Genomic DNA, 71,476 nt, shown 5'->3' with positions numbered 1-71,476 from the left:
ATTTCATCAATGAACAACCAATTGTCAGAAACGCTTATTGTCAGAAACGCATTGTTGCGCTGCCATTTAATCCAGATTGTAATATCCTTGTGTGCTGTACCAGCAACTACGCGCTAACAAATTCACTAACAATTTACAATTAAAAGAAAAAAAGCTCCTGCACACTGAACATGTGAGATATCACTTTTTTTTTTGCATAAGTCTCTGCCTCACGGTCTTCATCAGAGCTAGCTTGCATACGCAGTGTGTGTGCGCTCCATTGGACCTTATTTCTCTGATATCACCGTCTTCATCTGCCATGTTTTCTGCCAGATGCCTCCTCTTCCCGCACACACACTCATCCCCTGACATTCCTGGTGTTTCCGCTCAATTCCGAAAGGTTGCGAAAATGGCTTAGCTCTTCATGTCCAGCAGCGGTAAAGGTAGAGCTATATTTCACTCATGGGGCTTGTAATCGAATAACTCAATCCCTATAAAAGCAATTGTAAGGTTATTATCTTCTTAGGGCCCCATTTGTGCCGAGTGGCACTTAGGAGAGGGGAGTCGGGAGAGTAATCTCATATTTTGAGTTTTTAGTCATCAGATTGGCCCTTATGCCGCTCATGGCCAATGTCATTGTACTACTCTGCCATTGCTGGTTTTATCCAGTGTGATGATGATGATGGGGGTCAAACTGACCTCTCCCACACTGATGTTTGTGTGCGTGTGTGAGAGAGGACGTGTAGCTCATCAATGAGGTCACTATTGAGTTTGCGGCAGTGCTGCTGGTGTGTGAGGTAATTTAGCACTTTGTCACCGTTTTTGGATTAATGTACTGTATGCAGCAGAGGGAGAAGGGAATATGAACATTTACTACAACTTAATCTAAGGAGAACCTCAAGTGAACATTACCCAATGTTCCTCAAACATGCTTACTTGATGGGAACGCCTGAGTTCCATTGAGTTCCAATATATATCTCGGTGAGTCTTTAGTTTCTACTTCCTGCTGTAAACAGGGCAGTGTTGGGTTGGTTTGGTGGCAGTAGTTCCAGGAGCGTCTGCTCTGCTCTTCCCAAGGTCAGGCTGTCAGAAGGCTGCTCAGACGATGGATGTCAATAGTGTCAGACTAAATAAACTTGGGGCAGCCAGGCTTATTTGTGTGGTGTTAACAGGCCAGCGAAATCCCAAAGATCCCTCGCAGGGGCTAGGGCCGCCACCCAACATGCAGGTAAAACCCAGGGATGGCCAATTCCCACACTGAAGAATTAGCTGGCAAAATATACACTCTGGACAAACACACATATATACACAACCTCGAGCTTGCGTGCACACACGCACGCACACACACACACACACACACACACACACACACACACACACACACACACACACACACACACACACACACACACACACACACACACACACACACACACACACACACACACACACACAGAGCCACTAGAAAAAGCTCATGAGTGGTCCAGCCAGTATTGATCTTTGAACATAGGATCATACAGTCTGGCTCTATAGGCTTACCCGCTTTTAATTCCCTCACAGAATAGATAGACTGACTTTGGCTCTATACATATCTGGATCAATGCAAATCTACTTATGCTCAAGCGGTTCAATTTTAAACGAATTCCATTAGCCATAAGTAAAAGTTTTCTTGGGTAATATGATTAGGGGCTCCTCACCAGTGGAGTTTCTCTGCAAGCGGTGACACGTCCCCTCTCCCGCTCTTTCTCTCTTACAGCATCTCTTTTGCCATCTCCTCTTGCCAGTGATCGGCAATGGACAAGGAAGTGACGATAACGCTGAGAGAGAGTAACAGCCACACACACCCGCACACCCCCGCACACACACACTTTTATGTACTCCCCTTCTCAAACCACACGCTGCATTTTATCACGTCAACTCTGTCGTTGCTCTGGCATCATAGAAGCTCATCACAGACACCAATGGTTTATGTATGAAACCCTCGTCAATAAATAACCTGTTTCTATTTTGTTTTGCATATTTGTTAAATGTTAGTACATCATGCAATGGGAGTATCCTGTTGTATAAACTGTTCCGGTGCAGCGCAGAGGTCAGATAATGTCAGTTCTCCCAGTGCTCTCTGTTTCAGATGGTTCTATAGGTTCAGATTTCCAGTTAACATTTCATCTCACTTTGTGCTTCAGTGTGTCCAGCCAAGGTAATGAGATTGTCTTTGTGCTTTGCTTTACAGTAATTTGGTTGACTGAATCAGTGTGTTATTGTCATGCACTGAGGCTGGGTGATGTTTTGGGGTGTTAGCGATCTCATCTTTAGCACCAGATGGCTAACTGGACTCCTCTCTATGCTCGGCCCTTTGTTGTATTGACAGTCAGACAAGGCGGGTCACTTATTCCGGCAGTGCTACTTTTTTGTAGAGCCCTTTCAGTATGTCAATTATAAGGGTGAATTTGATCAGCTGTGTGTACATGTTATTGTTATTTTTCAGTCTCATCACAAAACAGGCTGTCAGCCCATGAGACACCATACTTTGCCATATGAACATATGGGACTATTGATTTATTGCTCTGAGAATTTACAACTGCACATCAGTATATCTATCTATAGTTACAATGAACAAAAATATGAATGTAACATGTAAAGTGTTGGTCTCATGTTTCATGAGCTGAAAAAACCCCCCAGACATTTTCCATAAGCACAAAAAGCTTACAGTGCATTTGGAAAGTATTCAGACCCCTTCACTTTTTTCCACATTTTGTTACGTTACAGCCTTATTCTAAAATGGATGAAATAGTTTTTTCCCCCTCATAAATCTACACACAATACCCCATCATGACAAAATGAAAACAGGTTTTTAGAAATTGTTGCAAATGTATAAACAATTAAAAAATGAAATAACTTATGTAAATACGTTTTCAGACCCTTTGCTATGAGACTCGAAATTGAGCTCAGGTGCTTCCTGTTTCCATTGATCATCCTTGAGGTGTTTATACAACTTGATTGGAGTCCACCTGTGGTAAATTAAATTGATTGGACATGATTTGGAAAGGCACACACCTGTCTATATAAGGTCCCACAGTTGACAGTGCATTTCAGAGCAAAAACTAACCCCTAGTTATCCCTAACTATAAAACTAACTCCATCCCTAATTCTAACCCTAGACTTAACCCCTAAGCCTAAAATTGCCTTTTGGGGTCTTTTGGAACCGAAAATGTTAGAGAGAGAGAGGTCTAACTTTACTATCTATCTATCTATCTATCTATCTATCTATCTATCTATCTATCTATCTATCTATCTATCTATCTATCTATCTATCTATCTATCTATCTATCTATCTATCTATCTATCTATCTATCTATCTATCTATCTATCTATCTATCTATCTATCTATCTATCTATCTATCTATCTATCTATCTATCTATCTATCTATCTATCTATCATAGGCGAGAGGGAGAAAGAGGGGGAGAGAGAGAGGGAAAGAGAGGTTGTTGTGGTGGTCATGACAGCTGATGTCAATCTACTATATAACTATTTTTACACACGGCATCATTTACAATAGAGAGCTGGTTGGCTATGGTTATAAACCTATGTATTCTAAATAGTGATTTGTGTAATGACAATTTAAAGTGTCCTAAACTGACACTATCTGTCACCTTCAGCGCCTTGGGTGTGAGAAAATTACTTTACAAATTAAATGTATTATTATTATGAATACATATTATGCCATTACAATGATAGTGTATATCAGGCCTTAAGACAAAGGGTTCATGCTCAGTATAACTGTTTTACAGTAAAACTGTTGGTTGTCAGTTCTCCACAGGGCCTCTCTCTCACTGTGTACTGGGCTGACGGGAGCTCATAGCAGAGCTCTGAAATACCGCAGTAAAACTTTAACAAGCTGCTGACAGGCCGCTGAATCTGAGGCAGAATCAAGAAAAACGTGGAGATGGATTTAAGTATGCCTCTTGTCATTAGCCTCAACATAATCAAATCATTTTACTCTTTCAGAACTTCTCAGGCTGCTGTGATGATGATGACGAACGCTGTGGAGAATGGTTGACTTTGGCTCTCTCCGTGCCAGGAGAGCTGGCTATTGTATTTAAGAATAATGTGGGCCTAGTTGCCAAATAAGTTCACTTAAATAGCTCTTAATTTAAGTTATCTGTTGTTAAACACTCACTAATGTTGGCAGAAACTTGGAAAATCTTAAGGTTTAATGTCTCTAAATTCAATTTCAATACGTCACTCAAATAATTGAAACAGTGTAAAGGAAGCAGATACGTTAGTAGCCATTAAAGAAGCACTAACAGCAAAATGTGAGTGTTTCTTATATATCTGGTAATTGTCACGTATAGCCCTAAGCCATACGGCGGTGACCGTGTGCTAAAGTGATAGTTAATTCCAATAGCAATGACTCTTAGACATTTTCAGACCTCTAAAGTGTTCTACTGTCAAGACAAATCCATGTCCATTGCCGTCGATAGTGTGGGACATCCACTCATCTTGACGTAAGACCTCTTTTAGAAATATGTTCAGACCTTTTGAGGTCTACGTGACAAGAGATTTTTCTTGCTCTGACAGCCTTTTGAGTTTTCCCTGCCATTCTACTCTGCGTATCCTATGGTCGCCCCCTAGAGTTCAAAGTCCAATGTTGCAACTGCTGTTCAGAGGTAGACAGTAAGATGTGCTGCTGTGTTGCACATACGTTGTGAAACAGTATAAAGGTCTGTGCAACGATCCCTATAGGTTTGGATAACCAGAGGGGAATGAGTGTGGGGATGTAGACGTAGCGAAAGGAGAGACAGAGGTGTGTGTGGGAGGGAGAGAGAGTAGGACTATGTACATGTGCTAGACAGAAGTGTATGTGTGGACAGTATGTGTGCTATACAGTGTGTAGTGTCCATGTTTTGAGTATGAGTGTGTGTGTACGTGAGAGAGTGAGTAGATGAAGTCTCTGGTCCAGCTGCGTGTGTTTGTTTGTCTTTGGTCTGAGGGCGCAGGGACCGGCCCAGCCCAGTGACAGACGTGTGCAGACCTAGCTCTCTCCCGCCTTGGGCTCTGAGAGAAATATGGTTCCGTGTAACTACCAGTTCCCATGAATCCAAGCAGTGTGTCCCAGGCTGGCAAGTGAAGTCCATCCCAGCCCAGCGCATTAATTCATCAACGCCACCGCCCTCCCAATCACATGTGGCTATCTCCTTCCAGTGTACCAGCGATGTGTGCATGTGTGTGTGTGAAAGCTGAAAACACAGCCCCTTTGTCTGTTTTCGCTTGCATATCTCCTCTTGACTCCCTGGCTCTCAGTGTCATTATTACAGTGGTGAAAGTGACGGCCGAGTGTTTAGGTGTTGTCTGTTTATTTATATTTTTCTACAGTGCTTTTACAGGGTTGCAGAGACAGTGACAGTTTCAGTGTGTTATTTTTTACTGCTAGTGGAATTGGTGGATGGAGTTGTGTGCTACATTGCTAGACACTCATAGTGTCAAAATAAATGTAACGACGGTTTTCTCATTGCATTTTATTGCAATGCCACTGTCAGTGATGGAGTTAAAGTGTCAATTGATGTGACACGACACCTTGTGGTTTATTTATTTGAGGCTGGAAGAGAAGGAAGGAGAAGGAAGGTGTGTTCAGTATGGCAGGTATGAAACAAACTGTATAGTGTTTTGTACTCCAGACTCCATGTTATGTTTATGCTGTTGTACAGACCCTTATGAGATGTATATGACTAAAATTAATTAAGATGAGGCGACAAAATAGCTGCTGTTAGAGGTAGCCTTTTGTGATTATAGTAGCGTAGGGGACAGGCGTAGAAATCGTATTAAATGACTATTATAATAATAATAATAATAATAATAATAATAATAATACATAATATAGTATTCTAATTCCTAATTCTATGGGGACAGGTGATGAAGTGAGGAACAGCTGCACTGAAAATGTTTTTTTTTTATATCAAGCTTCCTGTAAAGGACCCCTACTAAGTTCATTTCATGTAATTATATTTTGCACTTTAGATGTCCATTTTCTAACTACCCAATATCTTTTGTAAACAGTCAACTCTGCACAATTTCGATTTGAAACACACTTTCCAGATTAAACTCGGAACTTTAGGGAAAGAGTTGATTGGTTTTCCTTTTGATAAATGTAGGAAAGGCCTTGCTCCTTTAGGAATGTTTGTATTGACTGTTTTTCTCCTCAGTTTAAGTCCTCATAATTTGTACTAATTAACTCTGAATTAATTGTCAGTGTCACCGCTAACTACAGAAATTACATTTGTGTTAGATGGAAGCAGAAATCTATTTATTCTCCTTATGGTGTCAGGCACTTGTAGGCTTAGGCCTTGCATTTTTGGTAGGCTAACAAACCAAATGATTTACAAATGAATTAAGATTTTTTTTTAAATCTATGACATTTAAATAAATAATTATACTTTTTTCTTTATTTTAGAACAACAAACTAAGATTTTATGACACTAATGATTAATCTAGCTTTCATTTCAAGAACAGAAAAACTACCTACACAATTCTGAAAGCCTGTCTAAAATAAGTTTGTCAGTCTCGCTCTCTCTCTCTGCTTACACTCAAAACAATCATCAGTATGATAAATATGCGCAGTGAATAGCTATCGTAAAATTACATTGGTTCCGGGAATGGCAGCAAACATAATCCGTTCCGCTTCATCATCCGTCCAAAATGACAACGCTAACTGTCAGGCGAGGGTCGAACCGGGGAAAGTCTCATTTGGCGGCGTGACTGCTGCTCGTGCGCCCTGGCTGCTTGGGGCTCGTGCCTTGCCTTGGGACTGCTGGCCGGCTTCGGACGGCGAAACTAAATGAAGATGTGTACTGACAGCCTAATGAACGGATGGGCCCTCTTGATTTAACCTTGATGAATGGTTGGCCCAGGTGTTTTCAATAACGACAATAAGCACTGCAAGCCACAGGCCCACTGATACTGGTATAATGCATTATTAGACCATTAGAGGCAGGGGAAGGGAGACCACTTATGCACTAGCCTATCAATAATGCTATGTCCCAGTCTGCATTTAGGCCTGTGGAATTAGTCATACTGATATTCTATTTAATAAAAAATCACAAGAAGAGGCATAAAGAATCTCATTACATTTTAACAGGGTTACAGTAACCCAGGAGGACCGCAAGTTTAATTTTCATAAGAGCATCCATTCCTCAATTATGTCAAGCAGAGAAAATGTAAATGGCAAATGGAATGCTAACAATATCTCTACCAGCGCATTGGCAGATAGGCGAGCCGGGGTTCGGAGAGCCGCACAGGGAGGGGAGTAGAAGTGTGTGTGTGTGTGTGTGTGTGTGTGTGTGTGTGTGTGTGTGTGTGTGCGCGTATGTGTGTGTGTGTGCGCGTATGTGTGTGCGCGTATGTGTGTGTGCGAGAGAAAGCGAGATTTAGCCAATACTGTCTTCCCTCTCTCCCACTCTGACACAGACCGTCAGAGACAGTGATATCTCTGGTTATTTCTACTCTACTGTATGTAGCCCTCTAATCAGAGAACATCCCAAACACCTGCAGCCTGACAGTATCTCCATGTGCTAGTTATAGAACTAACAGATTGTAACACCAATACAAGTGTTGATGTAAGCAAGAGCACCGAAATGAATACCCTTGCTAGTTCACCATCCTTTCAACTTTAAAGATAGGATAGATGGGATAGATAGTTTTACACTTTAGAGTATCAATATGATACTACATGCTATGTGCCCCACTCCACTGTGTGACACACTGGCACCTCTGTCAGGAACACAGACTGACGTATTTACAGTGTAGGAACTGTGCTGCACAGAAACATGTTTACCTAAATACCTCCACTTCTGATATGAGTGAAAGGTGTCACTCTTCACTTTCGCCCAGCACACACACACACACACACACACACACACACACACACACACACACACTCCAAAGTGTCAGTAGCGGTATTGGCATGTGGCTATCAGCGCCTTGTGCTGGGCCTCTGTAATAATAAACTGCTAATTGAACGGCTGCTCTGAGCGGCCTGTTAGCAGGGAGCCTGGCTGCCGCTGAAAGATTACTGCAGCACACAGCCGGCCCGCCAACGTGCTGAAAGAGGCTATTAGACCTCGCCTCTGTACCTGGGAGTGTTAATAGAAACTCTCTCTCTTTCACACTCACACTCATGCACGCACACTGGTTCTCAGGGAATACACTGGTAAACAGGCCTACTGTGAGTCACAGCAAACATGCATAGAATAACCTGTAGGATAGACACTTGCTTGACAAAACACAAACTCCATAGTAGACCTATCTTGTAAACAAACTTGAATGTAATGCACGGAAAGTACATTTTGCATAAAACAATATAGCAGAAATGAACACAACTTTGACTGAAAAACTCTTCCAGATCCAAGTCTGCGTGAAAATGTCTGGCATGCATCACCTGTGGAAGAACAGTAAAAATCCCCCTCCTTGTCCCCTAGCCTGCGCCCTAGATCTTACATCTAAGATCTACATCACCCCTGGAGAACAGGCCCTTATGCGGCGGCATGAAGCCATGCAGAAAGCTCATCATCTTTTTATATGCGCACAGGCAGGAAAAATTAAAACATTAGGGTGTTGACAAGTGACAGAGAAACCTCCTCGAGTGTGTAAGCTGCTCTGAAGAAGTCACACTCCATGGGGTCTCAGCGATCGGCCAGGACTCTTCACCTTAATTAAACTAATTGGCTTTCCAGATTGCTTTCCCAATAGTCGATCAGGTACGTCTTTATGAGTAAGAGGCTTAGTGGAAATATTTCTGGTAATGAGAGAGAGAGGGCACAGCCCGGGGAGAAGAGGGTAGGGTTGAATCAGGTGTTTGAGAGAGATAGAGGGAGACAGAGAGAGACAGAGACAGTGTAGTGTGTGTGAGTGTGTGTGCGCAGGTTCAATCTTTGACTTATCCTGGAATCCATACTCTTTCGACACCACAATGTTGCAAAATAAAATTGATGAACATATTGATGTATGCTTTGATGTCCAGCACCTGCTAGAAGCTATTGAATGTACATATGTTCAACCCTCTCACATACTATAGCTACTACAAAGACATACTCTTTTTTGACACTGTGTCTATTTGACGGACAGATAGACTCAGAGTACTGGCTGATTGTGTCTCCATTAGCTAGCAGGGTCCAGCTGGGTCAGTGGGGAGAGAGGGGGATGCAGCGGGGGGCAGGGGCCCCTTGGTACTGTGTAGAGTCTAAAAGAGAGTCTAGTGTATTGGGCTAATTACATAACAGTCCCTACTCAATGCCAGTTAAGTCTCTGTGTGTGTGTGTGTGTGTGTGTGTGTGTGTGTGTGTGTGTGTGTGTGTGTGTGTGTGTGTGTGTGTGTGTGTGTGTGTGTGTGTGTGTGTGTGTGTGTGTGTGTGTCCACATAGTATAAATTACACATATATAAATGATACATGTGTAACTACTATCTCCTATCTCAATGAGCTGGATGGATTCTATAGGTCTACAATTGCGTCAAACAGCAGCGTCATCATCTTTTTATAACAGAGCTATGCTAGCATTGGGGGGCTCAGGGCCAGTGTTAATATGTAGAACATAAGTTCTGTGCTTTTTCTCCTGTGCGCTCAAAAGCTAATCCTGTAGGCTGCCCTGCTCTGCTCCGCTTCATTTCACTCCACGCCCGGCCCAGTGGCGTAAGCCCATCATATGACTGCATGCTCTGCACATCGGCCTAATCATATGGAAGAGATGATCACAGGGCAGGAAATTGCAGCGCAGGGCCAAAGGAAACAATCTTTCTGCACAGGCTTAAGCCAATCATGTCCTTTCTCTCAACTCGAAGCTGCTGGCCTTCTCTCACCCTGTCTCTTTCTTTCCATCTTTTTTCTCTCCTTCTCTCTCCAGGATTCAATCTATGTGATTCTTGGTCTTCCCTATACTTTTTGTTCTTCCCCATTTGAATTAGCTCTCTGTCTGTTTGTTGATCAGACCTGGGGCTTCAACCTTTTTCTTTCCCAGGGACCCCCTCCTCGGCAAACCGGCGACCCATCATACGTTAGAAAATACATTTTTTTTAACACATCTTGTGTTATCATCAGGTGAATGATAATGGCAAGGAGAAGAATCAACATTTTAAAATGATTTGGTATATAGTTTTTCATTAACTCCCCACATTATAATTGGAAGAGGAAGTGTAAACGCTAACACAGCCTATTAGCTTGAAAGGTAACTCCAAAAACAGAGAGCAACTGTTAAGCTGATTAAACAAATGTTAGCCATGTGTTGGCAAAAATGTATGTCTAAGTCAAGAAAGCCAGAGGCACTTGCTGCACTGGTAGCCTATTTGCTGGTGGTTTTTCAACCACGGACCCCTGGTTGAATACCCATGATCTAGACAAATATGGTTTATTATATGTATATATGCAACACTGTAAAATAATTACAAACCAAAAATGTACATGTCTCTCATGTCCTTTCCGTGAAACCAGGAAAGAGGCAAACAGGAAAGAAACCTCACATTTAATCCTCCCAGTTTAATTAACAACCTTGTTTTGTAGACCTTCACATTTGTATTTTTTTTATTTATTGTATTTCACCTTTATTTAATTAACCAGGTAGGCCAGTTGAGAACAAGTTCTCATTTACAACTGCGACCTGGCAAAAATAAAGCAAAGTGGTACGACAAAAACAACAACACAGAGTTACACCTAAAACAAACGTACAGTCAATAACACAATAGAAAAATCTATGTACAGTGTGTGCAAATGTAGAAGAGTAGGGAGGTAAGGCAATAAATAGGCCATAGAGGTGAAATAATTACAATTTAGCAAAACCTCTTACATCTAGATGGGCCGCTAGCGGAACGCCTCGCCAATATCCAATGATAGAGCGTGGCGCGAATTACAAACACCTCAGAAATCCAAAAACTTCAATTTTTCAAACATATGACTATTTTACACGATTTTAAAGACAAGACTCTCCTTTATCTAACCACATTGTCCGATTTCAAAAAGGCTTTACAACAAAAGCAAAACATTAGATTATGTCAGGAGAGTACCCAGCCAGAAATAATCACACACCCATTTTTCAAGCTAGCATATAATGTCACAAAAACCAAAACCACAGTTAAATGCAGCACTAACCTTTGATGATCTTAATCAGATGACACTCCTAGGACATTATGTTATACAATACATGCATGTTTTGTTCAATCAAGTTCATATTTATATAAAAAAACAGCTTTTTACATTAGCATGTGACGTTCAGAACTAGCATACCCACCGAAAACTTCCGGTGAATTTACTAAATTACTCATGATAAACGTTCACAAAAAACATAACAATTATTTTAAGAATTATAGATACAGAACTCCTTTATGCAATTGCGGTGTCCGATTTTAAAATAGCTTTTCGGTGAAAGCACATTTTGCAATATTCTGAGTAGATAGCCCAGCCATCATGGCTAGCTATTTTGACACCCACCAAGTTTGGCACTCACCAAACTCAGATTTACTATAAGAAAAATTGGATTACCTTTGCTGTTCTTTGTCAGAATGCACTCCCAGGACTTCTACTTCAACACCCAATGTTGTTTTGGTTCCAAATAATCCATAGTTATATCCAAATAGCTGCATTTTGTTCTTGCTTCAAGACACTATCCAAAGGGTGACGCGTCTGCGCGTATCGTGACAAAAAAATTCGAAATATTCCATTACCGTACTTCGAAGCATGTCAAACGCTGTTTAAAATCAATTTTTATGCGATTTTTCTCGTAAAATAGCGATAATATTCCGACCGGGAGACCTTGTTTTTGTTCAAACACTGAAAATAGAAAATGGAGTCTTCACATGCACGCGCGCACCCGTGTCATTGTTCTCAGAATGACCACTTTCCAAAAGCCCTACTGTTTTTCGCCCAGGGACTGCAGAGTTATCATTCCCCGTTCTGGCGCCTTCTGAGAGCCTATGGGAGCCTTAGAAAGTGTCACGTTACAGCAGAGATCCTCTATTTTCCATAAAGAGGCTATAGAAGGCCAAGAAATGGTCAGAGAGGGCACTTCCTGTATGGAATCTTCTCAGGTTTTGGCCTGCCATATGAGTTCTGTTATACTCACAGACACCATTCAAACAGTTTTAGAAACTTTAGGGTGTTTTTTATCCAAATCAAATAATTATATGCATATTTTAGTTTCTGGGCAGGAGTAATAACCAGATTAAATTGGGTACGTTTTTTATCCGGCCGTGAAAATACTGCCCCCTATCCTAAACAGGTTAACACTGGAGTGATAGATGTGCAGATGATGATGTGCAAATAGAGATACTGGGGTGCAAAAGAGCAAGAAGATAAATAACAATATGGGGGTGAGGTAGTTGGGTGTGCTATTTACAGATTGGCTGTGTACAGGTACAGTGATCGATAAGCTGCTCTGACAGCTGATGCTTAAAGTTAGAGAGGGAGATGAAAGACTCCAGCTTCAGTGATTTTTGCAATTAGTTCCAGTCATTGGCAGCAGAGAACTGGAAGGAAAGGCGGCCAAAGGAAGTCTTGGCTTTGAGGATGACCAGTGAAATATACCTGCAGGAGCATGTGCTACGGGTGGGTGTTGCCATGGTGACCAGTGAGCTGAGATAAGGCGGGGCTTTACCTAGCAAAGACTTATAGATGACCTGGAGCCAGTGGGTTTGGTGACGAATGTGTAGTGAAGGCCAGCCAACGAGAGCATACAGGTCGCAGTGGTGGGTAGTATATGGGCTTTGGTGACAAAACAGATGGCACTGTGATAGACTACATCCAGTTTGCTGAGTAGAGTGTTGGAGGCTATTTTGTAAATGACATCACTGAAGTCAAGGATCGGTAGGATAGTCAGTTTTACGAGGTTATGTTTGGCAAGATGAGTGAAGGAGGATTTGTTGCGAAATAGGAAGCCGATTCTAGATTTATTTTTGGATTGGAGATGCTTAATGTGAGTCTGGAAGGAGAGTTTACAGTCTAACCAGACACCTAGGTATTTGTAGTTGTCCACATATTCTAAGTCAGAACCGTCCAGAGTAGTGGTGCTAGTCGGGCGGGAGGGTGCGGGCAGAAATTGGTTGAAGAGCATGCACTTAGTTTTACTAGCATTTAGAAGCAGTTGGAGACCACGGAAGGAGTGTTGTATGGCATTGAAGCTCATTTGGAGGTTTGTTTGCACAGTGTCCAAAGATGGGCCAGATGTATACAGAATGGTGTTGTCTGCGTAGAGGTGGATCAGAGAATCACCAGCAGCAATAGCGACATCATTTATATATACAGAGAAAAGAGTTGGCCCGAGAATTGAACCCTGTAGCACCCCCATAGAGACTGCCAGAGGTCCGGACAACAGGCTCTCCAATTTGACACACTGAACTCATCTGAGAAGTAGTTGGTGAACCAGGTGAGGCAGTCATTTGAGAAGCCAAGGCTATTGAGTCTGCCGATAAGAATGCAGTGATTGACAGAGTCGAAAGCCTTGGCCATGTCGATGAAGACGGCTACACAGTACTGTCTTTTATTGATGGCGGTTATGATATCAATTAGGACCTTGAGCGTGGCTGAGGTGCACCCATGACCAGCTCAGAAACCAGATTGTGTAGTGGAGAAGGTACGGTGGGATTCGAAATGGTCAGTGATCTGTTTGTTAATTTGGCTTTTGAAGATTTTAGAAAGGCAGGGCAGGATGGATGTAGGTCTATAACAGTTTGGGTCTAGAGTGTCTGCCCTTTGAAGAGGGGGATGACCGTGGCAGCATTCCAATCTTTGGGGATCTCAGACGATATGAAAATGAGGTTGAACAGGCTAGTAATAGGGGTTGCAACAACTGAGGCAGATAATTTCAGAAAGAGAGGGTCCAGATTGTCTAGCCCAGCTTATTTGTAGGATCCAGATTTTGCAGCTCTTTCAGAACATCAGCTGTCTGGATTGGGTGAAGGAGAAGCGGGGGGCTTGGGCAAGTTGCTGCAGGGGATGCTGAGCTGTTGGCCGGAGTAGGGGAAGCCAGGTGGAAAGCATGGCCAGCCGTAGAAAAATGCTTACTGAAATGATCGATTATCCTAGATTTATCGGTGGTGACAGTGTTTCCTAGCAATGGGAAGCTGGGAGGAGGTGCACTTACTCTCCATGGACTTTACAGTGTCCCAAAACTTTTTGGAATTAGTGCTACAGGATGCAAATTTCTGTATGAAAAAGCTAGACTTAGCTTTCCTAACTGACTGAGTATATTGGTTCCTGACTTCCCTGAAAAGTTGCACATCGCGGGGGCTATTCGATGCTAATGCAGAATGCCACAGGATGTTTTTTTGCTGGTCAAGGGCAGTCAAGTCTGGGGTGAACCAAGGGCAATATCTGTTCTTAGTTCTACATTTTTTGAATGGGGCATGCTTATTTAAGATGGCGACGAAAGCACTTTTTAAGAGCAACCAGGCATCCTCTACTGATGGGATGAGGTCAATATCCTTCCAGGATACCCGGGCCAGGTTGATTAGAAAGGCCTGCTCGCTGAAGTGTTTTAGGGAGCGTTTGACAGTGATGAGGAGTGGTCATTTGACCGCTGACCCATTACGCACTCAGGCAATGAGGCAGTAATCTCTGAGATCCTGGTTGAAGACAGCAGAGGTGTTTTAGAGGGCAAGTTGGTCAGGATGATATCTAAGAGGGTGCCCATAGTTACGGATTTAGGGTTGTACCTGGTAGGTTCCTTGATAATGTGTGAGATTGAGGGCATCTAGCTTAAATTGTAGGACGGCCGGGGTGTTAAGCATGTCCCAGTTTAGGTCACCTAACAGTACGAACTTTGAAGATAGATGGGGGGCAATCAATTCACATATGGTGTCCAAGGCACAGCAGGGGGCTGAAGTGGGTCTATAACAAGCGGCAACGATGAGAGACTTGTTTCTGGAAAGGTGGATTTTTAAAAGTAGAAGCTCGAATTTGTTGGGCACAGACCTGGCTAGTATGACAGAACTCTGCAGGCTATCTCTGCAGTAGATTCCACCTCCGCCCCTTTTGGCAGTTCTATCTTGTCGGAAAATGTTTTAGTTGTAGATGGAATAACATAGAACTTCACAATGACATAGGTCTTCACAATGACTGTCTCATAGATCTCCCATGTGGCCTCACTTGCTTCATGAGAGCCCAGTGACCTTGATGTTCTTCAGGGCTAAAGGCTGATACCTCTTATTTTAGGCTGATATACAGTATGTCCTTTATTATCACTCTGTTATCTCTCCATCAGCAACCATGCAGGTGAGGCAGGCTAGTGCTTTGTCCTAGGAAAAGAGGAATACGAAACATGGAGGTTGAGGCTTGCCAGTGGTATTACCAGGATTAAGACGAGGGCAAGGGCCCCGAAGTCAGCCTGAACAGGTGTGCCAGTTACCATGCCACAAGCTGCCATGACAACCACAGGACCTGCTGAGCTCTTGTAACCGATTGGCATCAAACCTGGATTGTTTGCTTTCTGCAATCTAAAGTCAGGTTTTGTTCACTTGCAGTAAGAGACAGAGATCAGGACTGGAACGTTGTAAAGGCTGGAATGGACAGCAGTAGTTGAAGCTTTCAAAAGCGGTCAACAAAGGGGTCAATATCACAAAAGCCGAGCAATAAGAAATCACTTTTCTTCAGGGGATCATAGACAAACTCTGGACCTACGCACCGTCCCTCTGCCCTTCAGACCACCCATTCACCCTAAACCCCCTCCCTCTCTCTCTCCCCTTCGGTGAGTGACAGAGTTCTGTGACGACAAACCCCCATGACACCCCTACCTCTTTACACACACACACACACACACACACACACACACACACACACACACACACACACACACACACACACACACACACACACACACACACACACACACACACACACACACCCTTGCACTGATTTGACAGCCGCTCTCCCTCTTATTCAGATTGATGCTGTGTTGCAGCCCCAGGCCCCTGGAGAGGCCTAATTGAATTGGTTTCCAGAGAATACTAATGAGGCGTAATGTTGAGATAACTGATACCCAAAGAATAAGTGATCATTGACAGCATGTGTTTCTTGTCAGTAATAAACATGTCACGGAAACAGGGAGCCAGTTGAATTTCCTCTGAAATTCTGTCTCACCACACGCACAGCATGCAATACATTTTATGGTTTAGTACTGTAACTAGTGACTAAGTAAACGGGTTGCGAACTTGCACTGCTGAAATGACATATGTAATCGTATTATATGTTGTGTATTATATTTAATAATTTGACTGTCAAGATGTCACTATAGAAACCTCTAAAAGCTAAAAAATGTTGAGATGCCACAGACTGACACGCACACACTGCTTGTGATCACAGATCTCTTCCCACTGTCCCGTGGTTACTTTGGCACCCATGTGCTGCCCTGGCCCAGATGCCTCCCTCAGTTCTCTGGCTGCTCCATATGGTAGATGTTTGTGTAGTGGAGACTTGGGAGAGCTTCAGTGCTCTGAAAGCTCAATACATAAACACTGGTCCCAGATTCACACTTCAGACTGCCGACTGTGTGCTTACCTACTGGACCAACCAAAACCAGCCCTGCTATCATTTAATCTAGGGAGTTGTGGAGAAGGGAAAAAGCAAAAAAGATGACATGGTAGCATGAAACTCTAAAATTTCGTCTGAGAATCTCATGAAAGACTCCAATGGGACAATTATTTGTAAAACCAAGATGGCCAACAGTTCCGAGAAACGGAGACCCAAACGCCCTTCCTCTTCCCAGCACGGCATTTAGCCTCGGCATGGAGCGGCCGGGCCGGGGCGGCTGGCTTCAATTACCCCGGGACAGTCAATAGGAGGTGTCATCAGCCACACTACACTGCACCGAGCTGTCCTGCTCGCACCACCAAAATGCCTGCTCCCTGTCCACCTCTACCCCCGCTCGCCCTCCTTCCAGCCAGCTCAGGCCAGCGGGCGCTGCTGCAGCGCTCTGTTTGGTAAAAAAACAAATTCCCTCAGTGTGGCCGCAAGCTGAGCTAACAGCAGAGCAGTTTTCAATGACTCGTCCCCTCACCCCAGTCCCCCCACACCCAACCCACGCCCCTGTTTCTGAGTCCTGATGGGCACTCTGCCCCTGTTATTGTATTTAGGCTCAGTCTGGCACCCATGAATCAGTCAGGGGCCCAAGAAATGCCACCCTGAGCTTGGCATTGGGATAGGGGAGGCGGAGGAGGGATTTGGGTGCAATGTTGAAAGCTTGGCATGTAGGGGCCTTAGTTGGGGTATCATGTGATATATACATGCGTCTGTGAAGGCGTGGCTTTGGCCAGGCAAGGGAGAGGACTGGGGCAGACTGGTGGTGTAAGAAACTGAGGTGCTCCAAAGAAAACTGTTCGAAGGTGGAGTAACAATAAGCATCCTGTCACGTGTATGTGGAGGTCAGTGATATGGTGTTGGAATGGGTTCGGGATGTTATCTCTTATCTAAATATATCTATTAGCCTATGTATATTCAATGTTATTGTGCTGATATTGTTATCCAGAGTTTATTCAGTTGTTCCATGGGCCAATAAGGATAAACCCTAAAAGGTACATTTTATGCCATTGAGGTCCACATAGTCCATGTACTCTTGTTTAAACTTTTTGATACATTGCTTGCTCTCTAGAGAGTTCAAAGAACCCTTTTGGAACCCTTTTTTTTCTAAGAATGTAGGACAACATTCTGAGGATTGCTTCCATTGAAGGACATTAGAATACTCTGAGGCTCAGCACCCTGATAGCCTGTCAGCATCAGAACAACATTCCCTCATTCTGCACCTGTACCAGGCAGGCCTCTGTGTGGGCCGGTCGGGGTCCTCACTCCTCGCTCTTCCTCAGCCGTGTTTCCCAGAGAAAGCAGGAGGCTCCTGGGTCCCAGGGCCAACACGACGGAGAACACCAGGGAAAATAAACAGAGCGCTTCCCTCCTGCCCCTCATCCTCTCGTCCCACTCACCCACCAGCCCCCGCCCCCGCTGAGAAAGATCGCACCAAGCCGACGTGTTTGTTTGTGGAGATGGTGAGAAGCTGTCATGATGTCATCACTAGAAGGCAGCTTTTCCCTCTAGTCTCTCTGTCCCTTTCCAAGCCAAACAGATGAGATCAGATCATCTTTCCTGATGTTCCTGTCTGTGTGACCAGCCACCGTTACTCCCCTCCGCTGCAACTTTGGTAACCATGTCTCTGTCCTCGAGGGTTGCCGCGGCCGCAGAGTGGCTCTAAAGATACACAGTTAATCTGGTCACCTAGCATAAATGTGGTATCTCTGGTATGACAGCAAATATAGTTCTGCACATTATTGGTCAGTTATTTTATCTGATAACCTTCAACCAAGAACATTTTGTATCTAGAGGAAGGCATCTTGATCAGTCCAAGATTAATCTGAAGACTTATAATGAAATAAATACATTTAATTAACCATAATTGAACCATTGTGATCACTACATCAGATTTATTCAAATGAAAAACTAGAAAGAGTGATAACAAAAAGGTAACACAAAAGTAGCACAAATGATTTAATACTACATGTGTCCATTAAACTCTCATAAAGTAGTAGTGTATATAGTTCTGTAGTCAGCTACTTTTGTGAGATACAGAGGCCATTATGAATAAATGATCAGGTCAGACAGTACATGTGTTATAAATGGAATGCCATTTTGGCGGGTTTAGTGGCAAACCTGAACGTTCTCAATTCATACCTGAAACTGTAGTGACACCTAGTGGTTAAAACCAAGACAAGTGTAAACCAGAAAGCATTGTCTGCTGGTGAAGGGATGCCATTACTGTAGTTTGTCAATTTCTGGAAAATGTAGTGGCATGAGTAATGCAAATGTAAACCTATGCTTTACATTCATAATTCACAGGGAAATATCCTGGGGCTCTGTTCACAAACACAAACAGACCCCACAGAGCCCCAGAACAGCAACACAATTAGACTCAACAAAATTATGAGAAAACAAAATCATAGTTACTTGACACATTAGAAAGAATTAACAAACAAAAAAAAACAGAGCAAACTAGAATGCTATTTGGCCCTAAACAGAAAGTACACAGCGGCAGAATACCTGACCACTGTGACTGACCCAAATTTAAGGAAAGCTTTGACTAGGTACAGACTCTGTGAGCATAGCCTTGCTACTGAGAAAGGCCACCGCAGGCAGACCTGGCTTTCAAGAGAAGACAGGCTATGTGCACACTGCCCACAATATGAGGTGGAAACTGAGCTGCACTTCCTAACCTCCTGCCAAATGTATGACCATATTAGAGACACATATTTCCCTCAGATTACACAGATCGGAGGGAAATTACACAGATCCACAAAGAATTTGAAAACAAACCCAAAACCAAACTCTGATATCTACTGGGTGAAATACCACAGTGTGCCATCACAGCAGCAAGATTTGTGGCCTGTTGCCACAGAAAATGGCAACCAGTGAAGAACAAACACCATTGTAAATACAACCCATATTTATGTTTATTTATTTTCCCTTTTGTACTTTAACTATTTGCACATCGTTACAACACTGTATATAGACATATGACATTTGAAATTCCTTTATTCTTTTGGAACTTCTGTGAGTGTAATGTTTACTGTTCATTTGTATTGTTTATTTAACTTTTGTTTTATCTACTTCACTTACTTTGGCAATGTTAACATATGTTTCCCATGCCAATAAAACCCTTAAATTGAATTGAAATTGACAGAGAGAGACAGAGAGGGGGGATTCTTCTGACATGTGCCACTGTCGCATTAGGATTATATTTACGTTAGAAAAACAACATTTTGAACTGAAGCGTTCTAGCTACCAACTGACATACATGTATGTGTGTTACCATGGCTACTAACGCATGCAGTCTGTATTAACTCCAGTTGGGGGCGAACATTTCAAAGATTTGTGCAGTGAACACATCATCACTCAGGTAGCTAGCAAAAGGTGTAGACCCTGAGCGGTGGATAGAAAGTACCCATCCAGTTACTTCTACAAAACGTATTTCACAGCCGAAGACTTACGATTATGAAAACATGGTCGTAAAAACTAGAAAACAAAACGTGAAGGATCAACCGCCGCAGCCCAACGTCGACGACAGGAGTCCGCTTGTATCGCCAGGCACCGGGAAAAGTAGACGAGCAGGAAAAGGCACCCCTTTCAACAGCTTGCTTCACAATAAGAATGGACTATTTCCTGGGTTTTCATTCATCAGAAGTAAGCTTGGCCTTACTCCGTCTGCTTTTGTGAAACTTGGAATCACTCTGGTTATTGGTAAGTGTCACACAACACATATACTGTAGCTAGCAAGCAAGTTAGTTAGCTAGCTAACGTTACCAGTACTGTAACGATGTTGCTAACGTAACTAGTTAGCTTACGTTAGCTAGCGCTAGCTCAAACAGCACAACCACGACGACAGCTAACGTTACCGAGGTTGCTATCCCAGGCTGTGCCACGGTCATTGGTGGCTAGCAAATGATGATAGCCAATTTAACGTTACTGTAGTTAGCTAACGGTAATTATATTATTAACTAGTTGGCTAACTAATATTAGAACAATGATTAAACCCCACAACGTTCTTAATATCATTATCGTTTCTCTGTATTTTCTTCATAGCTGCTCTGGCTGGGTATTTACATTGGTAAGTTAAGTAACTAACCTCAGTCTAACAACATTTCAGGTCATTGACATGCACTTCAAAGTCTTGAACGTTTCCCGTGTACATTGATTATAGATAACTAACGTTAGCTAGATGACCTAAAGCCTATTTGTTGTTTCTGTAGGTACCATCTCTCACGCCTCTTTGAAAATGACAGACACTTCTCACATCTGTCAGGACTGGAAAAGGAAATGGCATTTCGCACAGAAATGGTAAGTCTTGTGTTGTTGAAAGATGACAGAAGAAGAAACGAATTAAATAATGATGACCTATTCTATGTGTGTGTGATACTGTGTCTTGCAAAATCTTAGAGCCTTGTTTCTGTAGCAGGCCATGAGCCAATACCTGATAAGGGCTTTTGTGTTAGAATTGAATCCAATTGTTGTATGATCCTGCTCTAGGGCTTATACTACTCCTACTTCAAGACCATCATTGAGGCCCCAACCTTTCTCAACGGCCTTTATCTGGTCATGAATGATCGGCTTACAGAGTACCCACTGGTTATAAACACACTGAAGAGGTTCAATCTCTATCCAGAGGTAACATTTGTGGAAATGGACATCCTTGGCATTTGATTGGACAACAGACTTTGTTGAGGGTCTTCATGCTGAAATCCTTCCTCCACTGCTCTCTAGGTGGTCCTGGCCAGCTGGTACAGAATCTACACAGATATAATGGAATTCTTTGGACTCCCCACCAAGATGTGTTGGTCCATCAATAGAGGAGAGGGTATGGCTGCAGTGGATGGCTGTGAAGGTACCAATGCAGTCTTGTTTGACTTGAACACACACAGACACACACAACTCTCTAGGCCGGATGCAATCAAACCAGCTCTATGGGAAATCATAAAGAAAATGAGTGTTATTCCTGTGCCACCAAGCTGCAGTGGTTCATCTGAAATATTAGTCGTAAAAACCTCATTATTGCTGCATATGAAATTGAAAGTTGGCATAACACCAGTGTTCCGCTCTGTAGGGAGAGAACTGCTTGACGACACAAAGCCAATCTATTTGATTTTAATTTCAACATATATATTGCACTGGATCAATGTTATTTTTCTGAATTGTGGATTTCCAAATGTGTAAGTTTGAATACCAGTTAATTTCAGGAAAATAGAGATCTGTGTCTCCCAAAGGAATGCCATGCAGTTGCTTAGCTTATGAATAATTGCAATCCGTGAGGCTATTTCTTGCTTTCGTTGCATTTTAATTGAGCTGCTACACAAAGGGAAAGCTTTGTTTTCTTATTTCACATAACACATTTCACATGTATCTGGGCCAACGTCAATGAAATCTATGAATAAGGGGGAGGTTGTTCCCCTTTTCTACTTGTTGAACTGTACTCTTGACTTGTCATTAGCACTTCATAGCATGTTATATGCGTAGTACTTCTCAGTGTTATATAGTCAAGACTGGCGCAAGTTACACTTCTTTCTAATTAAAGGTGTGAATTATGTGAAAGCACACTATGTAGTTTGAAGGTGCTGCTGTACATGTAAGTGCCGCCTGCCTTTTGTTCCTGTTTCCACAAGCTGAGTGCGCAGCAAATTAGAGAAGACTCAGAATAGCCCTTTATCCTCAGCAGTTCTATGGTAGTGAAATGAAAGAGAGCCTCCCACTTCAGGAAAGCATTAAGAAGGCGACTCAGTGAAGGCTTCAATGTTTCCATTAGGCCTATGTCTTTCACTATGAGCGAGCCATGTGTCAGGTGTCAATCAATATTACATCATGCTTTCAGGCATCTTATTTTGAGCCATTCACTCAGTTGACTTAACATTTTCTGAAAGTAAGTTAATTTGTTTGGTACAGTAATACAACAAGCAAACAATATTCTCACTTTCATATTTGTCCAGGACTTCAGGTCATGGCCGTAGAATAGCATATAGTATTTGAATAGAATCTCTGGTCATGAGAATCAGTGTTTTGAAGTTATGGTCTTTGGCTATTTGAGGTCCTTGCCATTGCCAGTCTCAATCCTAATAGTCTCTCTGTCTGTGTGTCAGGTATGGGTGACCCTGCATACTTCTACGTGACCTTTGTGTTCCTCCTCAATGGTCTGATGATGAGTCTGTTTTTCATCTACGGGACCTACCTCAGGTAACAACCTTTACCCTCCTTTGATTCTGCATCGGTTGGGCTCAGATTAAGACTTTAAAGTAATTTAGTCACTTTAATGTTCTAACATACTGCTAAAATAAGAAAGGATGAATTATCTCCCTCCCTTCCTCTCTCTAGTGGCAGTCGGCTCGGCGGTATGGTCACGGTGCTGTGTTTCTTCTTCAACCATGGAGAGGTGAGTGTGTACCGTACAGAACCGTGGAGGTAGACTGATGAGGGTGGAGATGGGGGATGGATACAATGCTGTCTCAGCCAGTATCAGACAGGCTGAGTAGTTGCTCTATTGTGTTATTCACACCAATCGATACTGACATTTCAATCATACTCTCCTCTCCCCAGTCGCCACCCACTTGTCTCCTTTACCTTCTCAGTATGTGCTGGTTTCAACACAGAAGTGTGAATGTATCCGAATCATTATTATAGGAGCATTGGTGCAGTGTGGGTGTAGGATGAGGAGTAAATGTACTGGATGAGATTACTGGATGCATTTTTATGTACAAATAGCTTTTCGCAGTTGTCATTGATTGCGTAGCGGTACAGAAAAAATCCCCTCCTACACAGCAATGTGTTGTCGCAAAATAAAGTAGGATTCTGTTTGTTTGTGTGTGTGCGTTTCTGTGTCCCAGAGCACCCGAGTCATGTGGACTCCGCCCCTGAGGGAGAGCTTCTCCTATCCCTTCCTGGTCCTGCAGATGTTACTCCTCACCCACATCCTCCGGTAACTCGCCACAACCTCTTTCCTTTCTCCTTCCTTTCTCACCTTCTCTTTTCAATCTTTCTGGCTGCCTCTTCATGTGCTAGTGATATGTAATGTAAAGCAGCGATTCTCAACTGGTGCTGGATAGAGGTCGACCGATTATGATTTTTCAACACCGATACCGATTATTGGAGGACCATAGAAAGTTGATACCGATTAATCGGCTGATTTGTATATGTTTTTGTAATAATGACAATTACAACAATACTGAATGAACACTTTTATTTTAACTTAATATAATACATAAATAAAATGTATTTAGTCTCAAATAGTGCTGGCCATCTCCACCAAATTTTGGTTGTAGAAGGTTTTTGATAGTTTGCGGCTGTCTGAGTAAATTGTATTTATTTTTGTATTAAAAAATACTCCAGTCTGAACTTAAACCAGGTAGATAGTGTGTAGAAATGATAATGTACTTACATGTTTTTATAATTTAATCCCTGAACACCTTTTCTTAAATCACAATATTTCAATATAGAGCTATTAGCAGCACTATTTTGGTCTCAAGCCAGTGAGGTGACTTTATTAACATTCTTCATCAAGAATATGTGCAAAATGTAATTATTAACAATGAAAGAGGTGGTTGTGAATGTTGTTCCCTTGTCATATAATTGCTACATTAACTATCAATATACCATTCCTTTTTTTTTCAAGATTGAATTTGGCGATTCTTTATCGCGATGCGAATATTGAGTCGCGACCGAGACAACCTAGTTCAATTTGGATGCCGAGGCAAAACCATTGGAGAACCACTGATGTAGATTATATTGAGAGCTCTTCAATTATTATGATCTCAATTCATTGTGGTCCAGATATCTGGTTTGTAAAGCTTGATTTTGGCAATACCAAGGTTGTTGGTTCCGTTCCCGCACTGATCACATTTTGTATTCACTCTAATTCACTTGGAGTCAAAGTGTCTGCTGTTCGACCCCTTTAACTTGTTCTCTAAAGCTGTCAGTGTGAGTGGAAGGCTTGGTGGCTGATGCATTCTATCTAGAGGCTGCCTGAATGGGAGTGTCAGTGTGTGCCTGTGTTAATGGATTTCCTTACCTCTTGCCTCCTGCCCTTTTCCACATCTATCTCTTCAAAGGACACGCAACCCTAGCAGAAAGGCCATGTGGGCGTTGGCCATCTCCAATTTGTGCTTCATGCTGCCCTGGCAGTTTGCCCAGTTCGTGCTGCTTACCCAGGTAAGAGAAAAAGAGGGAGAGATAAATATAGACAAGGGTGGAGGCTGTGAGAGCAGTGGAGAAGAGGAAGACAGAGTGAGGAAGAGATGGTGATAGAGTGAAGAAGGGAGGCTGTGAGGGAGAGAGAAAGAGACTGAGCAAGGAGAAAGGGAGAAGAGTGAACTGGTAAAGGGACATTGTAAGAGATGGAGAAGAGGATAACAAAAAAAGAGCAACAGACAGTGAAAAAGGAGGCAGGGTGTGAGACAGATGGAGAAAAAGACTGGAGGAGGTGGGGAGGCAGACAAAAGCGTTGAAGGTTACTCTCACACAAACAGGATCTGCTGGCATCTTTGCTTAGCAACAGCTTTGCTATCAGTCTGGCTAGATTATAATAGCAAGTGTCCCTCAGCTAGCTACAGTTCCCTATCCTAATTAGAGCCTTATATATGGGGATTTTACCACAAACTAATCAAAGTACTTATAACATCAATGTGTTGTGCTCGAAAATAAGCATGCACCCTTTATTGCAATCATTTCACAGTTGTTGTATACACTACTTATTGCTTGTGTTTACACTTGACTACTTGTTTCAGGTGGCCTCTCTCTTTGCCTCGTACATCCTGGGATACATCAGCCCCACTAAAATGCAGTCCCTCCTAGTGACACACATGGTAAATTTCTTTTCTGGTTCCTAACTAACCTGTACTTGTGGGCGTGCATCGTAAAACAGGGCAGTGTGTTTGTGTGTGATTCGGTCCGTAGCTACAGTACTCCTCTCCACCACAGTTCCAGTTCTCCTAATCCTCTAAGCAACACAGGCTGTTAGTGTGGCTAGCGTAGGGAGCTGGGGTCAGTGTGCTGGGGAGATAAGGGAAGAGGCCCTTTGTATTAAGATGACGCTGGAAATGTGTGTCGGAGGAGGAGAGAAGAAAGGACATATGGCTGTGAATAATTTATCCGCCTGGCAAGAAGTGGCAGCGTAAAGAAAACGGGGACACACACAGGCGTGTGTCCTCGACGACTTACAGCATTTTTAAGCCCACTTTGGCTGTAACAAGTTTGGTGTGTGTGTCAATGTGCCATGACAACAGTAAAAAAAACTATACTTTCACACACAACTCTTGATAGTCCCAGTCGGTATTAGATTGAATGTTGCAGCCCTGCCCACCTGTGGGGGGAAAACAACCTGTGGTTGCCTAGGTTACCCCATTGGCTCACAGCTGAAACGTAACCTTTTTCAAATGCAATTTCCTTGTTGTCAACCTGTTTTAGTCTATTACAAAACTACATTTTAAAAAGTACAACATGTCTAAAGATTACTTTTCAAAATTGCCTGCTGTAGAGTTCCCTCATGCCCGTTTTCATGAGGGTGCTAACAGCCACGTGAGTGCTACCGACCAGAACATTAAGCTAGCCAAGACCAACAACACAAACAAACGGACTATAATGGACTATACAGCTACAAGTAGTAGCATTTTAAGACTATGACTGAAGGCTTCACGTTTTTTGTTGGGGTAAGTGGAGTTACAAACGGACTCTACTAAACAAGTTAAATGTCTTTGAATGTGATAATGTTTTCCACACATACTGTAGCTACGTGTAGCTTACTTGGACACTGGGTCCCCATATTTCCCAGTGTCCTACACCGAATAGCCTGAAGCTATAGGGCTCTTCTCGCATGCTCTATTTCCCTATGTGGAAGCATTGCGAACCGTAAGTCGGGATTTTTGACCTGGTAACATGTACATTGAACAACACAGCAGCTTTTCTGCATTTCTTTTTCTGTATAACAAGTCTATGACGAAGTTGTCTCTTTTACACTTGGTGTCAATGGGAAAGAATGTTTTGTTTTCCACAATTTGTAGGTGTGGTCAAGGGGAATTGCTTATTATTATGTGAATATGTACTCGGACTATGTCACCAAACTTCTTTCCACCCCACTCCATCTCCAGATCACACTTGCCGTGTGCTTTGTTCTGATGTTTGGAAACGCCATGCTGCTGACATCATTCTACGCCTCCTCGCTGGTCTCCATTTGGGTGAGCTGGACTAGCACTCTCCACATGCTTTCAATGTGTAGAGGATGTCTTTTATGTTAAGCATGGTGTGATGCTGAAAATGGTACGGTGTTGAAATCAGTTCCTTCCTGGTTGCAGGGAATAATTGCCCTGCGGGACAAATTTGCAGGAGCCTTCAAACCTGGCCTCATCACATGGGTAAGAGGTGTGTGTGTGGACATGTTTAACTATACTTGTGGGGACCAGAAGTCCCCACAAGTATAGTAAATAATCAAAAACTGGGCACATTTTGCCGGTCCCCACAAGGAAAAAGTATATTTCTAGAGGGGTTAGAATTAGTGTTAAGGTTAGGTTAGGGAAAATATGATTTTGAATGGGAATCAATTGTGTGTCCCCACAATGTTAGTAAAAGAAGACTGCGTCTGTCTCCTGGTTGACTTGTCTGTCTGCTCTCAGGTCATGCAGGGCCTGGTATGGGTTGTCTCCACGGTCATTCTCAAGTTCATGCTGTCAGCCATCTTTGGAGCCTCTGATGATGTAAGTCTTTGAAAATAGCCCTGTGCATTTGAAACAAAATGCCTTACATTTTGGTGCCTTTTCTGGAAGAATCACTGTGCATTTTGGAACAAGTCATCACTCAAAAGTATGATAGTAATAAAAGTAAATAGGAATATGCTAACTGTATTTGAAATTGCAGCTACTTTTACAACAATTTCTCTCCCAGGCTCACATCAGTAGCTTAATAAAGTCCAAGTTTACCAGCTACAAGGACTTTGACACCATGATGTATACCTGTGCTGCTGAGTTTGACTTCATGGAAATTGAGGTATGAAAGACACTTGGCCGTATTTGGCATAGCAACATGGCACTAGTGTTAGAAGGCATCCTTTCATAGTATTTCTTTTATTTAGCCTTTTATTTAACTAGGAACGTCCGTTAAGAACAAATTCTTCAATGACGGCCTACCGGGGCACAGTGGGTTAACTGCCTTGTTCAGGGGCAGAACAACAGATTTTTTACCTTGTCAGCTCGGGGATTCGATCTTGAAACCTTTCGGTTTCTAGTCCAACGCTCTAAGCACTAGGCTACCTGCCGCCCCATTTGGCAGCTCATTTTGTAAAGGTCGTGTGTGGTATGTGTCAGAAATAAATGTTTTTCTCCAGTCGGTCTGACGTGTGTAACATTGCTCTTCTCAGACCCCACTGCGCTACATCAAGACACTGCTGCTTCCCATCAACATGCTGGTGGTTGCTGTCATAGCAGGACGGGTAAGACTTAATTTGTGTGCCATACACCAGGCACTCCACACAATCCACTGTTAGAGAACAAGGCAGGCATCCTTGAAATGTCATTTCTCCTGTTCTGCTTTTGACATGCCTGTTGAGCTCAATTCGTCATATTTGAGGCAGGCTTGAGAAACGGCAAGATAATTATGTTCCAAAAATATTCCAGAATCTCCTCAAGCGTGTCCAAATGTGTCAGTTTGATGTAATTGTGTGTCAAATGCAGAATTAATAAGACAAGTGCGGGCCTCCCGAGTGGCACAGCGGTCGAAGGCACTGCAGTGCTTGAGGTGTCACTTCAGATCCGGGTTTGATCCCGGGCTATGTCGCAGCCGGCAGCGACCGGGAGTCCCATGAGGCGACGCACTATTGTCCTAGCGACATCCGGGTTAGGGGAGGGTTTGGCCGGCCGGATGTCCTTGTCCCATCGCGCTCTAGCGACTCCTTGTTGCGGGCCAGATGCATGCATGCTGACATGGTCGCCAGTTGTACGGAGTTTCCTCCGACACATTGGTGCGGCTGGCTTCTGGGTTATGCGAAGCAGTGCGGCTTGGCAGGGTTGTATTTCGAAGGACACGTGGCTCTCGACCTTCACCTCTCCCAAGACTACAAGACTAACTACCAATTTAGATATCAAGAAATTGGGGAGATAAAGGGGTAAACAATTATTATAATAAAAAAATGACGTGCCATTTTGATTCTGCTTGACTTGCTTTGCTAGTGAAGAAATGGAGGGCTTCTAAATAGTGATACTGGTAGAAATGAAAATGGTTAATTATTTGCTGTGAGTATGCTCACTGTTAGCATATAATAGAAGGCGGAGTCATCCTGGTCAACGTTATATCCCTTCTGAGGTTCGTCTTTTTTTTTTTTAAATTTGTGACACTGTTTGTCCCTTCTCCTACTCTGCGCAGACCATCCAGGATGTTGTGAGGTTCCTGAGGGAAGGAGAGAAGTATTCTGTCAAACCTGAAGACGACGATGACGACGATGAACAGTGAGTATATTTACCTCTGTCCTCTGTTGTAAAACTCACCCTCTTAACAGCACAAGTCAAAAGGCAAACGTCCATGTGCATTTTGCCCATTCATTCTTATAAAGACAACACAACTTGACATTTTGACAACTCATAACTTTTTTTTCACATTTTTCACAGCCCAGAAATGTTGGCAAAAGGAGAGGTAAGCAAGCATCCTGATTTCCCTGAATGTTACTGCTGTATACACCGTGCCTGAGTCTCCTCACACCATATGATTCAAGCCTTCTTTTTTTTCTTAAATGCGGTAATGTTCATCTGCTTCAGCTACAATAATAATGATCGTTTAAGTTATTTTCATAACCTGCATACAGAGGCAGTTTTCTCCTGCCAGTTAAATTGCTCGCTTTATTACCAGTTCTAGCTCTAACCATTTATTTCTCTCGCTTCCTCCATCCATCCCTCCCCCAATCTTGTTCTCTCCCTGTGCCCTTCAACCCTCATTCTCTACCTGGGCTCTTTCTCTCTCTCTCTCTCTCTCTCTCTCTCTATTCATCTCTCTTTCTCTATCATGGTGTCAGCTGGTGTACCATAGCCTACAGTTGATAGCGTTTGCAGTGCTGGCGATGCTCATCATGCGTCTCAAGCTCTTCCTCACGCCCCACATGTGCATCATGGCCTCCTTGATCTGCTCCAAACAGGTCAGTCCGCGACACCATTCAACATGACACGACACGACTCAACATGACACGACACGACTCAACATGACACGACACGACTCAACATGACACGACACGACATGACACGACACGACTCAACATGACACGACACGACTCAACATGACACGACACGACTCAACATGACACGACACGACTCAACATGACACGACACGACTCGACATGACACGACACGACTCGACATGACACGACTCGACATGACACGACTCGACATGACACGACGCCACTCGACACGACACGACGCCACTCGACACGACACGACGCCACTCGCCGCAACTCGGTGAGATTCACCACACCACAACACAATTAGCACTGACACCACACAGATACCGCAGAGTACATAACGTTACCAAAGATGGATCACAACACCACTACCACTAGAGACCACCCTCAGACACCCTGCAGACCAGTGTTCTCTGTGATGCTCATGTGTTGTCTGTCTGTGTGTTTGTCTGTGTGTCAGTTGTTTGGCTGGATAGGGGAGAAGTTCAAGCTCCACGTGATGGTGTTTGGCATCCTGTCCATCATGGCCATGCAGGGTGCGGCCAACCTGCAGGCCCAGTGGGGCATCATGGGAGAATTCAGCAACCTACCCCAGGAGCAGCTGCTGGACTGGATCAGAGACAACACACGGCCCCGTGAGTAACGTCTTCATCCTACCTCTGAAACCAGAGGTTCGAGATAAACATATATTTTTTTAATCATTCTAAATGGCATCCTTCGTTATGGAATTGACTGATCTGACTAGGTTGGATTGGTGAAAGCAATTGGCTGGTAACCTCACTTTCAGGTATCCAGTCCCTTTCAGATCAGTGATCATGACCCATGCCTCTGTGGACTCTTCTCTTAGATGTACTGTTTTGTGTGTGTGGTGCAGACGCTGTGTTTGCTGGAGCCATGCCCACCATGGCTAGTGTGAAGCTGTCAGCCGGCCGGCCCATCGTCAACCACCCACATTACGAGGACGCTGGACTGAGGTGTGGACAGAACATTGATACTACTGTACTCGCTATGTGCTAGGCTAACACCAATTCAGCGTTGTCTAAACGTTATGGTCTGTTCCACTCAGGGAGAGGACCAAGCTGGTGTACGCCATGTACAGCCGCAAGTCTGCTGAGGTGGTGAAGAGGAACCTGATGCAGATGGAGGTGGACTACTTCGTCCTGGAGGACTCGTGGTGCACCCGGCGCTCCAGGTAACCCTGGGTGGCCTTCCCGTCAGTAACCAACTGCTGTTTACACTGTCATATGTTCTTGTGACATTGTCAACAAGTCATTCCAGTCAGTACAGGGCATTTTTCCAACTCACTCTGAAATAACTCTGAATTGAACTGAACCCAATTCTGCTGCCAAGTGACCATTTGAACAATCTGTTTCGCAGTCCGTTAATCACACAATGTTTTTGTTCAGTTTGTTTCTTTGCTGAAATATTTTCTCTGCCCCTTTCTCTTTCTCTCTTCCTGGCTTTCTCTGTGCTCTCCAGGCCTGGCTGCAGTATGCCTGAGATCTGGGATGTGGAGGACCCTCAGAACGCTGGGAAAGTCCCTCTCTGTACGCTCATGTCCAGGGACTCCAGGCCTCACTTTGCCACCGTTTTTCACAACAACGTTTACAAAGTTCTAAAAGTTCCCAAAGCAGCTAAAGAGCTCAGATAACAGCAGGGTCGGCCTGTTTTTGGTGCTACCTTCTAGTATTTCCACCAGCCTGGTGCGTGTTTTTATATAGTTCCTTTTCCTGTTGGTCTGTCTCCTTTGGAGGTACCACTGCCACAGCTGCGTTTTACGTCTCCCTTTTCCGAGGCTCTGTTAGAGCAGTGGACTGATGTGATGGGCTAGATAAGAGTCCCCACTTGTGTTGTGTAAGCATTTCATTTTATGCGAGCTTATACTGAAAGTTGTTCTTAAAGATAGAAATTCATTTTATTTTTTTGTGTATTAGTACATTTTGGATGTCAGGCATATTTAGTTTTTGTACTTTTATGCCCTTTTTTGCATATTAAGAATTGTCATTATTTAGTGTAATTTTTTTGATTCACTGATGTGTGTAATCATTTTGTTATTTGCCAAAGCAAAGTGTAGTTAGTATAACTACTAGTGTTACAGCTGCAAGTGTCAGCTTAATGTAGCACACCTGAAATGTCCTTTTTAAGAGAAGCGGAATATGATAATCTGCAAACAGATTTTTCCCAACAACCCATTGCAACTTGTAGCAGTGCATTATTTTAAGCATTAGCGTATTGACCTACCACCATATATCAGTGGTTTAGGACCCTGTATTGACATACAGAAAACACTTTTAGGCATCTTTTTGGAGTTGTTAAAGTCATGCCAATTTAGCGTCATTGCTTTGTACTCCACCACAGGAAGTTACGTCATTAATTTGTAGCCTTTTTTTGCACCTCAGTGGCCTTTGCACATGTCACAACAGCAACATAATTGAATTCAACAATGTATTATGACGACAACATTTTTTTAAATGATTTGAATTGTAACGCGCTTGTGGTTACTTCCCCATTTTATTTTGGGGACATAGCTGTGAAAGACTACGCCACTCTGGACTCCACTTTACACTCGGTGTGCTCTACTCACTTAAAACCACTTTCCCCTTTTGTTCATGCAGCTCTGAGTCTTGACTGTGAAAGTCCCTTTGCCACTCTGATGAGGTCAAGGGTCAAACAGGAGAGTGCTCCGGAGCTCCACTTAACTGGAGTGTCGTTCTCATTATCCCTGTGACTCATTCTGCCTTTTTACCAATGTGGCTTTGAAGTTACTTAAAACAACCCCAGTGTAATCATTCCAGTGTAAAAGCTACAGTATTGTTGGGTACAAATCATCTCACCAATACAGGTGAGGCATTTTAGCAATAAGCATACTGTTAGTTACTCAGACTTCAAGGTTTATACATATTATACAACATTCATCAATTGTAATAGTTTCAAGCAGCGGTTTCAATTAAATGCAAGGTGAAAGCTAGAAGTTTATTTCAATGTATTCTGCTATTTCTGTGACAGTTCATGAATAGCACAGCAAGTGTTTTATGCTAAGTTTATTTTTGGTTATGTCCAAGATGTACTGAAGTGATCTTGAAAGCAGGGGCGGTGACCACACAATTTGAAATATTTTGACATCAACATTTCTTGTGACACGCCTAGCTTTGTCTAATGCTTGTTGATTTCATCTGTATTTTGAAAAAATGTTTATCAGTATCTTTCTTTCTCTTGGTTTTGATTAACAGTGAAACCAATGTGAGTTTTTGCTGGTTGATCATTTGAGAGAATTGGATATTAAATTCATTAAATGGTCTCTGGATTCACAGTAACAAGCCTTTATTAATAGAATACACACCTGAATACAAATCTGACTGTTTATAATTTGGCTATAATACAGCGTCCGCCTTCAACAAAGAAAACAATTTGAGGTTCCACTGGGTTATGACAAGAAATAGTGAGTGACTTTCTCCACACTTCTCAAAATATTATGTGATTCTGATGTAATTATGCAGTTAGATGGTAACTAAATCAAATCAAATTTATTTATATAGCCCTTCGTACATCAGCTGATATCTCAAAGTGCTGTACAGAAACCCAGCCTAAAACCCCAAACAGCAAGCAAAGCATGTGAAAGAAGCACGGTGGCTAGGAAAAACTCCCTAGAAAGGCCAAAAACCTAGGAAGAAACCTAGAGAGGAACCAGGCTATGAGGGGTGGCCAGTCCTCTTCTGGCTGTGCAGGGTGGATATTATAACAGAACATGGTCAAGATGTTAAAATGTTCATAAATGACCAGCATGGTCAAATAATAATAATCATAGTAGTATGCTGGCCTTATTTGGACTTTCCTGTAAAATGAGTCATTTCGGATTGGTTAGGGTCATCACTTTCCCCGTACACCTCTACCTCGCACAGTGCCAGGTACTTCTCTCTGCCTGGGAGAACGATAGTGACATGGAGGGACACAATGTTACATGGAATATCCATTGGCTGCCCTTCTCTCATCTCGGAGATCACAGCACACCTGAAACACACACATACCAGTAAGTTAGAGCATACAGCCAGAGGTTTTTTCTGATCATGAAACCTGCAATCATTGATGTAAACTGGTAAATTCGCCACAACATCTCCAAAACATGACTGCTGTGGATCATCTAAGCCAAGGCTTTATGAATCATATCTTCTCACAGTGGATTGGTCGTGCCGTTGTTCTCCAGGGAGTTTCCAATGCGGATCTCAGCCCCGTTGATCCTGTGGAGACAGCAGTCCCCTCTGTTGGTGATGGTGACAAAGGTGACTTGGTATGTGTCCAATAGGTCCACTCTCCACCAGGGGTTGGTCTCTGCCTCCGTGTGGCTGCAGGAGCCAGCATGGTACAGTGGGTTACGCTTCCTGTCGATGGCATTGCTGGCAGCACCGTGGCTGTCGTACTGGGAGGAATGGACTGCTATTCCACCGGAGGCTAGATTCTCTGAGGGGGACACAATAAGAATTAGGGGGGAAAACAGTGCCTTCAGAAAGTATTCATACCCCTTGACATATTCAACATTTTGATATGTTACAGCCTGAATTCATAATGGATAAAACACGTTTTTTTTTTATGATAATCTACACACAATACCCAATAATGACATAATTATTATTTATTTTATTTCAACGAATGTTTTTAAAATGGACATACGGAAATATTTCATTAACCTTTGTATTCAAACCCCTTAGTCAATATTTTTTTGAAGCACCTTTGGCTAGTGTTTACAGCAGTCATTCTTTCTCGGTAAATCTAAGACGGGGATCATCAAATTAGATCCACCCGCGGGGTATTTTATACATTTTTTTCAGGGGGTCGGAACATAATTACAAATAATTTGTAAACTGCAAATTGACCGCAGGAAGTACAAACAGATTATGTTTTATTAAAACATATTTTCAAACCATGCGTACATTTGTATACGGTCACAAATATCTATTATGCGTGGGAATACTTTGGAACAGATTTCCAGAACTAAAATCACTTGGAGCTGATTTGCTGGTATTATTAAGGTATTTTATGTCAACAACATTTTTTTTATAATAATATATACAATACCAGTCAAAAGTTTGGACACACATACTTATTCAAGGGTTTTTTGTAATTTTTAACTATTTTCTACATTGTAAAATAATAGTGAAGACATCAAAACAACACATATGGAGTCATGTAGTAACCAAAAAACTGTTAAATCAAAATACATTTTATATTTGAGATTATTCAGCCACCCTTTGCCATGATTTGCTCACTCTTGGCATTCTTTCAACCAGCCTCGCGAGGTAGTCACCTGGAATGCATTTCAATTAGCAGGTGTACCTTGTTAAAAGTTAATTTGGGGAATTTCTTTCCTTAATGCTTTTCAGCCAATCATTTGTGTTGTGACAAGGTAGGGGTGGTATACAGAAGGTGGCCCTATTTTATAAAAGGTGCGTGTTTGACCTTCATGTTTTAAAGTAATGATGGAATGTCATTTCTCTTTGCTTATTTGAGCTGTTCTTGCCATAATATGGAGTTGGTCTTTTACCAAATAGGGTTATCTTCTGTATACCCCCCCTACCTTGTCACAGCACAACTGATTGGCTCAAACGCATTAAGCTTTTAACAAGGCACACTTGTTAATTGAAATGCATTCCAGGCAACTACCTCATGAAGCTGGTTGAGAGAATGCCAAGAGTGTGCAAATCAAAATATACAAAAAATATTTTGATTTGTTTAACACTTTTTTTGATTACTACATGATTTCATATGTGTTATTTCATAGTTTTGATGTTTTCACTATAATTCTACAATGTAGAAAATAGTAAAATAAAGAAAAACCCTTGAATGAGTAGGTGTGTCCAAACTTTTGACTGGTACTGTATATTATTTTGTTTGTTCAGAAAACTTGGGGAGCCAAATAATATCACCCTCAGGCCACCAGTTGGGGAACCCTGCTCTAAGAGCTTCCACACCTGGATTGTGCAACATTTGCCAATTATTATTTTCAAAATTCTTAAAGCTCTTTCAAATTGGTTGCTGATCATTGCTAAACAACCATTTTCAAGTCTTGCCATATATTTGTCTTGCCGTAGATTTAATTCAAAACTGTAGCTCGGCCACTCAGGAACATTTACTGTCTTCTTGGTAAGCAACTCAAGTGTAGATTTGTCCTTGTGTTTTAAATTGTTGTCCTGCTGAAAGGTAAATTCATCTCCCAGTGTCTGGTGGAAAGCAGACTGGACCAGGTTTTCTTCTAGAATTAGGTCCATTCAATGTATTTTTTTATTCAGAAAAACTCCCCAGTTCTTAACCATTACAAGCATACCCATAACATGATGAAGGCACAACTATGCTTGAAAATATGTAGAGCGGTACACAGTAATGTGTTGTATTGGATTTGCCCCAAACATAACACTTTGTATTCAGAACAAAAAGTGAATTGCTTTGCCATATTGTTTGCGGTATTACTTTAGTGCTTTGTTGTAAACAGGATGCATATTTTGTTTTATATTTGTATTCTGTACAGGCTTCCTTCTTTTCACTCTGTCAGTTAGGTTAGTATTGTGGATTAACTAGAATGTTGGTCCATTCTCAGTTTTCTCCTTTCACAGCCGTTAAACTCTGTAACTGTTTTAAAGTCTCCATTGGTTTCATGGAGAAATCCTTCCTTTCCGGCAACTGAGTTTGTACTGACTGGGTGTATTGATACACCATCCAAAGTATAATTAATAACTTCACCATGAACAAAGGGGTAACTTGTTAAGCAAATGTTTACTCCTAAACTTATTTAGGCTTGCCATAACAAAGGGGTTGAATACTTATTGACTCAAGACATTTCAGTTTTTTGTTTGTCACTCATTTGTTTTAAAAAACGGGGATATTGGGACAGTGACTTTTTTTGTTTGTTTTTATCCATCTTAAATTCAGGCTGTAACACAACAAAATGTGTAAAAAGTCAAAGGGGTGTGAATACTTTCTGAAGGCACTGTAAGTGTAATAGGCTGCATTTACACAGGCAGCCCTATTCTGATCTTTTTCCCAGAAATGTGTCTTTTGACCAATCACATCAGATCTTTTCACATCAGATCTTTTTCAGTGCTAATCTCATTTGTCAAAAGACATATTAGTGAAAAAAATATCAGAATTTAGCTGCCTATGTAAACACAGCCTTAGTGACACACAACGAAAGCAAAAGGGTTTGCTTGCATTTTGCAGACTATGTGGGTAACTTACCAGGCACTGTATCAACTGGATGTTGTGTCTCAAATTATATTTTCTCATGATCAAATGTCTGTATTGTTTTGATTATAGGTCTCTTCAGTGGAGAAATAGAAGATGAGAAGTAAGGGAAATCAATGCAACAGCAGAGTTGAAACTAACACATGTCAACTCATTTCAGGGCTAATCCTAATGCATGAAACTTGAGGTAAATACATCAATTTGAAGTTAGGATTCGGCCCTCCATGAATCAACTGTGTTGAAATGTAATTGACCCATTGAGTTGGTTAGAGGGAGCATTTGTCCCAAAGCCTGTTTTAGCATGTGCAGTGCCATTGAGGACTTTCACCATTTTGAAGTAGTCAACTGGGTAGGACTTGCTATGGGTTAAGGAAGGATCACAGTATGTCAGTAGGAGGGTTCAGCCAATGAATTATACTCCTGAGCAAACATTCCATAACTGCAGGTGGCAGTATATCTATCTGTTCAAACTTTACACACTCCAGCAAAGTAGATAGTGGTATACAGCTTTTCAGTTTATTTTGGTACTGCAAATACAATACACTCATAGAAGTAGAAGAAGAAGAAGAAATGGACTACTTTAAAATAGGGACAGCCCTCAATGGAGCTGCCCATGCTCAGAAAAATGACTTGGTGAGTATGGAATATTGTGTAAAATCCAAGCCTCTGGTTAAGGATTTCTGATTTCTGGTCCCAATTTTAGCCTGGAGGGTACTGTATGATTGGATGTAGGAGTAGCTGACCATTCCGAATAGCAAGCCTTCCGAGGGATCTATTTCACCATTTTGAAGTAGTCACCTGGCTTCCCTGTGGCTCAGTTGGTAGAGCATGGTGTTTGCAACGCCAGCATGGTGTGTGCAACGCCAGGGTTGTGGGTTCGATTCCCACGGGGGGCCAGTACAAACAAAATGAAATGTATGCATTCACTACTGTAAGTTGCTCTGGATAAGAGTGTCTGCTAAATGACTAAAATGTAAATGGAACTCAGAAGATCCCACAGCCAGGCTGTAACAGCTGTCTCGGGGGCAGTTGAAGGCAGGTCTGGGAGAAAGGGAGTGGAGTAAAACATTTATATCGGTAAACGATAATAAAAAAAGGTATCTGCTGGAGAAGGTGTACATTCTGAATGATGGAGTCCATACCTGTCTGAAAGGTGCTTGCTTGCACTTCCACCTCACACAAAGTCAAGTACTTCTCTTTTCCTCGGAGGAGAATGTTGACATAGCGCCCCGATATCCCACCGCACGGAAATGTCCTGCTTTGCCCAGCAGGGATGTATGGAATCCTGGCACACCTACAGGCATAGGAATCTTGAGCATTGTTATATGTTATAAGATGATTACAGGAAAAACCGTATTTGCTCAAAATTAGGGATCAGGGACGAGTTTCCTGAAAGCTTAAAGTGGCAATCTGCAGTTGCTACATCCATTTTGGGATGTATAAATTAATGATTCTTGAAGAATATAACTTAGAAATGCCTCATGAGCTTAGTTCAACTGTCATAGCCCATCAGAACCAAAAATATCATCTTGTTTTATCCAATGTTCTTAAACAAAGTAAATGTAAACAAACTATATAGCCTCAAAACATGGTTCCAACTATAATTTTGATATCATAGCTGGTCAGTCATTGTATCCATAGCTAGAGTTGAAGTCAGAAGTTTACATACACCTTAGCCAAATACATTTAAACTCAGTTTTTCACAATTCCTGACATTTAATCCTAGTAAAAATTCCCAGTCTTAGGTCAGTTAGATCACCACTTTATTTTAAGAATGTGAAATGTCACAATAATACTAGAGAAAATGATTTCTTTCAGCTTTCATTTCTTTCATCACATTCCCAGTGGGTCAGAAGTTTACATACACTCAATTAGTATTTGGTAGCATTGCCTTTAAATTGTTTAACTTGGGTCAAATGTTTCGGATAGCCTTCCACAAGCTTCCCACAATAAGTTGGGTGAATTTTGGCCCATTCCTCCTGACAGAGCTGGTGTAACTCAGTCAGGTTTGTAGGCCTTGCTCGCACTGATTTCTTTTGATTTTCCCATGATGTCAAGCAAAGAGGCACTGAGTTTGAAGGTGGGCCTTGAAATACATCTACAGTTACACCTCCAATTGACTCAAATGTTGTCAATTAGCCTATCAGAAGCTTCTAAAGCCATGACACAATTTTATGGAATTTTCCAAGCTGTTTAAAGGCACAGTCAACTTAGTGTATGTGTCACGTCCTGACCAGTAATAAGATGATTTGCTATTGTAGTTTGGTCAGGACGTGGCAGAGGGTATTTTGTTTATGTGTGTCGGGGTGATGGTTTATGTAGTGGGGTGTTTGATTCATTATTTCCGGGGTTTTTGGTCACTGCTATATGTTAGTCTATTTCTATGTTCTTTCTAGTTAGTCTGTTTCTATGTTTAGTTAATTGGGGTGTGGACTCTCAATTGAAGGCAGGTGTTGTCTAGTTGCCTTTGATTGAGAGTCCTATATATTAGGGTGTGTTTGTAAATTGTGGGAGGTTGTTTCTTGAGTTGCTGTCTGTGCCTTCAAGTCTGTATTCGTCGTCCATCGGTTTGTTTTGTTCAGTGTTTTTCTCATTAAAGTTAATTATGAGCACTCAACCTGCTGTGCCTTGGTCCTCCATTCCAGATGACAACCGTTAACAGTATGTAAACTTCTGACCCACTGGGATTGTGATACAGTGAATTATAAGGGAAATAATCTGTCTGTAAACAACTGTTGGAAAAATGACTTGTGTCATGCACAAAGTAGATGTCCTTACCGACTTGCCAAAACTATAGTTTGTTAACAAGACATTTGTGGAGTGGTTGAAAAATTAGTTTTAATGACTCCAACCGAAGTGTATGTAAACTGCCCCTTTAAGTCTGATTAAATCCTCATAGTTGATGAGTTATGGAGATGGCTGGGTTGTTTAAGGGAGAGTTGTGTTACGAAGATAACTCACAGTGGGTTGCTATTGCCGTTGTTGAACAGTGAGTCCCCAACGTGGATCTCTGCTCCACTGATCCTGTCTGAGCAGCAGTCCCCTCTGTTGGTAATGGTGACGTAGGTGACATTGTGGGTCTTGCTCAGGTCCACCCGCCACCAGGGGTTGACCTCTGCATTCGTGTGGCTGCAGGACCTCTCCAGATACTGGTTGCTCCAGTTCAAGTCAATGGCATTGTTGGCATCTCCGAACCTGTCCAACTGCGACGACTGACTGGCTCTCCCGCCAGTGGCTACATTCTCTTCACAGAACAAACAAGATTAAAATCATGGGTTTACAAATGGTTCATTGTCAGTTCAAGATGCAGTACATAGCTGTACTAATCAGTGATCTCAATGAAAACTTTTCTCAAACAGTTTTGCATTCTCTATAATACAACAAAAGTAAACATATTGTATGTGTTACCATGTCGAGTCTTATGGTCTGGGCATAGAATATCTTGCCCTCTCTTCATATCTTGCACCCTCCTGTCTACAGGAAACATTACAGTACATAAAGGTTTGAGTCACAGGTTTTGGACCCACACTGTTAAGAGACCGTTAGCCATGGCTTCAAGTCATCTTATAGCTACCATGTAGGCAAGTGTAAAAGGTAGTTGTTGTGAAATTGTTAGATATTACTGCATGTTCAGAACTAGAAGCACAAGCATTTCGCTACACTCGCAATAACATCTGCTAACCATGTGTATGTGACCGATTTGATTTGATGTCCAACAATAACACAGAGATATAGTAACTAAAACCCTGTACATACCAGAGGAAAGATGTTCGTCCATATCTGTAAAAGGACCAAGACATTTGTTGTAATTTAGAGGAATAGGTCAAATTTGACCAGATGTCATGATTTTGTCACCCTAACAAGCTTATAAACTTAGATGAAGTGATCATATACTGCCCCTTCTGTTAATTGATGACAATACCATAATGTCTCCTCCTCACCAGGACGGCTGCCCACATTCACCTCCACCTCACACAGTGACAGGTGTTTATTGCAGCCCGGCAAGAAAATGTTCACATAGCGACCCTCGATCCCACTGCACTGAAAGGTCATGACCTCCCACGCGGGATATGAGGAGATCACAGCGCACCTAAAGAAGGAAATCGAACGAAAACACATTGTATAAACAGGCTTTTGATCTCAAATCTTAAACGTCAAATGCGCTCTGTGTTATATTTGCTAATGAGGCTCCTCACAATGGATTGCTGTTGCCATTATTCTGCAGTGAGTTTCCAATGTGGATTTCAGCCCCATCGATCATCTCTGGATCAATGTCTTCAATGTTGGTGACTGTTATGGAGGTGACGTTGTAAGTTCGCTGCAAGTCCACCCTCCACCATGGGTTGACTTCGGACTTGGTGCGGCTGCATGATTTGTCTTGGTACATGGAGAGGCGACTTCCATCTACGGCATTGTCAGAGCTCCCCATGTGGGAGTACTGGGAGGATTGGTTAGTGGTTTTCTTTAAGGCAACATTGTCTTTAGGGAAACAGAAGGTTTACACTTACCAATACAGTACAAAGATCCATGAATGTATATAACATACTTATGTGGTATAGATCTGGGTTTACCTGTAACAGGAACAATTAAGCTGAGTTCTGAAGCTTGAGTTGGTCCCACTTCTTCTAAGACACAATGAAACATACATGAGATGAACAGTGAAGTTATACTGTACAGGTCTTATCAACCATTTATAGCTAATAAAAAAGGAAAACTACCACACAAATGGATCACCATCAAAATATTCATCTCAATATGTGTATGATCCCTCTGTTGGGTTATTTTCTTCCAGGTTTTGATGCGTACCAATAGGAGCAGGATGAGCATTCACCTCCACCTCACACAGGGTCAGATATTGCATGTATCCTTTGAGGAACACATTGACGTATTTCCCCTGCATCCCGTGGCATTGAAATGTGGTGGAGCACCCGGCGGGAATGGAGGATATCAACGCACACCTGGATGGAACAGTAAGCCGTATTATGAGGAGGTGGATTCCTCGTATCCTCTATCCTCGCCTCCTTTTTAAAACCCAGTTGTGGAAAAAGTACCAAACCGTTATACTTGAGTAAAAGTAAATATACTGCAGTAAAAAATATAGAAGTAAAAGTCACCCAGTAAAATTGGACCATTTTGCTGTCCTGCCTGAGTACTTTTGGGTATCAGGGAAAATGTATGGGAGTGAAAAGTAAACATAAAATAGGAATCTAGTGGAGTAAAAGTTGTCAAAGGCATTTTTACTAAAGCTACTTTACGCAACTGTCAAAACCCATTGGAAAGAAAAAGTCCTAGTGGAGGCACCTTGAATCTTCCCCTCAATACTATTGAGAAGCAGGTGAAGAGATAGGATGTGAGGAATCACAGAATTGTGACATAGCCCAGATGTCTGCTCTCAGCCTGGGCATACAACATTATTTTCCTCTAATGCTCAAATGCAGGATGATGGGCAGTGCCATACCTGTGGTTACTGTTGCCATCGTTCTCCAGGGAATTTCCAATGCGGATCTCAGCCCCATTGATCCTCTCTGCTAAAGTATCTCTGTTGGTGATGGTGACGGAGGTGACTTGGTATGTCTTCCGCAGGTCCACTCTCCACCAGGGGTTGGTCTCTCCCAAAGTGTGGCTGCAGGAGTCATCTTTGAAAGTCGTGTTCCGTATTCCATCAATGGCTCTTTTTGCAGTGCCTCTGTAGTATGTGGAGGATTGGGCTGCTTTGCCCCTCAGAGCAACATTCACTGTGGGCCAGAAGGAGAATAATGAGGATAGCTATTCAGAACAGAGATGAACCATAAATCATGTTACCATCTGATAATCTCCTTACATGTTTTAAAATCGTTTTTAAATAGTGTATCTAAATATCCACATTTGAAATAATGACAATATTTTCATGTGTTATCTTTACATATAGAACATTAGAAAATAGATTCCCATGGGACCCAACAAGGTAAGGGGGTTGACCAACCCAATCCATCTTTAGAGCACCTTCCCATTCCCAGAATCCCCAGTAGGGAGAGTATAATAACTTCTTTCATCTTGCTGATAGAAACAAATAGGAGAGGTTCACAGATAAACATCAACAGGTTCAGATATTCTGTTCACCAGACAGTTCTTTGAAATGTCACCGATCAGATAAAACATGTGACTGACACATTTTGCAGTAGGCTACTCAAAATGAAGTTATATACATTTTGGAACTTACCGTAGATGTAATGTGCTTGCATGCTCTGCATTAGAGGGGATTTCTTTAAGTACTCAGGGACTGGCAGAAATAGATTGAACATAGGAAGGGTCCACTGACCTCTGAGTCACTATGTTTTCAATGTACAAAGAACTGTTTACTTTTCAAAAGTGCAAACAAGACTGTGCCATGGAGCATTACATATACAGAGCCCTGTCACAGCATGTCACATTTAGTCATCTTATTCCAATCTCTGTACTTTTTGTGTGAACTGCACTTTTTGTATTCCTTGTACAGTATGCTTATGAGTATGTTCATAAGACATGATGAAGCTTCACAGACACACTAAGATGGCCTTGATTGTTGTAAAGGCTCAGTGGAACAACCTGGTGACATCAACGTGGCCATTGCCCTGTAATCATGCTATAGCATATAGTACACATGGGTACAGTCCAAAACCACCTCGAAATCAGTCCTAAATGCTCATTTAAAACTAATTGTATATTTTGCAAAAAGATGTACTAGGCAGGCCACTGAACACCACTGAATAAATATAGCAGCATTTTAGAATCACGGTATGCAGTGTCCTTCACCCACTATATATCACAAGCGGAAGAAATGTTTGCAATACATCAACACCATCATATGGTTCAAAAGAGGAACTTCATTTAATCTCAAATATTGGTGGTAGTAAAACAAACCAAAAATCAAGTATATGATTAAATAACTGTGTTGGTGTGTTTTTGATTTGACTATCCTTATGGTGACCAGAAATCACAAGGATAGTAAAATGAGGAAAATTTGGACAAGTGGGAAAATGCTATTTTAGGCTTAGGTTTAGGGTTACAATTAGGGTTAGGGGTTAGGTTTAGGGGTAGGTTTAGGAGTTAGGGTCATGCTTAGGTTTAGGGGTTAGGGAAAATAGGATTTTGAATGGGAATAAATTGTTCAGTCCCACAAGGATAGTAAAACAAACGTGTGTGTGTGTGTGGGGGGACATGTGTTTGTGCATGCACGCATGTGTGTAGACGACCAAGATTGGTGCTCTGCGTGGCATGTTCACCGCCCCACCATCCAACTGAAGAACTAGTCAACTGAGCTGGACATTGATGAGAACACAGACATCCTTCTGCTCAGTCCACTGGATCACATACTGCAGTATGTGGACCTGCACTTCCAGGAGAGTGCTGTGTAATATAAATATGTATTACATATGCTTATCATGTTTTAACTATTGTTGCCTTGTTAATTAGTCATTTCCTATTTCGCAACAAAGCATCCTTCACTCATGCTGCCAAACATAACCTCGTAAAACTGACCATCCTACCGATCCTCGACTTCGGCGATGTCGTTTACAAAATAGCCTCCAATACCCTACTCAACAAACTGGATGCAGTCTATCACAGTGCCATCCGTTTTGTCACCAAAGCCCCATATACTACCCACCACTGCGACCTGTACGCTCTTGTTGGCTGGCCCTCGCTTCATATTCGTCGCCAAACCCACTGGCTCCAGGTCATCTACAAGATCCTGCTAGGTAAAGTCCCCCCTTATCTCCGCTCACTGGTCTCCATAACAGCACCCACCTGTAGCACGCGCTCCTGCAGGTATATCTCTCTGGTCACCCCCAAAGCCAATTCCTCCTTTGGCCGTCTCTCCTTCCAGTTCTCTGCTGCCAATGACTGGAACGAACTACAAAAATCTCTGAAACTGGAAACACTTATCTCCCTCACTAGCTTTAAGCACCAGCTGTCAGAGCAACTCACAGATCACTGCACCTGTACATAGCCCATGTATAATTTAGCCTAAACAACTACCACTTCCCCTACTGTATTTATTCATTTTGCTCCTTTGCACCCTATTATTTCTATTTCTACTTTGTACTTTCTTCCACTACAAATCTACCATTCCAGTGTTTTACTTGCTATATTGTATTTACTTTGCCACCATGGCATTTTTTGCCTTTACCTCCTTTATCTCACCTCATTTGCTCACATTGTATATAGACTTATTTTTCTACTGTATAATTGACTGTATGTTTGTTTTACTCCATGTGTAACTCTGTGTTGTTGTATGTGTCGAACTGCTTTGCTTTATCTTGGCGAGGTCACAATTGTAAATGAGAACTTGTTCTCAACTTGCCTACCTGGTTAAATAAAGGTGAAATAAATAAATAAAAAATTGACAGCAGTCTTGCTTTGAGTAAAATTAATATGTAGGAGATATTTCAGGCCTGTGTATGTGTCGTCTAATAATGATTAACCTGTTTTGTCCACTACTGGTACTCTCACATGGGGTTATGAGTCACTGGTCACGTACTGTACACTGAGTGGACAAAACATTAGGAATTACCATCCCAATATTGAGTTTACCCTCCTTTTGCCCTCAGAATAACCTAAATTCGTTAGGGCATGGACTCTACAAGGTGCTGAAAGTGTTCCACAGGGATACTGTCCCATATTCACTCCAATGCTTCTCAGTGTTGTGTCAAGTTGGCTGGATATCTTTTGGGTGGTGGACCATTCTTGACATATACGGGAAACTGGTGCGCCTGACACCTACTACCATACCCCGTTCAAAGGCACTTCAATCTTTTTATCTTTCCCATTCACCCTCTGAAAACATACACAATCAATGTCTCAATTGCCTCAAGGCTTAAGAATCGTTGCTTTTACCTGTCTCCTCCCCTTCATCAAATCAAATCCAATTTTATTTGTTACACACACATGGTTAGCAGATGTTAATGCGAGTGTAGCGAAATGCTTGTGCTTCTAGTTGGCAGTACAGTAATATTCTACAAGTAATCTATCAATTCCCCAACAACCTAATATACACAAATCTAAAGGGGTGAATGAGAATAGGTACATAAGTATATGGATGAGTGATGGCCGAGCGCAATAGACGGTATAAAATACAGTATATACATGTGATATGAGTAATGTAGGATATGTAAACATTATTAAAGTAGAATTATTTAAAGTGGCATTGTATAACGTGACTAGTGATTAATTTATTAAAGTGGCCAGTGATTGGGTCTCAATGTAGGCAGCAGCCTCTCTGAGTTAGTGATTGCTGTTTAGCAGTCTGGTGGCCTTGAGATAGAAGCTGTTTTTCAGTCTCTCGGTCCCAACTTTGATGCACCTGTACTGACCTCGCCTTCTGGATGGTAGCGGTGTGAACAGGCAGTGGCTCTGGTGGTTGATGTCCTTGATGATCTTTTTGGCCTTCCTGTGACATCGGGCGGTGTAGGTGTCATGGAGGGCAGATAGTTTTCCCCCGGTGATGCATTGTGCAGACCGCATCACCCTCTGGAGAGCCTTGCGGTTGAGGGCGGTGCAGTTGCCGTACCAGGCTGTAATACAGCCAAACAGGATTCTCTCAATTGTGCATCTGTAAAAGTTTGTCAGGATTTTGGATGACAAGCCAAATTTATTCAGCCTCCTGAGGTTGAAGAGGCGCTGTTGCGCCTTCTTCACCACACTATCTGTGTGAGCGGACCATTTCAGTCTGTCTGTGATGTGTACGCCTAGGAATTTAAAACTTTCCACCTTCTCCACTGTTGTCCCTTCGATGTGGATAGGGGGCTGCTCCCTCTGCTGTTTCCTGAAGTCCACGATCATCTCCTTTGTTTTGTTTACGTTAAGTGAGAAGTTGTTTTCCTGACACCACACTCTGAGTGCCCTCACCTCCTCCCTGTAGGCTGTCTCGTCGTTGTTGGTAATCAAGCACACTACTGTTGTGTCATCTGCAAACTTGATTGAGTTGGAGGTGCATGGCCATGCTGTCGTGGGTGAACAGGGAGTACAGGAGGCGGCTGAGCACGTACCCTTGTGGGGCCCCAGTGTTGAGGGTCAGTGAAGTGGACATGTTGTTTCCTACTTTCAACACCTGGGGGCGGCCCGTCAGAAAGTCCAGGACCCAATTGCACAGGGTGGGGTCGAGACCCAGAGACTTCAGCTTGATGAGTTGGAGGGTACTATGGTGTTAAATGCTGAGTTGTAGTCAATGAACAGCATTACTACATAGGTATTCCTTCTGTCCAGATGGGATAGGGCAGTGTGCAGTGTGATGGCAATTGCGTCGTCTGTGGACCTGTTGGGGTGGTAAGCAAACTGAAGTGGGTCTAGGGTTGGCGATAAGGTAGAGGTGATATGATCCTTGACTAGTCTCTCAAAGCACTTCATGATGACAGAGGTGAGTGCTACGGGCGGAAGACATTTAGTTCAGTTATCTTTTCCTTCTTGGGTACAGGAACAATGGTAGCCATCTTAAAGAATGTGAGGACAACAGACTGGGATAGGGATTGATTGAATATGTCCGTAAATACACCAGCCAGCCGGTCTGTGCATGCTCTGAGGACGAGGCTAGGGATGCTGTCTGGGCGAACATGTTTAAATGTTTTACTCACGTCAGCCACGGAGAAGGAGAGGGGGCACAGTCCTTGTTAGCGGGCCGCGACGGTGACACTGTGTTATCCTCAAAGCGGGCAAAGAAGGTGTTTAGTTTGTCTGGAAGCGTGACGTCGGTGTCCGTAACTTGGCTTGTTTTCTTTTTGTAGTCCGTGATTTCATTTCAGATCACACAGAACGTCACCATGTCAGTGATTGAAGTGGATTTACCAAGTGACATCAATAAGGGATCATAGCTTTCACCTGGATTCACATGGTCAGTCTATGTCATGTTTTGTACAATCAGTATATATACAGTAGTTGCAAAGGTGACCAAGGAAGTGTTCGCACAGGTGAGGGACGTGCTTAAGCATTTGACGGGTAGCAGGGCCAACCTGTATTGGATGAACAAGAAGGGGGACAGACGCTGCAGGTGCCATCACTGGCATGGTGACGACCTGTGTGATCTGAGAGGAACACTTCACGCCAGACCACCCCTTCCTCTTCTTCATCAGACAATAAGACTAACTACATCCTCCTCGGCAGGTTTTCCTCTCAGTGGAATAGTGATGTATTGTAGAAACAACTGAATACACCAAGCCAAATTAAAAAATATATTTAGTTTGGACTGTATCATTGTGAATGATGATGGTTCCCCCTTACACTCTGTTAAGATTTGAATTTTATAATGCAATTGACACAACCTTCCTTATCTGTTAAAAGATCCAAACAATGGTCAAAACGTCTACAATCCTATTAAAAAATGTTGTGGTGTGATTATTTATTTTACAATATTTCCATGTTGGTACAAATATATAAACTTTATTGGCATTAGAAAATATAATTTGTTTTAAAGCAAGCACATTTAGAATATAAATCATCATAAATAAGAAATTATTAAATCAAGAGAACACTATAAGGTAACGGGCATCAACTGGAAAATATTCCAAAATGACTTTAATAGTACGTATTTTGAAATACATACAAATCATTGTACATCCCCCTTATGTTGTAATCAATGCATTATGTTGTCAGATGAGTCTCGATATGCTAATCTCTTTTCCTATCAGATGAGTTTGCTTACGGTGAGGCCCAGCAGCAGAGGGACTAGGCTCAGTCTGATGGACCAAGCTGTAGCTGTTACAGGCACATTGGTTAAATATCCAAGCTGTTTCCCAAAACAATCATTATTGACCTTTTACTTGAAAACGGTTTATCTGCCTCTCTGTCATTGACAAACAGGGACAGATTAATTCAGGGACTTACCGATAGCATTTATTTTTATTAAGGAAAATATATACTGTATATATATGATACATACAGAATATATTATATATACTGTATATATTTTTTCACTTTAACCGCCAACCACAGGAAGACTCTCCATGAGTGTAGACAGCCTGCTGCCGCTCATCAGATGGGGAGAGGAGAGGAGGTAGTGTAATGAGGTCTGTGTGTAGCTTATGTAGAGGAGTCAGGCACAGGACAGCAGATAGGAATAAATAAATGTAATTTACTCAAAATAGGCAAATACAATACAATAAAGCAAGCCCACATTATGGACCGTAATACATAGAAAAACAATCACTCACAAAAAAAATTTGGGAACAGAGGGTTAAATAATGAACAAGTAATTGGGGAAGTAAAACCAGGTGTGTAAAACAAAGACAAAACAAATGGAAAATGAAAAGTGGATCGGCGATGGCTAGAAGGCCGGTGATGTCGACCGCCGAACGCCGCCCGAACAAGGAGAGGGACCGACTTCGGCGGAAGTCGTGACAGTACCCCCCCTTGACGCGCAGCTCCAGCAGCGCGCCGACACCGACCTAGGGGACGACCCGGAAGACGAGGCGCAGGGCGATCCGGGTGGAGACGGTGGAACTCCCGCAGCAACGAAGGGTCCAGGACGTCCTCCACCGGCACCCAGCATCTCTCCTCTGGACTGTACCCCTCCCACTCCACGAGGTACTGAAGGCCCCTCGCCCCTGACGCCTCGAGTCCAGGATGGCTCGAACAGCATACGCCGGGGCCCCCTCGATGTCCAGAGGGGGGTGGAGGAACGAGGGATTAATATGGTAATCTGGGGGAAGCTGTAACCTGTAGGATACCTCGTTCAGTCTCCTTAGGACTTTGAGTGGCCCCACAAACCGCGGACCCAGCTTCTGGCAGGGCAGGCGGAGGGGCAGGTTTTGGGTCAAGAGCCAGACCTCACTGCGGCTGCGGTCGGTGCTCGCCTTCTGTCGCCTCACGGCCCTTTGCAGATGCACATGAGCAGCGTCCCAGGTCTCCTCCGAGCGCTTAAACCATTCGTCCACCGCAGGAGCTTCGATCTGGCTCTGATGCCAAGGTGCCAGAACCGGCTGATACCCCAGTACGCACTGGAAAGGGGAGAGGTTAGTGGAGGAGTGGCGGAGTGAGTTTTGGGCCATCTCTGCCCAGGGGATGAACGCCGCCCACTCCCCCGGCCAGTCCTGGCAATATGACCGCAGAAACCTACCCACATCCTGGTTTAATCTCTCCACCTGCCCATTACTCTCGGGTGAAAACCTGAGGTGAGGCTGACCGAGACCCCCAGACATTCCATGAACACCCTCCATAGTCTGGACGTGAACTGGGGACCCCGATCACAGACTATGTCCTCAGGCACTCCGTAGTGCCGGAAGACGTGAGTGAAGAGGGCCTCCGCAGTCTGTACGGTCGTAGGGAGACCTGGCAAAGGGAGGAGACGGCAGGACTTAGAAAACCGATCCACAACGACCAGGATCGTGGTGTTGCCCTGTGAGGGAGGAAGATCCGTCAGGAAGTCCACCGACAGGTGCGACCACGGCCGTTGTGGAACAGGGAGGGGATGTAACTTCCCTCTGGGCAGGTGCCTGGGAGCCTTGCACTGGGCGCACACCGAGCAGGAGAAAACATAAACCCTCACGTCCTTGGCCAAGGTGGACCACCAGTACTTCCCACTAAGGCAACGCACCGTCCGACCGATGCCAGGATGACCAGAGGAGGGTGACGTGTGGGCCCAATAGATCAAACGGTCACGGACAGCAGACGGAACGTACAGACGCCCAGCTGGACACTGGGGAGGAGTGGGCTCTGTGCGTAACGCCCGCTCGATGTCCGCGTCCAACTCCCACACCACCGGTGCAACCAGGCAAGAGGCGCGGAAGTATGGGAGTATGATCCATGGACCGCTCCTCTGTGTCATACATCCGGGACAGTGCGTCTGCCTTAGCATTCTGGGAACCTGGTCGGTAGGACAGAGTAAAAACAAAACGGGTAAAGAACATGGCCCACCTTGCCTGGCGAGTGTTCAGTTTCCTTGCCGCCCGGATGTACTCCAGATTGTGGTGGTCAGTCCAGATGAGAAAAGGGTGTTTAGCCCCCTCAAGCAAATGTCTCCACGCCTTCAGAGCCTTGACAACAGCCAACAGCTCCCGGTCAACCACATCATAGTTTCACTCCGCCGGGCTGAGCTTCTTCAAAAAGAAAGTACAGGGGCGGAGCTTCGGTGGCGTGCCCGAGCGCTGAGAGAGCATCGCTCCGATCCCAGCCTTGGACGCGTCCACCTCCACTATACACACCAAAGAGGGATTCGGATGAGCCAGCACGGGAGCCGAGGTAAACAGAGCCTTCAGGTGACCAAAAGCCCTGCCCGCCTCAGCCGACCACTGCAGTTGCACCTTCAGAAGTGAGGTAATGGGAGCCGCTACCTGACCAAAACCCCGGATAAACCTCCGGTAGTAGTTGGCAAACCCTAGAAACCACTGCACTTCCTTTACCGTGGTGGGAGTTGGCCAATTACGCACGGCTATAATGTGGTCACTCTCCATCTCCACCCCTGAAGTGGAAATGCGGTACCCTAGGAAGGAGACGGACTGTTGGAAGAACAGACATTTCTCAGCCTTGACGTACAGGTCATGCTCCAACAGTCTACCAAGCACCGTGCGCACCAGGGACACATGCTCGGCGCATGTAGCGGAGTATATCAAAATGTCGTCGATATACACCACTACACCCTGCCCGTGCAGGTCCCGGAAAATCTTGTCAACAAAGGCCTTGTCAACTTGGCTTCAAACACATTGATATCAGGGTGTCCTGCAGTGCTTCATTTGTAAATTGGTAGGTGCCAGAAGAAAAAGTGAGCCTGAGAGGGTGGTGACCTGGGGGGCTCTGAGGTACCAGAATGCATGAAAAAAAGATGTTATAATAAAGCATTATCATTGCTTTTGCTTATTGGCATAGAGCAGTGGTGTGCAGGCGCTTGCAGAAATTGTACACATGGAGAACATGTTTTGTAGCTTAGAGTCCGGGAAAATGTTTGCCTTTTATAAACGGATTTCATAACTACATCATTTTAGATGAATGGAGTCTTCAGCAGAATCTTTTTTTAATACCTCACAAATGATCAAGCACTGGTGTCCAATATTCATGACGGCCCTAATAGCACGATACTTCCCGACAGGGTTCCTCAATCTTTACCTTCATCTATTTGTTTTCTAGATGTCTCCTGTTTCTACATACTGTGTCCAGTGGCGATTTTAGCATGTAAATCTTGTTGGGGCATAAAAAAAGTGGTATGCATGCCAACAAAGCCACTACACAACACAACACTAAACAATACATTAATTGCACTATACAGCAGAGTCCTAACAGCAGTCCCAACACCTTACCACTGCTGCACCTGGCTATCAGCGGAGCCTAGTCTGGCAATCCATAATTTTGATTAAGACATTAATGAGCAAGTTAGGACTGAGGTAGTCAATATAACTATTTGTACAGCAACCGAATTCAGAACATGGTTCATTCTTACAGTGTTCTCTCTGTACACCAAGTCAGAACTTTAGGATAAATAAAGGGGTATATAAGCAGACAATTAAACCTCTTACAATACTCAATGATTACGTTTCTCAAAAGCAGGTTATAGGCTACATGTGCACCATCAAGTCAGAACAGTAGGAAAAATTCAGAGGTGAAAATAGACCAAATGATTAGGGTGTGGCACATGGGCTACTAACAGCTTACTACACAACATACACTTACTATTACTTTCTTAGCTACAGTATTCATATCTCCCTGGCATATTACATCATTTATGCAGCAGCATACAAGACATTTTTGGACTTACCTTGTTGTGATGTGCTCACTTGAACAGGAAGGTGGCGCGGCGATCCTTCATAGGTACATTTTGTCATCAAAGTCTGGCATTCTCTGGATTTATGGTGCTTTCAAGACAACTGGGAACTGGGAATAAAAAAAATATTGAATCATGTGATGTCAGTGTTCTTCAGGCCATAGCACTAGAAAGAGGCCTGAGTTCCGAATTTACAATTCCGAGTTGGATGAAAGTTCAAAACGTATTTTCCCAGTCGTAGCTCATTTTTCCCGAGTTCCCTGTTGTCTTGAGCTCACTAAAGTCAGATTTTTCAGTTCCGAGTCAACAGTTGCTTTGAGCGCGGCACAAATCATGCTTCATTGACAGCAAGGCAATGTTGAATGTTAATCATTTTAAACTAGGAAAAGAGACCCTTGGGACCACACAGCCACTCCACTGAATAGCAGGCTAATGATTGCTTTGCAATGCTTGCAGTTTGCCACTGATCGCTTCCAAACCACTCATTGTTGAATTGCAATTTCCAACTTGTTGTGTAATGTTTATGTCCAATGGCCAATGAGCACAGATACGTTTTATCTATAATTTCTGTTCATTATTTCTCTTCATATGACAAGGATTAAAAAGGATTTGCAAGTAGATTGTCAACTTGATTCATGATGATGACCGCTAGCTAAGATTTTAAAAGTATGATGTTGACATGATCAGTCCAATCAAAGCTACTGTAGATATAAAGTGATTTGACGTAATTTTATCTGTGGCCAATGACCTTGAGCCTTCTTGGATGGGCATTTCTAATGTAACTCTATGGCAGCACTAAAGGGGCTTGAATTTTCTAGCTCTACCCTTATACTTGGCGGTGACGTAGTGTCGCCACGAGTGACAGAACATTGAGCCAATCACGGCGCAATGCTCTGTACTTTCTGCTGGCTTGCCCCACCACCACAGAAAGCACTGAGCTAGGCTGAAACACCTGCATTTTGGAGCTTCCTTACTCAAGAAAACAAAAAAGAGACCATGTTTGTATGTAGCTTTATTAACTCAATGATATATATATTTTTTACATTGTTCGCAAGCTGATATGTGACAGGTATTAATGTCAAAATAAGATGCAAAACAGGCAAGCCCCACCTGCCCTGAATGATGGATTGCCACTGTACATATCTATATTCCAAGGTAGCATATAACATTCTGAGAACCATATGTTTCTTAGAGCTTGGTGAGAGCGTGGTTGTCCTATGCTTATTTTGCATGCAATCTTCCCACAAGCCTGATGCCCTAGGTCAGTCAAACTCAACTGGCGGACCGCGGTCCGGGTCCGGACCCAGAGAAGGGTCAATCCGGACAGGACAACATCGCGTTTTGTTATATAAAAGTCAATACATTATTTTTAGACAGCTTTAAAAAAATCAACCGGGCGCAGCGGCATCTTCAACTCTGCGACCTCTCTTTTTCTCTCTCTCTTGAAGCAACGCCCGCCTCTACTAGTGCCCTGTCTAATCCACTCGCATGGTTAAATGCAAATACAAGAGGCTGCGTCTTACCCAATCACATTAATCCAAATATCCTCAGCGGAACCTTTAGACAAGCAGGTAGAAAGAAACAAAAAGATTTGACCGCAGTTCAACTGTAACATCCTGACCATATTTGGCTCCACATACAGCAGTGAATCAGCCTTCTCCACAATTAACTTTATTAAAAACAAATATCGCAGTAGGCTCACCAATGAACATTTCCACCAGTTTCTCAGAGTTGCTTTCACGCCATTTGTGCCAAAGTTCAAAGCATTGGCAGGAGACAGAAATTGCAATTTCTCTTATTAATGCTGGGCAAGGCCAGAGTGACTTATTTAAGCAATAAGGCCTGAAGTGATGTGGTACTTGGCCAATATACCACGGCTAAGGGCTGTTCTTATGCACAACGCAACATGGAGTGCTAGGACACAGCCCTTAGCCGTAGTAAAAATAACTGTTTTGTCATACCCATATATAGAATGGCGCCGGAGGAGATGGCTGCCGTTTTACAGGCTCTTAACCAATTGTGCTATTGTGTGTGTTTTTTCACGTTATTTGTAACTTATTTTGTACATAATGTTTCTGCCACAGTCTCTTATGACCAAAAAGAGCTTCTGGATATAAGGACAGCAATTACTCACCTCGCACTGGACAATTTCTTTCTTCTTAAACGAGTCGGACGCCAAGAATTTACTTCGGACACCTGACAAGGCCCAAATCCCCGTCATTTGCATGAGAAAGAGATGGAGATATTGGGGATGTAGGTCGGGGTTCCTTGTAAGGATCCGACTGCGAGTGGGTAATCTGCCTCTACCATCAGTCCTATTAGCTAACGTACAATCATTGGATAACAAAATAGACAAGCTACGATCACAAATAGCCTACCAACAGGACATTAAAACTGTAATATCTTATGTTTCACAGAGTTGTGGCTGAATGACGACATGGATAACATACAGCTGGCGGGGTTTAAGCTGCATCAGCAAGATAGAACAGCAACCTCTGGTAAGACAAGGGGTGGCGGTCTGTGTATATTTCTAAACAACAGCTGGTGCACGAAATCTAATATTAAGGAAGTCTCAAGGTTTTGCTCGCCTGAGGTTGAGTATCTCATGATAAGCTGTAGACCATACTATTTACCAAGATTGTTTCATAACTGTCTATTTACCACCACAAACCGATGCTGGCACTAAGATCACACTCAATGAGCTGTATAAGGCAATAAGCAAACAGGAAAATGCTCATCCAGAGGCGGCACTCCTAGTGGCTGGGGACTTTAATGCAGGAAAACAAATCCGTTTTACCTCATTTCTACCAGCATGTTAAATGTGCAACCAGAGGAAGGAAAAAAAACTCTAGACCACCTTTACTCCACACACGGAGACACGTACAAAGCTCTCCCTCGCCCTCCATTTGGCAAATCTGACCATAATTCTATCCTCCTGATTCCTGCTTACAAGAAAAAACTAAAGCAGGAAGCACCAGTGACTCGGTCAATAAAGAAGTGGTCAGATGACGCAGATGCTAAGCTACAAGACTGTTTTGCTAGCACAGAATGGAATATGTTCCAGGATTCTTCCAATGGCATTGAGGAGTACACCAGTCACTGACTTCATCAATAAGTCCATCGATGATGTCGTAACAAGGGGAAGCACAGCCGTGAGCTGCATAGTGACACGAGCCAAACAGACAAGCTAAATAATTTCTATGCTTGCTTTGAGGCAAGTAACACTGAAGCATGCATGAGAGCATCAACTGTTCCGGACGACTGTGTGATCACGCTCTTCGTAGCCGGTGTGACCTTTAAACAGGTCACATTACCAGGACGTGTTCTCCGAACATACGCTGGCCAGCTGGCAAGTGTCTTCACTGACATTTTCAACCTGTCCCTGACTGAGTCTGTAATACCAACATGTTTCAAGCTGACCACCATAGTCCCTGTGCCTAAGTACACTAAGGTAACCTGCCTAAATGACTACCGACCCGTAGCACTCACGTCTGTAGCCATGAAGTGCTTTGAAAGGCCGGTCATGGCTCACATCAACACCATTATCCTAGAAACCCTAGACCCACTCCAATTTGCATACCGCTCCAACAGATCTACAGATGATGCAATCTCTATTGCACTCCACACTGCCCTTTCCCACCGGGACAAAAGGAACACCTACGTGAGAATGCTATTCATTGATTACAGCTCAGCGTTCAACACCATAGTGCCCTCAAAGCTCATCACTCAGCTAAGGATCCTGGACTTCCTGATGGGCCGCTCCCAGGTGGTAAGGGTAGGTAACAACAAATCCGCCACGTTGATCCTCAACACGGGTGCCCCTCTGAGGTGTGTGCTCTGTCCCCTCCTTTACTCCCTGTTCACCCATGACTGCATGGCCAGGCACAACTCCAACACCATCATTAAGTTTGCCGAAGACACAACAGTGGTAGGCCTGATCACCGACAACGAAGAGACAGCCTATAGGGAGGACAGAGACCTGGCCGTGCGGTGCCAGGAAAACAACCTCTCCCTCAACGTGATCAAGACAAAGGAGATGATTGTGGATGACAGGAAAAAGAGGACCGAGCACGTCCACATTCTCATCGACAGGGCTGTAGTGGACCAGGTTGAGAGCTTCAAGTTCCTTGGTGTCCACATCACCAACAAACTATCATGGTCCAAACACACAAGACAGTTGTGAAGAGGGCATGACAAAGCCCATTCTCCTCAGGAGACTGAAAAGATTTGGCATGGGTCCTCAGATCCTCAAAAAGTACTACAGCTGCACCATCGAGAGCATCCTGACTGGTTGGATCACTGCCTGGTATGGCAACTGCTCGACCTCTGACTGCAAGGCACTACAGAGGGTAGTGTGTCCGCCCCAGTACATCACTGGGGCCAGCTTCCCTCCATCCAGGACCTCTATACTAGGCGGTGTCAGAGAAAGGCCCTAAGAATTGTCAAAGACTCCAGCCACCCTAGTAATAGACTGTTCTCTCTGCTACTGCACGGCAAGCGGTACTGGAGCGCCAGGTCTCAGTCCAAAAGGCTTCTTTACAGCTTCTACCCCCAAGCCATAAGACTCCTGAACAGCTATTCAAATGCCTACCCAGACTATTTGCATTATCTCCCCCCCACCCCCAAGTTCTACAGCTGCACCATCGAGAGCATCCTGACTGGTTGCAGCACTGCCTAATATGGCAACTGCTCAGCCTCCGACCGCAAGGCACTGCAGAAAGTAATGTGTTTGGCCCAGTACATCACTGGGGCCAAGCCTCCTGCCATCCAGGACCTCTATACCAGGTGGTGTCAGAGGAAGGACGTAAAAATTCCCAAAGACTTCAGCCTAGTCATAGACTGAACTCTCTGCTGCCGCAGGGCAAGCGATACTGGAGCGCCAAGTCTAGGACCAAAAGGCTTCATAACAGCTTCTACCCCCAAGCCATAAGACTCCTGAACAGCTAATCAACTGGCTACCCAGACTATTTGCATTGCCCCGCCCCCCCTCCTCCACCCCTCTTTTACCCTGCTGCTACTCTCTGTTTATTATCTATGCATAGTCACTTTAACTCTACCTACATGTACATATTACCTCAATTACCTCAACTAACCTGTGCCCCCGGCACATTGACTCTGTACCGGTACACCCTCTATATAGCCTCGCTACTGTTATTTTACCACTGCTCTTTAATTATTTTTTATTTTTATTTTTTACTTAACAATTATTTTTCTTAAAACTGTATTGTTGGTTAAGGGCTTGTAAGTATATCACTGTAAGGTCTACACCTGTTGTATTCGGCGCATGTCACAAATAAAAATGTATTTTTTTGATATACCACAGCTTTCAGCCAATCAGCATTCAGGGCTCGAACCACCCAGCTTATAAACATGAATATTGCATGGCCCAGTGACATTCTGCGCAATTACTAATTTTGTTCAACTCTCCTTTGTTCTCCAGAAAACATGCAGTTTATTTTATTAAAATATAAAAAAAATTATTCAAGGCCCATGTACAATGGTTCACAGTGCATGTTTGCATAAAAAGTAATATTCTTCAGTAATATTGATGCAATGTTGCACATGTATACATTCGAAAGAAGTTGTAATTAATTCAAATTCTTAGTCTCATTACTTAATGTACATTTTATGTAACAACATATTTCCTAAGTCTGTGGGGTTTTATTTGTTTTTGTGTGAAATATTTGCTTTTGGTGGATCCTTGTTGCAACAGAGCTGATGTCTAAAATGTTTGATGAGAGCACTTGGCAAATTGACTTTGTGCTGTATGACTAAGTCTGTGAAAAGATGGACCCCTGCCTAATGACCTGCTCGCTTCCACTGGCATACCACACACACCTACAGCCCCTGCAAGGTGGGGGTGGCCCACGGGCTTTGGGCGGATTGGCCATCTGCCATTTCTAGCAAATGCCCGAAGGACCATCCTTTATTAGGGTGGGCTGATTGAAATTGACAACAACAAAAAAGTATATATATATTTTTAAACAATGGACATGGCTGGTGGCCCATGAGCGAGTTATTTTATGACCTTTGTGCTATTTCTCTGTTGTCGTAATCAATATTGAGCATTTGGCTGACCAGTGGTTAACGGCCAGCCGGTTATCTGATTCGCTAAGCTGAGGTTTCGCAAATTGACATTCAAAGTCCAACTTGCATCATCAAAGAGAGTGAGACCCGCTCTGACTTTGTCAGTCACTCAGTCAAAACAGAAAACAAAATGAGGGTGCCAAAAAGGGCTCTTGAGGCCGATTTTGCGAAATGTGTGAAATGAATCTACTTATTTCCTAAAAGTTCTGGTTCTGCTGGTCCGAGTCCTGTGTCTGTGTCTCTGAGAAATGACAGATAATTTGCTGTGGTGCAGTCGAGGTTGGAAGAAAAAAGAGAAAGACACACACACACAAATCATGTAGGCTACTACTGCCAGTTAGGCCTAATATTTTGACTGTATATTGTATGAAATATACAACATACAGGCACTATGTATATACAATATACAGGCATTGTATGAAATATACAATATACAGGCACTATGCATATACAATATACAGGCACTATGCATATACAATATACAGGCATTGTATGAAATATACAATATACAGGCACTATGCATATACAATATACAGGCATTGTATGAAATATACAATATACAGGCAGTACAGAGGGTAGTGCCTACGGCCCAGTACATGACTGGGGCTAAGCTGCCTGCCATCCAGGACCTCTACACCAGGCGGTGTCAAAGGAAGGCCCTAAAAGTTGTCAAAAACCCCAGACACCCCAGTCATAGACTGTTCTCTCTACTACCGCATGGCAAGCGGTACCGGGGTGTAGCTCCCTCCAGTAACCACGAGCACAACCGTTCCTTGATTTTGACTGGCGGCTTTATTCTGTAGTTTAGTCAGAATTATCACCTTCCGTGAGAACTATAAAGTAAATGAAAATACAGTTTAAGCACACTCTTACACCTTCTTGTCTTATGAGTGACTTATTAGCTTGGTATAACTCTGAAGTACTTACTTACATAAACAGTTTAGCCGGAGCTATAATAGTATCAGATTGAACACACGAATAAAGGAAAAAATACCTCATTGGCTGCTTATTACAGAAGGGAGGAAATCAAACTTCACACTTATTATTCCTGGCATGAATTCACGCTTCATCCTAACATACACATATCAACCTTTCCGAACTACATCCGGTAACATGAAAACTTAGCTAACACCGCGCGGGAATGCCTTCACACCCAAAGATGTGTTGCTACGATAATGATCCCCGTTACAACAGTTATTAGCCACGTCGTTCCACCTGTCTTATCATATCCCCCGCATAGCGAACACGTAAACAATTCAAACAAAAAACAACGACATAGACTTACAGATTAATTGTCAGTTACACTCCCACCAATCACCTGTGATTTCTGTGAAAGGGGTCTGCAGGTTTTTTGATCGGCTTCCAGGAGGGTGACTGTCTTATGGATGGGCCTCTCCAGATAGGTGGGTTTGGTGATGCGTTTACCTCTCTCATCCAGGGTTGAGTCGCTGATCAGTAACTTGCATCTTCTCACCCGGCCATCCTGTCCCAGGTACACTTCTGTAACCTTTGCCAATTTCCACTGGTTGCGTGGTACAGTATCATCTTGCAATATGACAATGTCATTAATACTTGCGTTTCTTCTGTCTTTATTCCATTTCTGCCTGTGTTGGAGGTTTAGGAGGTACTCTTTCTTCCACCTTGCCCAGAATTCATTGGCTAAGAATTGTACTCTGCGCCATCTCTTGCGGAGATAAAGATCTTCCTTGATGAACTGTCCAGGTGGTGGTAAGAGATTTGTGGACTTCATTGTCAAGATGTGATTTGGTGTGAGCGGGTCTGGACCTAATGGATCATTCAGATATTCCGTAGTTAGGGGCCTACTATTTAAAATCGCCATGACTTCATAGAGAAAGGTACGCAGAGAAGCGCTGTCGAGTCTTCCGTCTGACTGATCAAGAATGGATGTCAAGACACTTCGTATCGTGCGGATTTGCCTTTCCCAAACACCACCCATGTGACTTGAAGATGGGGTGTTCATGATAAACTCGCATCCAAGTTCCTTCAATCGTTCTTGATCCATTTCCTTCCGGGCGTCCACAAACTCGCGTCTTGCGCCAATGAAGTTGCTGCCTTGATCACATCTGATTTGACGAACATTACCACGTATGGCAATGAATGAACGCAGGGCATTGATAAAGGCATCGGTGGTTAAGTCATCAAGCATTTCAATGTGAACTGCTCGAGAGCCCCTGCAAGTGAGTAGGAGCCCATAACACTTTAACTCTCTTATTCCGTCCTTGGCATAGAAAGGTCCAAAGCAGCATCCCGCAGTATGTGAAGGGAGGCGTGGTCTCCATGCGTTCCTTCGGAAGATCTGCCATCCTTTGCTCTTCTGTACATCTTCTGAATTTCCTGCATTTCACACATTTGTAGATGTGTGAGGAAACTGCATTGCTGCATCCTAGGATCCATATACCGTTGGATCGCAGCTCATTGATCGTTATTCCACGTCCTTGGTGTCGTACTCTTTCATGATAGTGCTTGACGAGCAGCACTGACAAGTGGCTATCTCTTGGCAGGATTGCAGGATGCTTCACGTGGGAATGAAGAGTTGCATGAGCCAAGCGACCTCCCACCCTGAGGATACCTTGCTCATCCAGAAATGGACTCAATTTATGCAACTTGCTTGGTTTATCTTTGGTCTTGATGTCTTTCTGGTGCCTAAGGTTGTGTATCTCATGGGAGAAGGCTGCTTCTTGAACCATCCTTATAATGGTGAGCTCTGCCTCTCTCCTTTCTTCTATGCTTGTAGCTTCACTAGACCTCAATTTTAAGCCTATGGCTTCCTTGACACGTCGTTTGAGCCTGGCAATAGCTTTTACCACTCTTGCCCAGTCTGAGAACTTGTGAAGGTGATCTAGTAACGATCTTTCTTCCTTTGCCTGGGTATCATGGACCAGGGATTTCTGCAGCTCTGGGTCATTGTCTGAGAACTCTCCCCCCTTGACTTGTCCTTTGGGAAGTTCTTCTTGCCAAAGAAAGCAGCTACCACCGCTGCTGAAAGTTCCAGTCGTAGTATGGTCGTAATATTGGAAGGGGCGACTCTCGACCTCCCCATAACTAGGGAGCAATGAACTTCTCCTGCTGTGCTGATTGTTCTGAGGTATGAGCACTCTCCATAACCTGAGGTACTAGCGTCGGAGAAGTGATGGAGCTCATAACTCTGCACTTCCTTGAAACTTGATGGCAAGTAGCCTTGTTGGATCCTTACTTCCGACAACTTTTGTAGACCTTGGAGCCAGAATTCCCACTGGAAACGTAGGTCATCTGGAATGGGCTCATCCCAGTCGATCTTGTCACGACACATCTGCTGCAAGATCTGCTTCCCTGCCAGGACAAAGGGTGCCACAAACCCAAGCGGATCATATACAGAGGCTACTGTAGACAACACTCCTCTTCTTGTGAGTGGGCGTTCCTTAACAACTACCCTAAACTGGAACTTGTCTGATGCGACACACCATAGTACACCAAGCGCCCTCTCCATGTGTGGTTCACCCAGAGCCATATCCAGGTCTTTGGCACCCTCAGCACATTCTTCCTTGGGAATTGTGGCTATAACTTCCTTGCTGTTAGAGATAAACTTGTGCAACCGAAGTTTGCCGATGCTGCAAAGCTCTCTTGCTTCTTTCACCAGCTGGGCCGCTTCAGCTTCAGACGATACGCTCGTCAACCCATCATCAACATAAAAGTTCCTTTCTATGAACTGGATAGACTTCTCGCTGAAGCTTCCTCGTCCTTCAGCAGCGAGATGTTTGAGACCATAGTTGGCGCAACCAGGAGATGAAGCTGCACCGAACAAGTGGACCTTCATACGATACACTGAGGGTTGAGACTCTAGATCGCCGTTCTCCCACCAAAGGAACCGCAGATGATCTTGGTCTTCTGCTTTCACATGAAACTGGTGGAACATGCGCTCTACATCACACATGATTGCAACTGGACCCTTACGAAAATGACAAAAGATTTTGCCAGCAATGTGTTTGTCAACTCTGGACCGGTGAGGAGATGGTCATTCAAGGACGTCTCTCGAAACTTAGCTGAGCAGTCAAAGACGACTCCTATCTTCCCAGGCTTTTGTGGGTGATAAACCCCATGATGTGGGATGTACCATGCTGGATGCTTGTTAATTTCTTCCTTGGAGACCTTCTCAGGATCTCCACGAGCTATGGTCTCTTCCATAAATGCTGTGTAGTCCTTGTAGTACTGCTTGTCTCTCCTCAGCCTCCTTTCCAGGCACTTGAGACGGTGAACTGCACATGTTTTATTGTTCGGCAGGTTGGGTCTTTCTTCCTTAAATGGCAGCGGCATCTCGTAATGTCCATTGTCCTTGCGTCAGATGCCCGCTTTCATTTTTGTCAGGAACCGGATATCCTCTTGAGATATGAGGTCCTCTTCTGCAGCTCTCTCATTGAAGTCGGATTCAAGCGTCTTGATAACGTCCCGTGCTGTGATTACCTCTCTTACGCGTGTTCTACAAACATAGTGTACTTGATTTGTGAGGTTGAAAGAAGATTGAAGACTTGGCATCACCTGTCTAACGATAACCTGATGACTCACTCCAATAGCGTCGCCATAGTCGATACATGGGTTTCCATAGCCGACTATGCTCCAGCCAAGGTCTGTTCTCTGAGCAAAAGGCTGATTTCCCTTACCAGACACAATTTCTCTTGGAAGGAGAGCCTGGGAGCAGTTGTAGCCAATTAAGAGACCGACATCACAGCTCTGTTGAGGAGCAATCTCCTCTGCAATGTGTTGAAGATGAGACCATGCTCTTGCCGTCTCTGGAGTAGGAATATGATCTCTGTTTGCAGGAATAAACTCTCTCGAGTAGGTAGTTGGCAGAGGGATTTTCTTCTCCAGGTAAAACCCTCTAACCTGCAAACCAGACAGCTTCTGGCTGGGCACGATGGTATTCCTTGAGGCCATTGTAGAGAGTTTCGTTGTACTGGCTCCTTCTTTGTATTGAGAGCCTTTGTTGTCTCTTCAAGGATAAAGGTGGTGTCGCTCTGGGTGTCAAGAAGTGCATACACGAGAACTTCACGATCGGGCTCGCTTGTGGTTGACACCCATACTGGAATGATTGTGGAGGTGTGAGTGTTGTTAATGTCCCTTACGACTCTGTTAGATATGGCTTCACTTGACGCACTTGTCCCCTTATCTTGTGGGGGCTCTGTCTTCCTATCCCTTGACCTTTCTTTAGTACGATCTTCGTGCAGGCAGGATGGATGCCTCCTCTGACACGTGTCACAGGTGTTCCTGTTATCACAATCTTTCGAACGATGCCCAGGCCTTAAACAGCCGAAGCACAATTTATTCTCTTGAACAAACTTCTGTCGCTCTGCGGTGGGCTTATCCATGAACTTCCAACATTTGTGGAGACTATGACCTGACTTCTCACAGAAGACACAACTAGTGACAGTATTTTTCTCATCAGAGTTAGTTGCTAATACCCTTGCTCCAGGGCTTTGAATCCTTGGCGTCTTAGGTTTTCCATCTTCGCTTGGTTTCAAAGCGTGAAGGGATGTTACAGGATTGCAAGCGATCTTGGCTTCTCTCGTGTGAAACTTTACAAACTGACTGAAGCTGGGAAAGGTCTCAGTTTCTTCTAGGATGTCTATGACCTTTCTATTCCATCTTGAAATTAGCCAATCTGGAAGTTTAGCGAGGATCTTTTGGTTTTCATTACAGTCATTAAGCACCTTCAGGCCCTTATTCTGAAACATAGCAGCCTCACAGCTGCGGAGAAAATCTACAAGGTCTCTAAGTTTAAGACTGTCCTTGGATCCTATCTTAGGCCATGCATTGAGCTTATCTCTGAAGGACTTGGCGATGAGGAATTTGTTTCCGTACCTTTCTTCAAGAATGGTCCACGCAGCATGGTAGGCTGACTCTGTTCCTAACATAAAGTAACTTTCGATGGCTTTCTTGGCAGGCCCACCGACATATTTTCTTAAGTAATATATATTCTCAGTTGCTGGTATGTTCTTCCTGTCTATCAGAGTCTGAAAAGAGACCTTCCAGTCAGTGAACGAGAGTGGTTCTCCATTGAATGTCACTGGTTCTGGTATGGGGAGGCGGCTTTCACTGATTGATTCCGCTAGTAACCTGAACATGGTCTTGGTGCTATCTTCATGTTGTGTGCTTGTCACAACATGTTGTGGTGAGAGACTGTGAAATGAGCCACTTCTGTGCATGACTTCTTTCACAGATTTGAAGTTAGAGAGTAGTTCTCTCTTCTCGTCCTCTGAGTTTTCATCTTGCTCATACACTTGCATCCGCGCCTTGGCAGTATTTAGTTTCTTGAGCACTTCTAAGCGCTCTAACTCTCTACGCTTGTCTTCTAGCGTCCTTCGTCTGGCAGCATTTTCTACCTCTAACTTGACTCGCAGCCTAGCTTCTTCTAAGCTGCGTTTCACAGCCTCAGCTTCTTGCTCCGCTGTCCTCTTCTTATCTTCATCTTCGAGTCTCTGAAGCTCTTCTAGTTGGCTTTCTTGCTTAACCATTACTTCTAAAGCTGCTTGGTTAGCAGCAACTTGTCTCTTAACAGATGACACGCTTGAGTGTCTGAAGTTGACCTTTGAGTTGCTTTGAGACTGGGAGGAAGCGCTTGAGGGCTGATAGTTGAGACTTGACTTATGTGAGAGTTCAGACATGCACAAGGATTGCTGTCCTTCCAGTGCAGCTCTATCTGGTTACTTTGACCTTCTTCCCTGACCTTTAAATGACACCTTACAGTCTTGATAATAGACATTGTAACTGCTTCACACGTATCAACTCTGCGGCGTATATCGTTGTCGGGAATGTCAATTTGACGCAAATTTACATAAACAAGGTTTAGCTCTGTAGAGGTATGGCTGATCTTGTTTAAGAGGTCTTCTAGTAGGTCTTCAGAGCAACATCCTGTCAGTGACAGTTTTGCTTCCTTTACCAGAGCCTTCCACTTCTCATAGCTGACCCTGAAACGATGTTCGAGCTGTCTCCACCTTTCGTCGCGCAGTTCTCTGCTCTTTTCAGTTAACCTGCGGACCCTCTCACCTTTTCGTGGCTCTTGTTGTGATGTCTCATTAGCAGCTTCTGTATCATCATTCGCTGGCAGCCGTGACTCCACACCAGTCCGGGTCTCTTCCTGCTGCTCTGTTTGTTCTGATGAAGGCTTGAAGTTTGCGAGGTGTTGCTGCTCAACTTGACCCACCCCATCTCTATCTCCTTTAGTGAAACTACCCTTTTCTGACATTCTAAATCAAATCAAATCAATTCTAGGTAAGGTTTGGATAAGTGAGTAGGTAATTTAAACCTTAGTACGTGGTATAAACATGTATAATGCTTGTAACAAAGGCTTGAACAAACACCTTACCAAACAATTACACTATTAACTTACAGGTGAAAATATAATTAATAGGTGTACGCTGACCCTTAATGTTTTGTAGCAATATATATATTGTTTTAGTAAGTATCAAATAATATTTTTCCAGTAATACACATAATAACGATACATTAAGAAAGAAAGAGCAAATGCATAATACCAGCGTCTTGATGAAATACACAACTATCTCCAGTCCTTACGAATTGTAATCTTAAAGTCTCTAATTAGCAGTTCACAAGGCTAGGGCCACCTTCAAACGCTTTGACTTGTACCTGCGTGTCTGACTTTCCTGTTAGCCTTGACCTTATGTTGCCTCACGATGCTTCCTTATGTGGAGATGTTCTTCTTAGGTTGCAGGTAGGTGCAAAACTCTTATCTGGCAGATGACAGGGCCTACCAGGATTTGGGTATCTTGTAGACTTTACAGCTGGATGAGATTCTTCTTTCTCTCTTGCTCGTGAAGAGCACTGAGTTCTCACTGTAGCTCCCTCCAGTAACCACGAGCACAACCGTTCCTTGATTTTGACTGGCGGCTTTATTCTGTAGTTTAGTCAGAATTATCACCTTCCGTGAGAACTATAAAGTAAATGAAAATACAGTTTAATTCAGCACACTCTTACACCTTCTTGTCTTATGAGTGACTTATTAGCTTGGTATAACTCTGAAGTACTTACATACATAAACAGTTTAGCCGGAGCTATAACAGTATCAGATTGAACACACGAATAAAGGAAAAAATACCTCATTGGCTGCTTATTACAGAAGGGAGGAAATCAAACTTCACACTTATTATTCCTGGCATGAATTCACGCTTCATCCTAACATACACATATCAACCTTTACGAACTACATCCGGTAACATGAAAACTTAGCTAACACCGCGCGGGAATGCCTTTACACCCAAAGATGTGTTGCTACGATAATGATCCCCGTTACAACAGTTATTAGCCACGTCGTTCCACCTGTCTTATCATTTCCCCCGCATAGCGAACACGTAAACAATTCAAACAAAAAAACAACGACATAGACTTACAGATTAATTGTCAGTTACACGGGGGGCCAGGTCTAGGACCAAAAGGCTTCTCAACAGCTTTTACCCCCAAGCCATAAGACTCCTGAACAGCTAATCAACTGGCTACCCAGACTATTTGCATTGCCCCCCCCCCAAACCCCTGTGTCTGTGTCTCTGAGAAATGACAGATAATTTGCTGTGGTGCAGTCGAGGTTGGAAGAAAAAAGAGAAAGACACACACACACAAATCATGTAGGCTACTACTGCCAGTTAGACCTAATATTTTGACTGTATATTGTATGAAATATACAACATACAGGCACTATGTATATACAATATACAGGCATTGTATGAAATATACAATATACAGGCACTATGCATATACAATATACAGGCATTGTATGAAATATACAATATACAGGCAGTACAGAGGGTAGTGCCTACGGCCCAGTACATCACTGGGACTAAGTTGCCTGCCATCCAGGACCTCTACACCAGGCGGTGTCAGAGGAAGGCCCTAAAAGTTGTCAAAAACCCCAGACACCCCAGTCATAGACTGTTCTCTCTACTACCGCATGGCAAGCGGTACCGGGGAGCCAGGTCTAGGACCAAAAGGCTTCTCAACAGCTTTTACCCCCAAGTCATAAGACTCCTGAACAGGTAATCAAATGGCTACCCGGACTATTTGTATTGTTCTGCCCCCCCAACCTCTCTTTTACGCTGCTGCTACTCTCTGTTAATCATATATGCATAGTCACTTTAACCATACCTACATGTACATACTACCTCAATTAGCCCGACTAACCGGTGCCTGTATATAGCCTCGCTACAGCATATAGCCTCGCTACTGTTGTTTTTCACTGTCTTTTTACTGTTGCTTTTTATTTCTTTACTTATCTATTGTTCACCTAATACCTATTTTTTTCTTGAAAATTGCACTGTTGGTTAGAGCCTGTAAGTAAGCATTTCACTGTAAGGTCTACACCTGTTGTATTCGGGCACACGTGACAAATAAACTTTGATTTGATTTGATTTCATACCCACCATGCCAACTATGGAAGGGGGATTCAGGGGAACATTTAGACACTGGGCAATGTGCAATATAGCCTAACAGGTCATAAGATTGGCTTTTACAACACATAGGTAAGGCAATAGCCAGCCATCTACTAGACATTTACACAGTGCATTTAATTAAACACAAGTCATCATGCATTACAATAAAGGTCAATTAGGGAACTGTGTATGTTAATTGTTTTATCAATGTATATTCGCTTCTGAATCTCAGTCTGTTCAGCCCATGAAAGTGAGTTCATGACCTGTAGTAACAACTGACTCTGGTGTCGGCTTACATTACATAGCCACCCCAATGAAGGCTGGAAAGTCCTGCCCATCTCCCACTCAACCTCCTGTCTGTTTCATTCGCAGAATGGACTGTCACTTCTTGGCCTGAAGATATGCATCCGCACTGTCAAACGAAGCACAAAGCTGGAAATCTATTGGCATCCACATGAACTAGTCTGGCATCTTTCTTTGACAAAAACAGATGGTATTGTAATGACCTGGCTAGATCATAAAGGAACAATTGTCCAGACAGACGATTGAGTTTACGAATTCCCGGTTTATTAACCCAACTCCACACAGGCTACTGTTTGGCCGTAGCCCACGCCAAATAAATTAAAGATACCCGTCTAAAACAGCCGTAAACCTTCTCTTGTCAAGACCAGACGTAAGAGAGAGAACAATGGCTAAAAATAGTCTTAACTTGCAATGCTCCACCCCCCCACGCCACTCCACCAACCATGTCATTTCCAGAGAGGGGAATTGTGGGGGTCCCTGGGGTTTGGGGAGAAGAGGCCCCTCTGTACGGGGCAAATCTGTCCCGGTGCAGTGCCACCTTTCTCCCCCTGGGAGAAAGCTGCACCCGTTAAACAACCTCCCCTACCCTCTCCAGGACGCTGCAGGGCCACCCAGTGGCTGTCCAACTTGGGGCATCTGCCTTTCTTTCTCAGGGGGCTGTAGACCCAGACCAGCTCCCCAGCCACAAAGTGCCTTCCCCAGGTGTGCACGTCATAGTTCCTCTTCCTCACATCTGCATTTTCCAGCTGCTCTCTGGCGAAGGTGTGGGCTGTCTCCAGGTGGTCCTGGAGTCTCCGGGCATACTCTGGCCCTGGGGGAACAGCAGGGCTATCCAGGGCCCGCCAAACGCCATCTCTGCAGGGGTGCGGATCTCTCTCCCCAGCATGAGGAGGGCAGGCGTGCAGGAGGTGGAGCCTTGGATAGCGGAGCGGCATGCCATGAGGATCAAGGGCAGGTGCTTGTTCCAGTTTTGCTGGTGTTTGGCAGAGACAATGGCCAGCTGCTGTCCAAGCGTTTTGTTGAAGCGCTCAACAAGCCCATCACTTTGAGGATGGAGAGGAGTAGTGCGGGTCTTGTGCATACCCAACACATGGGACTCAAAGTTTATGCCTTGGTCGCTGTGGATGGACTCTGCAGCTCCAAACCTGCTGAACATCCCGCTGTCAGTGCATCGATGATGGTCTCTGCCTCCTGGTCAGGCAGAGCATAGGCCTCGGCCCATTTTGTGAAATAGTCCATGGCCATGAGCACCTAGCGGTTTCCACTGTCTGTGGTGGGGAATGGCCCAACTACATCCACTCCCACTCTCTCCATGGGAGCCCCAACTGGGAACTGTTGGAGTTGAGCATGAGAGTGGCCTGGAGGGCCCTTTCTCGCTGTGCAGTTGTCACAGCGGCGGCAGTCCTCCACATCCCTCTTGTGCTGCCCCCAGTAAAAGCCCTGACGGAGGCGGCGGAGTGTTTTTGTGACCCAAAGGTGTCCAGTCCCCACCCCCCCATGAGTACTCTGGAGCACCGCCTCCTGCAATGCTTTTGGGACCACCACCTGCCACCTCTCCTCTCCCGTAGCTGACTCCTTCCATGCCCGCTGTAGCACGCCATCAGCCAGCCGCAGTCTCTCAAACTTTGACCACAACCCTTCGGTCACGAGTGAGAGCGCTGCCACCTCTTCCCACGATGGCCTCAGCTGTGCCTCTACCCACTGTAGCACCGGCTGTAGGTCTGTGTCCCGTCCCTGCTGCTGCCCTCATTCAGCCACGTCGACAGTCTGCAGCTCACAGCAGACAGGCCCGCTCGCCCGAAACACTGTGGCACAGACCCCTTCATCTGCACACAGCTCTCTCTCACGGCCCTCTCTCTGCTCACAGTGGCAGAACCCGTCTGCAGTACAGGGCCGATGGGAAATGGCGTCGGCGTGGGAGTGGCGGGCCCCTGCCCTCTGGCCCCACCTGGGCCAGCACCACACCCATGCCCACATTGCTCGCGTCTGTGTCCAGGATAAGGGCAAGATGAGGTCAGGGGGGCGAGCACGGGGTCCCGATCAGTGCACATTTGAGGGTGTTGAAGGCCTCCTCACACTCCACTGTCCAAGTGAAGGCCTTGTCCTTCGGCAGCAGGCGGTTCAGGGGAGCAGCGACACTTGAGAAGCCCCGTACAAACCTCCTATAGTACGAGGCCAGGCCCAGGAAGCTCTTCAGCTGATGCTGGTCGGTGAGGGTGGGCCAGTCTCGGACAGCCCCCACCTTGTCCTCCATGGTGCTGATACCCTCCTTCCCCACTCAGCTATAGGTTGTTGTTACATTTCAACTTAAAACATTACATTTTGTTGCACTGCGTGCATCACCAGTGTGGTTGAATGCAGCATTTCTGTATGGTGCACTGAAAATTGATTGTAGTTGAATAGCCAGTCTAGGCTACCGCTCAAATGTTTCTTTAATAGGCCTACATTTTTCTCCTTTGCATGGTGTTTTGTTGAAGGTTTGTTTTTTGGTTATTCATTGTCAAACTTTAAAAACTGAAGCCAGACTGCAACATTTTAGTAGCTTAGCTAGGACTGTGGCATGTGTCTGTACGCTTTCCCTCCGCTGCGCGCTCTTAAAAGGACAAAGAAAAGCAGCACAATTGAAGTTGAATTCACATATGCGAGCATATCAGGCTGTAATTTCATAAAGTAGATGACTCAACTGTTGACTCATTTATACTCGCTTGTGTGTCCTATTCAGCCCCACGGGCTTTGTTTGACAAATGTGAGCTAGCCTATTAGCCACGTTTTGATGGACTTGTGGTCATTGCCCTTGCTAGTTTGATTGTATTGACATTCGTAAGCCTTAGTTACAGTCCACCGTTTTTGTTCAAAATATTGAGCAATTGAAACTGAAACAGTGCATCCAGAATGGGTGGAGGCAGCAAACAATGTACCAGGCCAGCTGTGATTTACAACTGATAGCAATATTTTTGGTACTACCGAGAAAGATATTGGTTCATTATATTAATCATACATTAACCTGCATCCATCTATTATGCCAACAATGCCTTACTGTACGTTATGGAA

The 71,476-nt window shown here is 43.7% G+C and overlaps 4 protein-coding genes across 8 annotated transcripts; 1 reads left to right on the top strand and 3 right to left on the bottom strand.

Annotated features, from left to right (window-relative positions):
- Nucleotides 1–19,729: 19,729 nt before the first annotated feature.
- Nucleotides 19,730–32,975, top strand: LOC106605346 (probable C-mannosyltransferase DPY19L1). The gene is made up of 22 exons (XM_014200863.2): nt 19,730–20,229; nt 20,572–20,596; nt 20,739–20,826; nt 21,016–21,153; nt 21,250–21,370; nt 22,617–22,710; nt 22,849–22,906; nt 23,358–23,449; nt 24,579–24,678; nt 25,254–25,331; nt 26,613–26,699; nt 26,817–26,876; nt 27,135–27,215; nt 27,403–27,504; nt 27,875–27,946; nt 28,876–28,958; nt 29,118–29,142; nt 29,519–29,638; nt 30,138–30,312; nt 30,552–30,651; nt 30,744–30,869; nt 31,157–32,975. The coding sequence occupies exons 1-22, from the start codon at nt 19,992–19,994 to the stop codon at nt 31,326–31,328; spliced, it is 2,235 nt and encodes a 744-aa protein (XP_014056338.1). The 5' UTR covers nt 19,730–19,991; the 3' UTR covers nt 31,329–32,975.
- A 6-nt stretch (nt 32,976–32,981) lies between these two features.
- LOC106605255 (fucolectin) lies at nt 32,982–34,426 on the bottom strand. Its single transcript, XM_014200694.2, has 3 exons — nt 34,418–34,426; nt 33,850–34,226; nt 32,982–33,685 (listed from the first exon to the last, which is right to left on the bottom strand). The coding sequence occupies exons 1-3, from the start codon at nt 34,424–34,426 to the stop codon at nt 33,496–33,498; spliced, it is 576 nt and encodes a 191-aa protein (XP_014056169.1). The 3' UTR covers nt 32,982–33,495.
- Nucleotides 34,427–37,401: 2,975 nt separating this feature from the next.
- Nucleotides 37,402–43,228, bottom strand: LOC106605344 (uncharacterized). 2 transcript variants are annotated; one of them, XM_014200862.2, is made up of 12 exons: nt 43,107–43,228; nt 42,870–42,943; nt 42,366–42,642; nt 41,714–41,865; nt 41,479–41,532; nt 41,104–41,386; nt 40,849–40,997; nt 40,664–40,687; nt 40,316–40,381; nt 39,869–40,151; nt 38,050–38,201; nt 37,402–37,948 (listed from the first exon to the last, which is right to left on the bottom strand). In XM_014200862.2, exons 2-12 carry the CDS (start codon nt 42,937–42,939, stop codon nt 37,866–37,868), a joined length of 1,593 nt encoding a protein of 530 aa, XP_014056337.1. In that variant the 5' UTR covers nt 42,940–42,943; nt 43,107–43,228; the 3' UTR covers nt 37,402–37,865. The 2 variants fall into 2 exon arrangements, with proteins under 2 accessions (XP_014056337.1, XP_045574419.1); XM_045718463.1 differs by having other exon boundaries at nt 41,479–41,529; nt 43,107–43,227.
- Nucleotides 43,229–59,464: 16,236 nt separating this feature from the next.
- Nucleotides 59,465–67,238, bottom strand: LOC106605345 (uncharacterized). 4 transcript variants are annotated; one of them, XR_006769921.1, is made up of 3 exons: nt 66,799–67,183; nt 59,686–66,633; nt 59,465–59,524 (listed from the first exon to the last, which is right to left on the bottom strand). XR_006769921.1 is itself a non-coding variant. In XM_045718461.1 (2 exons), the coding sequence occupies exon 2, from the start codon at nt 65,345–65,347 to the stop codon at nt 63,395–63,397; it is 1,953 nt and encodes a 650-aa protein (XP_045574417.1). In that variant the 5' UTR covers nt 65,348–66,633; nt 67,091–67,238; the 3' UTR covers nt 59,465–63,394. The 4 variants fall into 4 exon arrangements, 3 of the variants coding, with proteins under 3 accessions (XP_045574417.1, XP_045574416.1, XP_045574418.1); XM_045718461.1 differs by having other exon boundaries at nt 59,465–66,633; nt 67,091–67,238; XM_045718460.1 differs by having other exon boundaries at nt 59,465–66,633.
- Between the last annotated feature and the right edge of the window lie 4,238 nt (nt 67,239–71,476).

The sequence above is a fragment of the Salmo salar genome, chromosome ssa05, assembly GCF_905237065.1.
Source record: "Salmo salar chromosome ssa05, Ssal_v3.1, whole genome shotgun sequence".
NCBI lineage: Eukaryota > Metazoa > Chordata > Actinopteri > Salmoniformes > Salmonidae > Salmo > Salmo salar.
The sequence above is the reverse complement of the archived record's forward strand: the minus strand, read 5'-3'. Positions and strand labels throughout refer to the sequence as shown.

Coding starts and splice junctions, on each gene's coding strand:
- LOC106605344 (XM_014200862.2), bottom strand. CDS start 42,939: ATGAAAGAAGTTATTATACTCTCCCTACTGGGGATTCTGGGAATGGGA. Junction 42,643..42,869: donor GTGCTCTAAAGATGGATTGG/GTTGGTCAACCC, acceptor TCTGGCCCACAG/TGAATGTTGCTCTGAGGGGC. Junction 40,152..40,315: donor AGACCATAAGACTCGACATG/GTAACACATACA, acceptor TGTTCTGTGAAG/AGAATGTAGCCACTGGCGGG.
- LOC106605255 (XM_014200694.2), bottom strand. Junction 33,686..33,849: donor AACGGCACGACCAATCCACT/GTGAGAAGATAT, acceptor TGTGTGTTTCAG/GTGTGCTGTGATCTCCGAGA.
- LOC106605345 (XM_045718461.1), bottom strand. CDS start 65,347: ATGTCTGAACTCTCACATAAGTCAAGTCTCAACTATCAGCCCTCAAGC.
- LOC106605346 (XM_014200863.2), top strand. CDS start 19,992: ATGGTCGTAAAAACTAGAAAACAAAACGTGAAGGATCAACCGCCGCAG. Junction 21,371..22,616: donor TGCAGTGGATGGCTGTGAAG/GTACCAATGCAG, acceptor TCTGTGTGTCAG/GTATGGGTGACCCTGCATAC. Junction 22,907..23,357: donor TCTTCTTCAACCATGGAGAG/GTGAGTGTGTAC, acceptor TCTGTGTCCCAG/AGCACCCGAGTCATGTGGAC.